The sequence below is a fragment of the Sturnus vulgaris genome, chromosome 1, assembly GCF_052056855.1.
Source record: "Sturnus vulgaris isolate bStuVul1 chromosome 1, bStuVul1.hap1, whole genome shotgun sequence".
NCBI lineage: Eukaryota > Metazoa > Chordata > Aves > Passeriformes > Sturnidae > Sturnus > Sturnus vulgaris.
In genome coordinates this window covers 2,375,931-2,436,878 of record NC_142243.1, presented here as the reverse complement: position 1 = coordinate 2,436,878, position 60,948 = coordinate 2,375,931, and the positions used below count along the sequence as shown (strand labels likewise).

Here is a 60,948-nt window from a genome sequence, read left to right as displayed (position 1 = left end):
GTTCCCAAGTCCCTCTCCAGCTCTCCTGGCACCCCTTTAGGCCCTGCCAGGGGCTCTGAGCTCTCCCTGGAGAGCTCGTCCCTTCTCCAGGTGACATCTCCAGCTCCCCTAGCTTGTCCCCACAGTTTTCACAGTGTGAGAAACCAGCCCAAGGACACTCAGGATATATCCTGCTGGAGGACATGGAAGGGCTTGGAAGCTTCATGAAAACATCAATGTTAAGGCTAAACAAAACTTGGGAAATGAAGTGCAAAGCTCTCTAGGTCTCAGAACAGAGACCTGTACAGGCAACAGTTACTGGATGCAGTGGATTCTCCCTAGTAAAAGAGATTTATTGCTGCCTTCAAGTACATCAGCCCAGCAGCTTCTCCACAACCTTCCAGAAGGGCTCAGCTGCCAAAGAACCCAGAGGTACAAACCTGGGGGAGCACGTGCTGAGCACACAGGGAACAGAAGGACAAGCATGACCAGGTTTCCTTTTCTTTCCTTTTAATATAAACATCCTAGGGTAAAGTTGGGGGTAGGAGCAGCCTAAAGGGAATGTCTTTTGGAATAAAACGGTGTGACGCTTCGGGAATGATGTGCAAAATTGAAACACCCAAGCAGGGTCAGCTCAGGACTTCCTGGATTCTTCGGTCTTCTTGATTTCCTGCAAGGAGATCAGGAAAGAGACTGACAATCTGCCACTCTTTGGGAAACAAGCCTTGGTTTCACAGCTTAGGATACCAGGAGTGACCAACAGCTCAGACCATTTCCACAACATCACAGAACCAAGCCATGAGTTCACCTTCAGGGACAAGGCAAGGCTTGACATCGAAGCTCCAGAAACAGGAATCCCCTTCTCTGCTAACCCAGCATGAATGTTTATTTTTCCCCAACTCAGGACTGTGTTGGATTAATTTCCCACTCTCGGGCCACTGATCCATCATCACTTGTATCAAACCAGTCCAAGAAAGGTAAATGATCAAAATAATCATCAAATCATGGCTGTGAATGCAAGATACTAAAAAAGGGTGGCCCAAGGGGAGCTTCTGCTTGTCCCTTAGCAGAGTGGGATGAGGTGACATTTCTGTGGCTGCCTGAGAACAGACCCTCACCTGCCTGGCACAGGAACGAGGCAGAAAAAATCCCCAAGGACTCACCTCCAGGAGCACCTCCTTCAATTCAGAATAGGCCTTTTCTAAATCATCATTAACGATGACCAGGTCGAACAGGCCAGGCTCTTTACCTGGGGAAGAACATGAGGACAGAGTTAGAGAATTTTTCTTCCCTGTGTCAGCTCTCATGCATGAAAGCATTTTAATACTTTTTTTAGCATTATTATTTCAGCTGTTGCTAATGAACTGCTCTGCCAACCATCCCCAAGGAACTGCAGTGGAAAATGCAGCAGTGATCCAACTCAGCTCATGGCAAGCCCTGCCAGCACTGCTGGAGAGCACAGATCAGATGCTCCCAAATCACCCAGGCATCCCCTGTCCCTGCACACAGCACTCCAAGGACTCACTGAGCTCCAGGTCCACACGAGCTGCAGTCAAACGCTTCTGTAAACTCTCCTCTGTCTCAGTCTTTCGGTCCCGTAGTCGTTTCTCCTAAACCCAAGGACAAAGACATTAAAGCAATGAGAGTTCTGAGAGCTGCAGGCAGAAACCACCCCCACCCTCAGGCCGCTGCTGTCTGTGACCACGGGCACGTGAGAACACCCTGCAAAGGGTGAGGGGCCTCAACTACAGCCCAGGGCAAACCAGTGGCCAAACTGGGCTTGAGATCTCCTACCTAGAGTTCAGGGTCCCAGGTTTCTTTTACCTCCCTCTCATTTATTTATTTTTCCAGGTACTGCTGGAAATGAGATCTCTCTGCTGGGCTCTGGCATCTGGTGCTGCTGGCTTCCTCCTCCACAAACTCAACGAGAAACAGAGCCTGCCTGATGTACTGGGAGCAAGAGGGGAGAGTCAGGAGTTGTGTCCTCATGTGTCCTCATCCCTTCCTGAACCATGACAGTGGTTCCACTTCTGCAAGTGACTGCAGTCACTTACATAGGCTAAGACCAGAGGAGCATAGAATTGATGGTGCTGCACAGAACCAGCCTCCCTGGGTTTAATTTTAACTGTGGAGGCAAATCTCAGCACAGCACGAAGCACAGCTAATGCATTTAAAGACTGGCCATGCTTCAATGGAGTCCATAACCAGGGCATGGAAAACATTGAGGAAGGACTCAAAAACCAAAACACAGAAAGATTTATCCTTGAGAGCTAGAGGCTGGGGAGCTGGGCTGGGCAGTGATATGCTTGGGAATGTCCTCCCCAGCTAGTGCAGGGCCCTGAGGATCACAGAGGTGGCTGCAGAGCTGATTACCTCTAACTGCTAACGGCAAAGCAAGGCGGGCGCTCACCAGGATCTCAATGGAGGGCGGCTGCACCGAGATGTAGATGGGGTTCAGCTCGGTCTTCTTGATGTTCTTCACGCCCTGGATGTCGATGTCCAGGACACAGATCTGGTTCTGGGCCTGCACGGCCTGCACAGCTCCTTTACTGGGGACACAGCACACAGGGGAGGGGTCAGAGAGCGCAGGGAGGTTGGGGTGTCCCCCTCCAGCAGCAGGGGAACCTCACAGGGCTCCCCTGTACCCAAACTGTGGCAGGAGAGGACAGAGCCTGCTCTGCTCTTCAGAAAGAGTTTCTCCAAGTGTCACTGCTCTGGGTGGAGCAGGGGGCTCCTGCTAGGGAGGCTGGCAAAGCCATGCTGGAAGGTGTGGGAATGGATCATGTGCGACTATCCCACAGGAGGGGGGGATGTCCATAAACTCCTGCCTTAGCAGAGCTTCACCAACTAGAGGGGAATCCCCTGCTCATGGCAGGAGGTTGGAACTCGATGATTTTAAAGGTCCCTTCCAACCCAAACCATTCTGGGATTCTGTGACAAACATGGGAACAGCTTTCACTAAAGAGCAAAACCACAGAGAGCTCCCCTTCTCCAGAGATCCACTGACTCCACACACTCTCCTGAAGGATGCTCCACCTGCGTCACAAGATGCACTTAATTCTCCACTTCATTTTTCAAGTGGTGTCTTTTAAATGCTGTAAAAACAATTTCTATACCCCAACATAGGGAACTGCCTCAAGCTTTTTAATCATTATTATTCACTGATGAGACTTGGAGAGCAGAAAGGACTGGTGAGAACTTCAACACTCCTGCTAAGCATGAGAGACTCTCCATTTTATCTCATATCTGAGCAGGAACATCCTCAGGAGCTTGGAGAGATTCTGTATTTATTTTCTAGAACCCCAGAATAGTTTGGATGGGAAAGGATTTTCAAGACCATCTAAGTCCAGCCCCTGTGGCACAGGCAGGGACATCTGACCCACCTTGTCCCGTACATATTCCCAGAGAACTCTGCGTGCTCAATAAATTCACCAGCATCAATTTCTTTCTGCATTTCCTCTCTGGTCACAAAGTGATAATCTGGAGAAGGGAAAATGGGGAAAAATGCACAGAAATTAACATTTTGAAGACAAACTTCATGGTGAAAATGACACTCATGGGTTTTTGGGGGAGAAGACGCTTCAAATCTGCTGCTTCCACAGCAGTTGGCCAAACACCTGCTCAAAATATTCTGGAGCTTTCTCTGTGGCCAAAAATGCTGCTCTACCCCATTTTTTATATCCTTTCCCATTCCTGGTGTAGTGGGAACTTCTCCCCCCTTACATACAGGTGTGGGACACATTACAGCAAGAATGATAAGGCCTTTCATTTGAAAGGATTTCTAATTAAAGACCAGAATGGGATGAGAGAGAGGGAGATAAAAGGGAACATCAAAACCAAACTAACTAAAAAGGAATATTTCTCTGTCTTCTGTTGAAATGCCTTCCTTTCACTTCAGAGGGAAAACTGCCATTGGAGATTAAGAACAAACCTCATTTGATTGTTTCTTAAATATGCAAATACATGAGAAAACAGCCGAGAACAAGTTATTAATACAGCTAAAACCATCTCATTTAGCAGCTGCACTTCCCAAAGCAGTAGCCATTGGACATATCTCCCCAGAACTACCTGGAACTTTGGAAAATCAAATCACCCAACACCCAAGCACAGAGCACAGTACCTAAAATGAGAGCCCAGCTTTGAAAACCTGAATTATTTGGAGAGTCCAATGAGACAGACATGACTGCTATAGGCTCACCTTTGCCATTCACTTCTCCAGGTCTTGGCTGCCTTGTGGTATCTGCAGGGGAAAAAAACCAAACAAACAAACTAAAACAGCCTTGTAAATTCTGTACATCACCCACAGGTTGCAGGATCAAAGAAATGCCAAGGTCTAAGTGGCACATGGATCTCTAGGAAAAATAAACTCTACCAAGAGGCAATTTGGGGAATATAAGGTTTAGTTTGGAGTGAGATCAGAGATTCAGTTGAATCAGGAGCATAAGATGACACACACATAAAATAGATAATTTTAAGTTTTTTTCTCCTCCCATAGCATTAAATTTTTAAACATCCAGTATTTCCTCTTTCATGGTAGAGTGAATCCAGATCTCAAAGCACAGATTTTACTGTACTTTGTGTACTTTTTACTTTGTGTACTGCAGTACACAAAGTGCTGGGACATTAAAACACATTTTGGTAATGGACCTAAAAACACCTTACAAAGCTCCATGGAAAAATCAAATGGCTTTTGAAGCAGAAATGTAGGGGGATTTTGTTACTTTCAAAGTCAAGAATCACTCAGAAGGTTCTTGTTTCCTCTGAGTTGTGTTTAGAGATGTGGGGAGTCACCAGACCTGGAAAGGTGCTATTCCAGACAAAGCTTAGACTCATCACTCAATACCAGGAGTAAAACGTGTCCTGAATTATTTAAACTAAATTCCCAAGAGCCCAAAGAGAGACTGGGACACAGACAAACCATGAAAAATCATTGTTTGGGGTATAAATAGAGGTAGGCTCTGAGCTGGCTCCCCTGAACTCCACAGCCCATCCCAGGATACTCACGGGAGACACTGAAGCCAAAGATGTTCTCATAATCTTTGAACAATTTCTTTAACAAAGTGCTTTTCCCTGCACCCGATGGGCCACTCAGAACCACTGGCCTTGGTCCCTGCATGACTGGGGAGAGACACAAAAATGTGTCTGGTTAGAAACAACCATGGAAATACAGGTGTAGATTCCCAGCAGTGCTCAGCCCCTCAAAACAGCACCAATCCTTTACCCTTGGGTACAAATTCCTGCAGGAAAATTTGAAATGATGCAAAATCACAAGTCTAGAGCTGATAAAAAGCACTGGGAATGCAGAAACGCTTCTCAAGAGACTGAGGTTAAACTCATAGGATATAACCCAAAGGAGGAGGAAACTGGGATTTGGCTGCCACTGAACTGGGATGATTCAAGTCAGCTGTTTTCCATCACAGCTGGGTCTCACTGGGACCAAAATCCTAAGGAAAAATCTCTCTAAAAGAATAAAATCCTATTTGTGCCTGGTAGCATTGGAATCATGGGCCAGAGGTACAGTCCCAGCCCCTCTCATCTCAGAAGGAGAAAGGAGCTTCAAGGAGAGTTTGCAGACAAGACTTGGAACAGCATCTGAACTCAGGTGCAATCACTGCCATGAACATGCTCAGGGGTTTATTCCCCTATTTCCTAAAGCACCAACTCCATCTGCAGGTGTTTCACAGCAAGAAAGAGATCTCAGAGATCAGGTCCCGGTACAGGTGAAAAAAGGCAGCCTGGGGCCACACAGAACTTGCTGCAGCTTTTTCTTCAGACAGAAAGAAAGAAAGAAATGTGTTTTCACGTTCCTGTGTCTCTGGAGAGGAAGAAAGTTTAATTATCCACGTGGGAAAAAGAAGAAATGCTGTGTAAAAGTGCAGGGGACCCTCATCCATCAGCAGCTTCCAAACCAGAAGTGATGGTGAGAGTGGGACAAATCAAACAAGTTTCTTCCTATTTAAAACCAATTATTTTCAGCAAGCAGTAAAATCCCTGGAAAAGGATTTATTTTTAGCCCTCCCGGACTGGGTGTGGCCTGGGGAGCCACCAGCCAAGAAGCAGATAATGCCTTTTCATTTTAGATCAGCTCATAGCAATGTCACCCTGACCTTACACATCACTTTTCAAACAGCCTTAAGCCAAATGCTGTCTCACCAGAGCTAATCCCGCCGGGCTCCCTCTCCCTGACCCCGCCTGCATGAGCGGGACCCTCCTTAGCCCTAAATCCCTCCTCCCCCGGGCGGCACGACAGCCGGAGAATTACACAACTTTTCCTTCTGCTCCCTGAGGATACTTGTCCTGACCGCAGTTCATCCCCGGCTGCGCGAAGGGACATTCATTCACAAAGGCTCAGGAGGTGCCAACAGCGGCAACGTGGGCGGTGAAAACACCCACGGTCAATAATCATCCATAAGGAAATTCCTTTATTCCTTTATTTTTTGTTTGTTTAGTGCCCTTCATGTGCTGCAGCCTCAGAGATAAAATCTTGGAAGGACCAACCTCATCACCACATTGCTGGATTAGGCTCCGTCACCTCAAAAAAAGGCTGAACAAATTCTAGGAGTCCTTTTAGGACCTTCCTACCATTCCCTTGGTCCTTAAACGTCTGTAATTTCCAAAAAAACCCAGGTTTTGACTAGATGTTTGATTCCAGAAGAAAAGCACCAGGGAAATGCTACTCAGTGCTTGCAGCAAGGGAGCAGAGCAGTTATCCAAAGCATTTTCCTCTCTCCTACGTAATTCCATCAGGTGAGCCCTCAGCATTCCTTGGAAAATTCTCCACACAAATTCATCCCCTTCAGACATCCCAATGTGCTTCACAACACATCTGCCCCCAAACAATGCTCCTTCATCACACACCAGCACCCCAAAAACCCCACAAGTAACACTGGAATGCCAGCATGGATCCATCCCCACGTGCTCCAGATTCCCTTCTGGGATCCAGCTGTGCTGGATGCACAAATCCCAGTGTCAGATCGCAGCCAGAAGGAAGGACTCCCCTCTTTCCCCTCAGAATTTGCTCTGCACCTCAGCAAACACCAACAGAAATTTAAAGCTGCCCAAATCACTTCCAATCATTTCATTCAACTCCAAACTGGGAAGGGGAAACAGAGGAATAGGCTGGGAGCAGGCTCCAGCACATCCTTACCTTTTCCTTGTGCTCCCTTCCAGCCAAGGAAAGCAGTGCAGCCCCTGGCAGCAGCACAGCCTCTGGGGACAGAGCCGGGCTATTTGTGAGCTCCTAAAGCCTTAATTAACGAGGTGCAATGTGAAGACGGCCAATGAGAACGATCCTGCTGAGCTTTAATCTCCCTCCGGCGGTTCCTCCTCCACTTCCTGCTCTCCTGGCTGGCAAAGCTACACTCAACACCCCCAAAAGGCTGAGGGGTGCCGGTCCTTGCTGCTCTGGGATTATGGAAAACAGCAAAGCTGTCCCTGCAGTCTCTGAGGGCACAGGGATTTTGTCTGTGTAGAATCCTGGAACGGTTTGTGTTGGAAGGAACCTCCCAGACCATCTAATTCCAAACCCCTGCCATGGGCAAGGGCAATTTCCACTAGACCAGGCTGCTCCAAGCTCCATCCAACCTGGAACACTTCCAGGCACTCTCCTGCAGGAACATTCCTCTTGCTTTGGACCAAATCCACACAGCTTCACCTCAGGTCCACGACCACAAAGGTAACAGCAAAACTCCTTCTCCTGCTCACAGATCCAAACCACTTCCACAGTGGGACTCTCTCCTTCATTTTACTCCCTTTTCTTTCTCCAAAATATTCATAACTAAGAGAAAAGACACCTGAGTCGTCATCACGTTTCACTTCATTCAAAACAGCTAAAAATAAACCTAAAGGCTTGCAGGTGTTTCCTCCTGCCTCCCTTGTGAATCCTTTCTCTTGCTGGAGATCTGCAGAGGAAAACTGAGAGGAAACGAAATCCATTTCCACTCCCAGAGGAATGGGCTGGGGCCTCACAGGGGGAAAGATGGCAAAGTGGGAATTTCACAGAATTCCAGCAAAGCTGGGTTGGAAGTAACCTTGAAGCTCATCTTGTCCCACCACTGCCATGGCAGGGACACCTCCCACTATCCCAGGCTGCTCCAAGCCCTGTCTAACCACGGACACTTCCAAGGATGGTGCATCCACAATTTCCCAGGGCAATCCCACGATGTCCCTGCCCTCATTCCCTGATAACAGCTCCTCCCTCCCACCCCACAGTTAAAGCAACAAATGAACCCCCCAAACCCCAGGTCTGGTGCATGTGGGACATTTTTCTCTCTTCTGTTTGGTTCCAGGAATGATCAGTCCATCATATTTCCCAGCTAGCTGCAGCAGGAATGTCACAAAGATGTATTTATTTTAGGCAGAAGCACATTTTTTTTTAGCCCTTTTGTCAGACTTTGGCATTTTCAGAGCAGCCAATCTGCAAATAGCCAGCACAGAGTTTCCTAAAAATGGATTGGGATGCAGCCTAATCCACCAAAACCACTGCAGAGTTGATCAACAAGAGAACAGCTCAACTAATTAACAACATTAATTATCTACCACACCTGGGAGTGAGGACAAACAGCCACATAAACCCCTCTGGGCTGCAGAAAGATGAAGTGGTCACAGGAGGATGCAAGGCAAGGTAAGGTTAGGTTTCTGGTCTGATTGTGCTGCTAAATTCAACCTCGTTAGGTGACAACATAACCAGGGAAGCAAAGGACAGACATCACAAGAGTTAAATTAAAACTGATTAGCAGAGAGGCTTTACAGGGAAAGCAAAGCCCCTTTATGAAGAAGAAAAGAAGATTAAAGCATAGTTTCCCTGGAGCCTTGAGAAAGGTCTCCTGGATTAGGATTATAATCCCACCCCCTATTTTTAGCAGGTTTGTTAGCAGGTGCCACCCCCATCCTTCAAAGGTTTGGGACAGGTTCAGAAAGGGAGGGAGCTCCTGCTGTGACAGACAGGGAATTATCTGCAGCACAGGAGCAGAGAGGTTCCAGCCTTCCAGCTTTACTCATCCTGTGACTCTTTGAGGAGCAGAGCATCCCACAGTGCTACAGAGCTGGAACTCAGCCACCTTTTTCCTGGAAATAATTACCTAAAAAAAAAGCACTAATTAACCTCTCCACTGGCTGCGCTCCTGGCTTGCAGGGAGCAGTGATGCTGCAGACAGAACACAAACCACTTGCTCAAGGTCACTGCAGAAATCAGGGACGTCCAAACCAGTTATTCCCAGACCAGTTTAACCCACCTGGGAAAACCTCTGCAGAGGTGAAGCTCATACAGGTGTGGTTACCACCCACTTCCCCACACTTGTTTTTAGGACACCTGAGGAATGCTTATCCCTAAACCCCTCTTACCTCACCGCAGCCCACAGTGCCCACAAACCCCACCTGATTCCACGAGCACATCCCTGATCAGGGACATCTTGGAGCTGCCCTGGAGCAGCTCAGTCATGGGGACCCGATGTCAGCCCCCTCATCCAGGGGGTCCTGTGGGGGAACAGCATCCCCACGTCGGTACCTCAGTGTCCCCATGAGGCACTCAGCAGCCTGGGACCCCTCAGCTCAGGGCTGCCATGAGGGGCTGAGGGCCATCAATCCAGGACCCCGTGACCAGCTGAGCATCCTGGGGCCTGCTGGACGCTCTCAGCCCAAGGCCTTTCTGACGAGCTGAGTACCCAAAGGCCAGCCAGGACTCCTCAATCCAGGGCCCCCAAGAGGGGCTGAACACCCGGGGACCCCTCAGCAGAGGAACCCCGTGAGGAGCTCGGCAGCCCAGGGCAGGTTGGGCCTCTTCAGCCAATGGCCCCTGTGAGGGGGCTCAGAATCCTGGTGCCGGCCAGGACTCCTCATTCCAGGCCCTCCATGAAGGGCTGAACGCCCCGAACCCACTCAGCCAAGGATCCCTGTGAGTGACCGAGCTCCTCGGGGTGGTTAGACCCCCTCTGTCCACGGCCCTTGTGAGGGTCTCGGCACCCCGTGGCCAGCTGTGCCCGTTAGCCTGCGGTCCCCGTGAGGGTGTGATCCCCACTCCCCATCCCCGCTCACCCGCCCGGGCGATCCCCGCCCCGCGCATCCGCCCGAGGATCATGAGGGGATGGGGGGGGCGCTCCCGGCAGCCCCCGCGCGCGCCCGCCGCCACCGCCGCGCTCCCTGCCTGACGTCACCGCGGGGCGGGGCCCTGGGGAGGGCGCGGTCACGTGAGTGCGGGGCGGCGGGACGGACCACGCGCCGCGCCGGGCGGGGGGAGTGGGGGGTGAGCGTGGCTGGGGCGCTTGGGGATGAACCATGATGGTGGGAAGGGGGGGGGCAGCACCGGCAGGGCCGTCACTTGGAGAGGGGAGCTGGGGGAGAACGGAGGGGGCAACATGTATTGAACCATGGCGGAGTGGAGGGGGGCGGTGTTGGACCGAACCACGATGGGGTGGTGGGAGCCATAGCGGGGTTGGAGATGGGAGGGCTGAACCAAGGTGGGTGTGGGGGGGAGGCATTATGGGACTGAAACGTGGTGGGGCGGTGGTGGGCTGAACCATGACGGGGGAACTGACCCATGGCTGGACAGGGGGAGGCGTGTTGGGCTGAACCACTGCGGGAATGGGGGAACCATAGTGGGGCTGAACCATGGTGAGGGCGGGGGGAGCCATCAGGGAGCCAAACCATGGCAGGAGCTGTCATGGGGCTGCAGACGGGATGCAGGAGCTTCACAGTGATGAGGACACGGGGGTGTCACCCCACGGCCACCCCAAAACCTTTTCTTGTCCCCAGGTGTCCCCAGGCTGTGTCATCCGCTCTGTTTGCTGGAGCTGGGCTGAGATGGCAGCGAGCCGGGCGCTGAGGTGAGCACGGAGTGACCCAGCAGCAAAGTGCTGGGTCACAGGCTGTGACCCTCTGGGAGCGTTCTGCTGCAGCTCCTGTCACCCTCACGGTGACACTGCCCCTGTCCCACCCTTCTCCCCGCAGTGCCCTGCGCCTCCCGGCTGTGTCCCGGCTGCCCCTCACGACCTCTGTCCGCAGCAACTCCAACCGCGCCGCCATCTGCCACCTGCACCGGCAGCTCTACGGCCGCCGCTACCCCGTGCTGCTGGTCAGCACCGACGGCTCCACCGTGCGCCTGCGCTACAGCGAGCCCAAGAGGATCCTCATGGTACGGGCACAGCAGGCTGGCGGCCTCGGGCTCTGTCACAGGGGCTCGTGGCATGGCCGTGGCCTGTGCCAGGGGGGCTCATGCACTGTCCTAGGGCCTGATGATGTCCCTGGGGTCTCACAGCATGTCCCACGGATCTCATCCTGTGTGCTGGGATCTCACAGCATGTCCCTGGGATCTCACAGCATGTCCCACGGATCTCATCCTGTGTGCTGGGACCTCACAGCATGTCCCTGGGATCTCACCCTGTGTGCTGGGAGCTCACAGCATGTCCCAAGGATCTCACGCTGTGTGCTGGAGGTCTCGTACCATGTCCCAGCGGTTTTATGCAGTGTCGTGGGGCTGTCACACTGTGTCCCCGCGGTCTCACCCCATGTCCTCCGTGTCCCCAGCTGCCCCTGGACAGCAGCACGCTGCCCGAAGCCGAACGCAAGGCTCGTCTGCGCCGGCAGTTCCCCAGCAAGCCTAAGGCCAAGGAGGAAGAAACCTTCGAGGGCATCGACCTGGACACCTACAAGAAGTTCTGGAAGAAGTGAATCGCTGAAAGCAGAAATGTATAAACGGATAAATAAATATGTATAAACAAAGCCGTGTTGTCGGCGGTGCGGCTCTGCGGGGTTCCCCCCGCGCTAGGCGGCGCGGTGGTACCGCCCATCTCGGCCGTTTCCCCCCCCGGCGGTGCCCGCGGTGGTAGCGGCGGGGCGCGCGCGCGCTCGGCGGCCGGAGGTGCGTGAGAGGAGCGGGGACGGGTTTGGGATTTGGGGATTTGCGGATTTGGGGCTCCGGGTGTCACCCCGCGGGTTGGGCCTGCCTGGTCCTTGTACTCCCCAGCTCGGAGGGGCCCAGGCTGCAGGGAACCGCCCCGAGCCGCTTGCACACGCCTCGGGAACGGGCAAACTTCTACCTCAGGCCCTGCAGCGTCCAGGTTACTGCAGCTTCCCCTGGCCCTGAACTCCTTCCCAGACCCTGAAACTCTCCCGCAGGTAGTGTCCCACCCCGGGCCGTGCAGCCTCTTGTCGGGCTGTACCACCTCTCCTCCAGGCCGTGTAATGCCCAGGCCATGAACCCCTCTCCCACTCTCATCCCATCCAGGCTGTGAACCTCGACCCTGAAACCTTCCCAGGCCATGAACTCTCCTCCTTGAAGCCCAAAACCCCCACGCAGGCATTAAACCCCACCATCAACCCAGACGCAGAACCTTCTCACTTCTAGTCCTGAACTCTTCCCTCACAGGCTGCAAATCCCCCTCGCTCTGCAACCTCTTCCCAGACCCTGAAACCCCAACTCGTGGCTGCCCCACTGCTGGCCCTAAACCCTGCTTGAGGCTCTGAACCCCATAAGGCCATGAACCCCCTTGAGGCTGCCCTAAGCCCCCCTCCTCGCCCAGGAACCTCCCCCGAAGCTGGAACCCTCGCACTCCGGGTTATAAACCCCCCCTACCAGTCTGTGACATCCTCACAAAAACCTTTAGTTACTCCACTGACCGCTGGGGGGCCAAATTTGCTTTTCTGCACCTTCAGGAGTCCCCCCAGAGTTGCATGGAGGATCTGAAGTGGCTGAACCCAGGGCTGATCTCTTTGCAGGTCACCAGAATCCCCCAGATCTGCTGCGGGGTGCGGCGCCATGTTCGGCTCCTCCCGGGGCGGGGTCCGGGGGGGCCAGGACCAGTTCAGCTGGGAGGATGTCAAGACGGACAAACAGCGTGAGAATTACCTGGGTAAGGGCTGATCCTGCTCAAATCCCCTGTCCCACTCTCTCTGTCCCCTCTGCTCTGCTTTTGGGATGCAATGATGTTGAGGAGGGGTCATGGCTCCCCACAGGGAACTCCCTGATGGCGCCGGTGGGGCGGTGGCAGAAGGGCAAGGACCTCACCTGGTATGCCAAGGGCAAGAAGGACACGGGCCCCCCGTTATCCCGGGAGGAAGAGCTGGCTGCTGTCCGCCTGGCTGAGCAGGAGGCCATGATGGCAGCACTGTGAGTCCACACCCCACAAAAACCCCAAAAAACACGAGGTGTGTGTCCCTCCACACGTATCACCTGCTCTTGTTTTTATAGGGGCTACAAGAACTTGAAGAGGCAGCCCACGGGCGTCAGCAAAGAGGTAACAGAGGCACCACATGTCCCCTCAGTGTCCCCTGCACTCTGATTTTGGGGGGACACACACAGGACACTGTCCCCCCTCCCCACAGGACCTGGCTGAGGTGTGCAAGAGGGACGGCGCCGAGCGGGACGAGAAGGACGTGGATCGGGTGGTGGGTCTGGGCAGCTCCAGGTAAGGAGAGGAAAGGATCCCATACCAATTTCAGGACAATGTGTTTGATTTTAGTGTTTTTATGCTTTTTTTTGTGTGGTCTCTGTGCAGTGGCAGTGCTGGCCGGGTGATGCTCTCCAAGGAGGACAGAGAGGCAGCCAAGATGGGGCTCTCGGTCTTCACGGTATGGTGCCAATCACATCGTCCTTGGAAGGTTCAAAAATAGATGGAAAAAGGCAAAAAGCAGCACCTCACACTTGGAATATTTTATTTTAAAACCCTCTGGGTATTACAGCACAGAGACCTGCAGGAGTTTTCTGTGTCCTGTTGGCACAGAGTTAATTTGTGGGGCTTTAATTTGGAAGTAGCTCTTTAGGGTATTCTAATTTTTCTAATTTTTTCCCAAATGTAATTTAATTTTTTTTTCAAGTTTAATTTTTAAAGGGAGAAAAACTATTTGTCTTGTAATTACAAGCTGTGGCTCATTGATTCACTTTGTATTTTTTCCCCTCTCCAATCCTAGCACCAGAAAGTCTCCAGCAGCCCAGAGACATCTGCTTCCAAAAAGAAGCAGGAAGATGAAGAGAAGGTGGAGGAGAAACGGTGAGGATTTTTCCCACTTTGGTGGGAAACCACCAGAAATGCCCTGGATTTTGTGGGAAATACTTTACAAAATGTTTCCATGGCTCTGTTTGGCACTGGGCTTGTTTTGCATCTCTCTGAATCATCCCCAAAAGCCTCTGTAGGCTTCTCTTTGGCAAAGGAGGGATGTGGTGGGATGTGCCTGGAAAAAGGGATGGGGAGCCAGAGGGGGATGCACAGTGCAAGGATTCTCATTGCTTGATCTCTTCCCTGCAGACCTGAGAGCAGCAAAAAATCCAAAAAGGAGAAAAAGAAGGAGAAAAAGAACAAGAAAAAGAAGAAACATAAGAAGGAGAAGAAGAAGGACAAGGACAAGCATTCCAAGAAGGATGCTGCCCCATCATCCTCTGATTCTTCCCCAGATCGAGATAAGAGGTAACTGGGTTAGGATGGGGCATCATCAGTGGAAAACGGGAGGAAGGATTCAGGAGAGCCACGCGGTCATGGCTGGCATCAGAATGCCCCGTTGGCATCTCCTGGCTTTCCAAAATCCCCAGAATCACCTTGTTGATATCCCCCGCGTCCCCGCAGGCACCACCGCAGGAAAACGCAGCAGCACTCGGAGGCATCGCGGCACGGGGGCCGGCGGCGGCGGGACACGGAATCCTCGGCGAGCAGCGGCAATTGCGGCCGGAGCCCCGCCCGCCGGCGCAGCCGGAGCAGGGACGGCCGCGGCCGCCACCCGTCCCCGCGGAGAAAGGGCAGGAAGAGGAGCAGGTCCCGCTCCCCCCCGGCCCGCGGGGTCCGGCAGCGCCACGACACCGACTCGGAGGACTGAGAGGGAGCCTGGGGGTTGTTTCAGGGAGATCTTCCATAGATTTATATTTTTTAAGGTGATTAAATTAAAAAACGCTGCAGCTCTGCGGGTGCCGGGGCAGAGTCTGGCAAAGGGCATTAAAGCTGTGGTGCCAGCAGCCCCTTCCCTGCCCAGGGACAGCACCAGCAGGTGTGGGGGGCAGCAGGGCCTGGGCACCCTTCTCCTCACTCCCTAAAATCCATCCAGGCAGGATTGAGCACGGAGGATGCTGTGGGTGGGGGCTGGTGCTGGGGTGGTTCTGGCTGTGGTGCTGAAAATGCTGTGGATACCTCGTGTTTCTGTATAGAAACTTTGGAAGAGATTATTATTATTGCTATTATTATGGGTTTTTGTCTTTTTACCCTGCCCTTGAGTGTTTGCCAGTGCAGTGGCTGAAGAGTTTCTTTAAAAATTCCCTGAGTTCATCAGCTGCATGGATAGGAGCTTAAAGCTCATCTAGTTCCAATCCCCCTGCCATAGGCAGGGACACATTCCCCTGGGCCAAGTTGCTCCAAGCCCTGTCCAACCTGGCCTTGGACACCTAAATAATTCCTTAACTTAGGGAGAAAGTGGATGGGACCAGGTGTCTTCCATAGGCTTTTGCCCTGGCCACATCCACCCAGCCCAGGGAGCAGCAAACTCCATTCTCATCCAGGATTTAAACCCCCAGCACACGATTATTTATGGCATACTGAAAGAGGAGAGTTTTACACCAATAAATAGAAATATTGATCCCAATGGAAAGGGGGTGTCCCGAGCAGCTCTGGAGCGTCCCCGGCTGTGGTGTGGCCATGCCAAGCACAAGGGCCTCATTTGTGTAATTAATGATGCAATTGAAGACAGGGAGGGTTTGTGTGTCTTGGTGGACAAAAGCCCAGTGGGACCGTGCTCAGGAGCTCACAAAGCCCTTCTGTCCCAACGTGGGAGATGCTGCAGAGCCCTCACAGCCTTCGGTGATCCCCACCCCAGCACCATTTTTGGGGCTGGCAGTCTCTTGGCACGAGGGCTGCTCCTCGTGCTCTGAGCAGCTGCAGCTCCAGATCCATCCCAGGGATCCCCAGGGCACAGCTGGGGGGTCCCAGCACTCCCTGGCCAGGGACTCACCAGGCTGAGCTCGGGGTCACCTCCAGAAGATTTTAGGATCCAAACTTGCTGGAGCCTGCTGGGAACATCCCAGAGCAGGACTGTGCCTAACAGGAACAGGTTGAAAAGGGAGGTAAGGGAGAGTACCACACATCCCAGTGTCCTGTTCCCTCATGGCTCCCACTTCCCAAGCTTTGGGATGGATGCTGTGGCAGGGCTGGGCTCTGCCAGGCTGATCTGCACCCACAGCTCCTCAGCAAAGGGAGAGGGTGGGTGCTGATGTGCCCAGCCCCGTGGCAGAGGGGCTGGGGCACTGCTGGCCCAGCTCAGTTCATTTCTCCTGGGCTTTCTCCTGCTCTCCCCCATTCCTATCTCACACTCAAAACCAAGATCTGAGGAAAGCAGTTTGAGGAACACGGGAAACCAAAACTCAGGGGAAGTGGTGTAAAAGAGTCCAACCCCATCCCAGGGCTGCTCACCCCAAAACCTCCCTGTCCAGCTGCTGCAAAGTTCCTGGGGGACTGGGCAGGATCCTTGGCCTTGGGCTTGAGCCACCTCCTGCCCAGCTGCTGGGTAGCCAAAATTCCAGGCTGAGAGCCAGAACAGAGGGCAGAGCACAGCTCCCTTAGCTCTGGTAACATCACCACATTCCCTGTTTTCCACAGCAATTCTGTATGCAGAGAAGCAGCATTCTAACCCAGCTGGCCCTTCAAGTTCAATTCCCTCCCAGAACAGGAATAAAGAACTCTCCTGCCCTATTAGGGATGCAAATATCCTGATTCAGAGCTTGAAATTCCAAGGTGGATTTCTGACTTGCAGGTTTGTGATCCCAGTTTGCCCAGTGCTATTTACCCTTTACTACAGCCCCAGCCCCTGTTACCCCCCTGAGTCCCAGGTTTCCCCACAGGGATTTGCTCTCTAACCTGCAGGACAGACCTTTCATCCTACAGCTTTTTCCAGCCTGGGTAATGGGGAATCTGCTGCAGCTCCAGCCAGGAAAACAGCCAGGAGCTGGCAGGCAGCCTGAGCTTGAGCACTGGGGAGGAGCAGCTGCAGCTGACAGGGAAGGCAGGAGGATCACCCGGAGGAGGAGCTCAGTCCTGGATCCAGAGGGGACTGCAGAAAGGAAAAATGCAAAACAAAGCACTTAAGAAGGCAGAATTCCTATTTTGTCCCCACAAAACTGCTCTAATTCACAGGTCCTGTTATTAACTGGGATCAGCAGGATGAACAACCTGCTGGGGGAAGTGATGAGGCTACTCAAGAAGCTCAAGCTGTGTTGCCCCAGAGGCAACAAAGTGACTCCAGTAGAACCCAACAAGCATCACCCATCATTTCACTTGCAGAGTTCTAATCAGGAAGGATACATTTCTTGGAAAACACAGAAGACATCCTCAAATTTTCGTGCAAATCATTATGTGGCAACACAGTGCCAGGATTTGGATCCCCTGAACAAAGATGATACAAACCAACACCATACCAGTGCAAGTTTCATGAAACTTTTTATTCAACAAGTATTTAATTATGATTCTGCCAAGATGATCGAATGAACAGCAAGGCATAAAAAACATGAAATAGTTAAGAGATTTTATTCTAATAGCTTTAATTACAGTGCTTGTTTGTCGAAATGAAAAATGAAAACAAGTATACAAAACAGTTGATTACTAATTGTGTATTGAAAGCAATAACAACACTAAATAAACCAGTTCTGATAGTTCCTCGAGTTAAAGTTTAACAGCTCCAGCTTCTTCAGTGTTTATCAAAATACAAAAGAAAAGTAAAGAGGTCTTTTTTTTATTTTTCTGATGGCAAATCTGAACCTTGCAGTATGAGGGATGCCAAGGGTTTTCACACATATACAGATATGGGATTGTTCCAAAATGGGATTGAATACTTGTAGAGTGGAATGACTCTCCAAACTCTCATGCTTTTTTGTTTTTTTTTCCCTAGACACTATACATAGATGTTTGGTGTTTTTCATGGCAATTCTTACGTTAGGTACAGTACTTTCTGCCTATAGAGCTTAGGACTAGGACAGGCTGTGCTTCCTGTGGAAAGGTTTTGCCTTCTGGAGTGGTTTACGCACAAGAAAAGTACAAAACACTTGTTGACAAATATGACAGGCTAAAAATGTCGACTTCTGGAAATGATTCAAGTTCAATGGAAATGAGAAATCTCACCTGAACCAAAAGTCAGATGTTTAGCATGAGTCTGCAAAGCTCATCTAAACCAGGCCCAGAAAATCTTTTAACGGTTGTGGACAAAGATGAGCACAGACTATGAGCTACAGAAAGAGCCAGAGATCTACTACTTATGATCTGTTCATTAAGCAGATGAAGCTAATTGGGTGTCAGTCATTGCTTCACCCTTTCAAAAGAATCAAGAGTCACCACGTTAGAGCTGGAGCAGCAGAAGCGATGTCAAACGTTTGTGTGTTTTAAGTGTTTTTACTTTTCCTTGTCTGTTTAAAAAAATACAGAATTCAGGTTAAAAACCAACCACCAAAATGGATCTCACAGATCTCACAACCCAACCAAGATCAAATCCAGCTCTACTGCACAAGGACCACTGGCAACCCTTAGGTTATTAACCCACTTAATTCCCTTCCAGGTACTAAACAGTGACTTGATTCTTTACAATAAAAAAGCTGAGTAATATTGCATAGGAGTACCAGAAACTGCCTCATTGGAAACAAAAACTATTTACATTAAATAAGAAACCTAACTGTTTTCAGGCTTGTATTTGCCACATTTACAGCATGATGCAATATATACTGTGACAAAAAAGAAATGAAAACAGCTTCCGGCACTCAATACCACAAAGTAGCACAGTTTGCCACATTAGAGTAAAGCGAAGGGCGAATAGGAGGAAATAAGAGGGAGGGGTGGAAAAAGAGGGAAGAGGAAGGTTTATGGTTTCATTTCTGGTTTCGGAGCTGATTGGACAACCAGTCCAGTCCTTCATAGAGACCGTCTCCACTAGTGGCACAGGTTGCCTGGATGTACCAGTTCCTGTGACGAAGAGAATGCAGTCCAAGTTTGTCTGTGATTTCTGCTGCATTCATGGCGTTCGGCAGGTCCTGAGGGAAGCAACAACAGTCAATCCCCACTCTTTTCATCACGAGCTTTAGAGGCATTACAAGACAGTTAGGAGATCTCAGAATGTCTCTTTCAGAAAACCCCAGGGGATTACTTTGATATTCAAGCTATTTCCCCAACACTGACAAAAGCCTCAAAAGTTTAACAAACCAATCTAAATCAGCATTATGGAATATTTCATAGGGAAGCCAGACAGCTGATGCCTGGATCCAGTCATTTCCCCAGTGCTGACAGTGCTCACAATTCCAAGTCAGAATCCTCCTGAGTGGAAACATTCTGTGACTGCAGTTATGATTTAAGATCAACTCTTATCACCCAGTACTATTCTGCTGAGCACAGCCTCTTCAGAGCCCACCTTTCCTGCTCCTGGCCATGACTTATGGCATCTTCCCCCTTCCCAACTGAGGCCGTGCAATCAGTGGAGCAGGATGTTATTCCCTCTTTACATTTCCTGGTCACATTTCAGGCCCTTGACATTTAGGGTTAAGTTGCCAAGACCTCTACAAGCAATAAAAGGCAGAAGAACTCTCGGCAAACTCTGAGGCCTGGGAGTGCCCAGCTCACAAGTCAACACAAGCACATTAAAACACCAGTGCTCCACCAACACCAGCAGCGCCCTCAAACACCTGAAATGAGGAATTCAGGGAGGTTCTGGCATTCCAGCACTCCTCTCTGGAGGAAGTCTGGGCAGGTGCTGTAATTGAGCCATGTCAACCTTAAAAATCAAACTAGTTTTCACTAAAACTAAAAATCTCTTAGCCAAGACTGTTTAGAAGGCTGCTCCTTTCAGATGAGAATTTAATCCATGTTTTTCTCCCTTCAACATACCTCAACGGCCATTTACTCTGAGTTTGCTTATCATTACACTGAAAATATGGAAATCAAGGTCAAGATCTGCCACTCACAAGGATGTTGGAAGTTTTCAAGGGTTCTGACAGACAGACACCTTTCTTGGGCATACCTGTTTGTTAGCAAACACTAATAGAACAGCATCTCTGAGCTCATCTTCTGCCAACATTCTCATAAGCTCTTCTCTGGCCTCATTCACACGTTCTCTGTCATTGCTGTCAACCACAAAAATCAGACCTAGAAATAAGCAAACAAGAATAAACGTAACCTTGAAGTCTCATGTCTGAGAGAAAGTCTGTTGTTGCTGAAAGCTGGTGAAAACTGGTGATGGTTTGCCTTTGTTTCTGCAACTTGGGTACTTTGTCTACACAACCACTTGGCATTTTCCAGGGAGCAGCAGCTCCTGAAATGCTGTGACAGGACTCAAAGACACACACGAAAAAGGCCCAGCAGTGACAGAAGTGACAAACCCTCAGTTCATGGGGCTGCAGAGCTTTCAGTGAAGACTCTGCTTTGAAGTGAGGGCAGAGTTGTGATGCTGACAGAAGAAAAACAAACTCCTGAACTGGCTCTGAGTCAGAAGGACAAGGAAGACTGGTTTCTGGAATTCTTCCCATCCTTCTTTGAACCTGCAGTGGCTTAAGAGAAAAGCCAGAGCAGCACACAAACACACCCTTTTATAATAATAATAATAAATATTTCCACTCCCCTCCAAGAAATTTGCTAAATTAACTTTGTGAAGAGTCAAAAAACTCTCTTAGATTCTGGGAAGCTGGGAATCAGGTGAGTGCACTCACCTTGTGTGTTCTGGAAGTAGTGGCGCCAGAGGGGTCTGATCTTGTCCTGACCGCCCACGTCCCACACTGTGAAGCTGATGTTCTTGTATTCTACCGTTTCCACATTGAAACCTAAAACAAAAGAGATTGTGGCATAAATCTCACTTAAACATAACTGGCCTGTTGTATTTAGCAAGTCACACTCAAAGACTGTCATCATTAAAAAAAGTTCAATTAAAATTGGAATTTAAACCAGAATCCTGCACTGAAGCTCTCGAAGCAAACAAGGGTTGTCCTGTTCCCACCATCATCCCAGTGAACAAATCTAACTGCTACCTGAGCAGCTACAAAAACAAACTATGTTGTCTAAAAAAATATCCCAAATAAGCAAAAAACCCACCCTAACCTCCCCTGGGCTTTAAGAACTGCAAGTCTCAATACCTGCCAATAAAAAAAGGGGAAAAAAAAACAATCTCTTTTTTTTTTCAGAGGGTGAACCCTCATGACCAACATGATACCACAACATCCTGGGAGACAAATTGCCTTTCTGTGGCTCACAAAGGCTCATTACACAAGTGACTGATTGAGGAGTGATGAGAAAATAGTCACAATCTCCTCCCATGACAGAACATCTGGCTGTGCCACCTTCACACCACAACTTTAGCAAGTGTTTGTTCTGACAGACAAGTCACTTAAATCAGCTGGGACCCAAATCTCAAAGCCACCAGTTAGAGAAACATAAAACTCTTACCTATAGTAGGAATAGTAGTTACTATTTCACCAAGTTTAAGTTTGTACAAAATAGTTGTCTTTCCTGCAGCATCCAGGCCAACCATTAGAATACGCATTTCTTTTTTGCCAAAAAGGCCTTTGAAGAGGTTAGCAAAAATATTTCCCATGGTTGAGATATGTTCTCACTGGCCACTGAAGTCTAAAGGAAAAAAGATCAGAGTATCACTCATGAGTAACCAACAGCAGTGTTCTGACCACGACATTAAAAACCTCAAAAAAACAAAGTAAGAAAACCCCCAAAAAAACAAAGTAAGAGATAATGTGAATTATTTATAGATACCCCAGCACCACTGAACATTTTCCCCCCACTGAAGCAACACAAAGATGAACAGATGTACCAAAACTCGGTGCTCATGAAATGACTCAGCTTTAAGTGCCTGAAATGCTTCAAGTATTCTTTCAGAGATTTTAGCATTAATTGCTGCTCTCAAACTTTTGCTTGCAAAATTCATACAGCTGACCACTTCAGGTACTGTGCTCCCCACTGTCATGGGATCATTTATCTGCAGAAAAGTGTCACCATAAAACAAACTTTTCCCAATTGACCTGCAGATGATAAGTTTTTGCCTAGCACAGCAATAGCTGGTCCTTTTTGGGAGGAAACTCTGAATACAGCTTAGATTTTCTCCTACTCAGAAATTTCCTTCCTCTCCATCCCCAAGGAAATGGTCTGTGAACAGCACATAAACACAGAGCAGTTACTTTCATTAACAGCTGAGGGAAACCTTCTGTAGGAAGTAAATCCACATTTAATCAAACTTAACTATGGAGAATTAACAGCCACATTAAAAGAGCAGGTTCAGAGATGAGCACTTCCTTCACAGCCAACACTCCTGCCTGGATGATTAAAGTGATTAACGTCAGCAGGAGCTTCCTGTTTAGGAACTGCAGAAGCTGCCTCTGCACTCCAGCCTCAGACACTTCCCTGTGCCCTTGGGACCTGACCCATCCCAGCACAAACTCCCCCCCTTCCCAAACTTATTCCTGCACAGTTTACAGCAGGATTGAAACTCCCATGAGAACTATTGCTGTGCTCACACAAGGCATGAGAAAGCAGCCTGGAGCTTCACAGACACACTGCAGGATGACAGGGACAATTCACACCCTCCCTGATGCTGGCTCTAGAAGCTCTCAGGTGCCAGCTTAAGAAGAGACAGAGCCCAACTGAAAATTCAAATTTCAGATGAGATGCACAAACAGCCAATACATTCAAAGCATGAGTTTCCTGTAAACCAAATCAAATTTAAAGCATAACACGAAGCTTGAATCGTCTCTAGAAATATTCTGTATTTCACGATGAAGCTGTAAGCGAAGCAAAACTCTCCCTTAGAGAAAGACTTTACAGAGTATCTATTTAAGAACATTAAAGCAAGATTTGGATTGAAAAACACACCACAGCACAAAAGCCTTTTCCCTCTCTGTTTAGTGACGTCCGAATCGTGTCTGATACCTGTTCCCCACCCTGCACTGGGAAAGGGCTGAGCAGTCCTGTCCTCTTCAGGAAGCTTTGCTGGATACAATTTTGAACCCAAAAGTCAAACTCTGTAACATTAACCAAACCACGTGTCTAAGCACCCACAGCTCCACAGGGAAGTTCAGAGTCCACTCCAGAGTTCCTGAAGGACGTCAATCTCCACATACCAACTTGCTGAAGCAACTCGAGCCAAAGATTCATTTATTTTATATGACTGAAGCTTTAAAACTGAACTCCTCTACAAACCAGACTGGGCAGCCTGGGGATTAAAACCAAAGGGGAGGTTAAAACTTCTATTATTCCACCATTTCCTTTTGTGTTTCTGCAGCGTGACCATGGATATTCCACTCCCACTGGAATATACGAAGGCTATATAAACAGGAAGGTTAATTAGGCAGCAGAGAAAACAGTTTTGCTGCAGTCCCCATTTCTCCACAGCAGGAAATCTCCCATCCCAGCCCACAGCAAAGCTCTCACCAGGCTGGAGGGCAGCGAGGCTGTAAAGCTTCCCTTTGTCTGGCTGCTCATGCCACCTCTATCTCCTGCTTCATCTGGAAAGCAGCAGTCGGGGCTGAACTGTGACCTCTCACCAGAGCTCACAGAAAGGGACTGCAGGAACTTTTGCAGCAAGAGAACCTTAGAAGCCTGCACAAAGAATGCCTTTCTTTGGTTTGCACACATTTCAAAGCTTAAGAGGTTATCAAACGCTCAGACTGATCACAGTAATTAGGTAAAAGAGCAAAAATCCTATCATTTACATCCGTGACATCTTTCCACACACTGGAGAAGTTACAGGCTGCTGAAGAAGTTGCTTGTACTTGGCACTAACAGCAGTGAATCCCGTTAGATCCTTGTTTTCCTGGCAGCTATTTCCAGGTCAAGCCTGCCCTTCGCCATTGAAGCTGCTTTTATACCACCCCCCATCCCTATTTTTACTTTTTGTGAAGAATAAGAAGTTAAGATCCATTTAAGCACTCGGTTGCCATTTCCCTCTTGTTCTCTTCCACACTGCTCCTATCCAAACCCATTCTGTAACTTTATTTGGTACTTCAGGGTAGGTGGCATTACAAAAAGTCACATTTATTTTTACAGGCAGCACAGTATAGTTTACAGCCCACTCCTGAAAGAAAAGTGTGTTTACAAGTTGACTAAAAAGTAGCTGAATCCTTGCTGTGTAAAAGAAAAGCAAACCAGGAGAAATCCATCTGCAGAACTCCCACAAACTGTTTTGTTTCCCATCAGGGTTTTGTTGGATGGGACTGGGACAAGGTCCCTGTCCTCCCCATGGGTGGGACCAGAAATTATTCACGTTCATCTCTTCCCACAGGGAAGGAACTCACACTCCATGGTTTGTACTTCACACTCCTCTCTCTCTCCCTGCCCTGCCACAGGAACTGCCTGGAAGGGCCCGAGCTGCTTCCCAGGCCTGGCTGCCTGTGTTAATACAGCTCAGCTGAGGGATCACGGGACTGCTCCCTCTGCACTCCCAGCACTGAGCTTTAATTCCACCCCAGCCCATTACTTGCACCGTGAGTCTGAAAAGTCTTTTGATTTCCTCGTATAGTAAATTAAACAAAACCTTCTGTTGTTTTTCAGGCATCATCACCCCTTGCAATGTACATCCTGACTCACCAGTATCTGATCTGTATTCCTTACTGAAGTTTAACTTCCTCCTTCCCTCCACCCAAATGTTGTCTGTAATTGCTACACCGTTTCAGGAGCACAAATTGGACAAAATTCCTGAAAACATAAAAGACTACGGCTTGTGAGCTGCTTGTAGTGCTCGAGCACATCTTCAAAAGAGGGATGCATCAGGCTAAGTGGGAAGATTTGAGTATGAAAGGCAACGATTTGAATAAACAGCACAGATTATTTTTGCAGAGCTCAGTGTGTATTTTCCCTCAGCATAACTCCAGCTTCTGGAAACGGCAGCTCAGCACCCCTGAGCAGACCCTGATCACCCCAGCACTGTCTGTCTGTCTGTCCCTGCCCATGGAAGCCCTACAGCACTTGAACACACTGCACTAAAAACCCGTCAGGCAGGCTCGGCTAAGATAATGTGCCATTGGTAAACAGCAGCGCTGACGTTTGATGGGGAAGTTACAGTTTCGTTTCATGAAACAAAAGTATTTTCAGCCTCCTGTTTTCTAGTAAATGATACATTCAGATAAGCCATTAGGAGAACAGGCAGCCTTTTGCAGAGAGGCTCGGAGTGAGGAGTTAAAAATGAATGAGTGTCTGCAATAGCAGCAGCCCGGTGGTTGTTAAAGTGATACGGCCCATGAGGAAGAAGCAGAATCTGCTTTTATTAATTGTAGGTGGTTAGAATAAGAGCTCTGAGGAATATCTCAGGGCCAAAGAGCACTGAACACTTAATCATCCTGCAGTATTTTCTATTTAAACGTGTATTAATGCATTTGAATGTCATTTCATTCAGGCTGTTTATATCATGAGAAGCCAAATTTGCTGCTTGATCTCCAAACTCCTTGGGTGAGCTTGGTTAAGAACCCCACGGATGTATGACCAGAAGGGTGTGCAGGCCATCAAAGAGAGCATAACACACCTTGAAATTCCCACAGGCCCTCAGTTTTACACCTCTGGGAAAGTTCTCTTTGACCACATAGCAATTAAATTCCCCTGAAACAGGAGTTGTGTTTCATTTAGCTTTACACCATTTCTTTAAACATACCAGAGATAAAATGAGAGGCCAAGGCAGAAGATGCCATATGCATTATTTAGTCTGCATTTCTTTATACTGCAGTATAGATACACATTTATTTCACTTTTATGGACCAGCACTTACCACATAAGGCTCCCACAGTGAAAAAATAACGCACCAAACTCTGCAAGTGTTACAATCAAACTTGCTGGGCCTGTAATTTTGGCAATCTGAAAATCCCAGCATCCATGAATACTGCAGGGGGCTGGAACCAGAGGAGCTTTAAGGCCCCTTCCAACCCAAACCATTCTAGGATTTTATGGTTCTGTGACAAGATCAGTCACAAAAAGTTGAAGCACAGCAGGCTGGGATAGAGGAACAGAGGGCATTTGCTGTCCCTGGGAGATGTTCCTCTCCCTGGGATGTTCCTATATTTTAAATGCCTGTTTCAAGGAGAGATAAACACGGTGCCACTACCAAAGACACACTGAGCTACACGGCTACAATCAGCCAAAATATTCAAGCACAGGTAAAACCCACAACAGCTGCAGGTTAACCAAAAAAGCTCCTTCCTGCACCTTGGGCCATTTGCTGGGGCACCTTGGCAAGTAAAACTGGTAAAACTATCAAAATTCCATCTCCATTTAAAGGAAAAATCTACTTGATATTGGCCTGAGCTTTAACTCCATGTCTAAAATAATTAGAAACCCCTCAAATCTGTAATTCCTAACCCGGTATTAACATACTGGTTCTATCAGTCACAGGGGAACAAAAATGGATCAATTTGTTATTTACCAGAAATATTGATTTGAAATTCAGCCAGTTATCACTAGTTGGCCTGGACCATTCTATCTCATTTACAGCATTCTAGAATGTTTTAAATTAAATTAACAAGAGAAGCAAAATAGTCACATAAGAGATCACCAAACCAACGTGCAAATAAGAGGTGAGAAAGCATTATGTAAAAAACCCATTCAACTCCAACAGCTGTTACTGGTGTAACAAGCAAGAACAACTGGCAAATAATTTCAAGTGCAAATGTAACCCTACAGCTTGTTCTTAACAATATAAAGTGCGGTTTAAAGGAGAAAGTGAGAAGAGATCCAACAAGAATAGAACACTGCTAAAATTCAGGATTAATCTACAGCCCCAGTGTTTCACACCTCCACTCAGCAGGGAACAGTACTGATGTGTTCTCTTGAACTCGAAATAATTTTTTTACAGATTAAAGTGTTTTGTTACAGCAAATTTTGGAAACACCTCTTTATATATGGCAGGGTGGCCCAATACACTATTCCAGTACAGTTACATTCAACTATTTTTAGAAACTGTTTACTGGCCTTCCACATCTGCTAACCTGAGAGATGACAATTCATCAACCCAAATCCTTTAACTTTGGGGCTTTAAGACTAAAATTTAGCTCAGGTGATTTTGATTTGTGTTCCTTTAGACCGTATCAATATCAGTAGCATGGATTACGTGTAAAATGCAGGAGCAGCCAACAGGCAGGCTGAGCCCTTTGTTCACCAGGTGATTCATTATCCTGCACAAACAGCACTGTAATAAAGGCCATGGCAACATCATCTTCCCTGAGCTCTTCATTAATATTAAGTCCTAACTCCTTTATCATTTTAACCATTAGAACCAGGAGTCTTAACTGCGTGGAGATCGACACTGAGCGCTGCAACCATTTCCCCCCATTCACACTGGGGGTGCTTCTGTCAAGCTTGGGGTCCTGAAGGATCATTACCTGGTTATTTGAGGGAAAAGGCAGCAGCACTGAAATCAAAGTTAAAGATACATAACTGTGCTGGCATCTAAATAGGAACTGTTGCTCATCTAAGAAAGGTTCCAAAAGCACTGTGCATGTCCAAGGCACGTGGAGGACAGGCCAAGCACAGGTGAGACACCAGGTGAAAGGAAATCTCCTTGTCCAGCACCTTTGTTTAACCCGAGGAGGTTGAACACCCCATACCTTACTCAGACAGGACATTTCCCACATGCTGGAACATTCTCTTGAGAGCACTGGGCTTGGAGTGGCAGAAAACAGAAAACAGTTTCACTTAGAAGATCAAAACAAGGACAAAAGAGGGAAAATTTCCTTTGGGGTCATGCCTATTTCCCAGACATGAGAACAACTCATTCCTAAAACAATGGCCAAAATAAAAAGAGTCAGTATCAAGGTTGCTTGACTTGATACTCAAATCCCAAATCAGAATTATTCCCTTATTCTCATCTTCAAGCAGGGAAAGCAAACTGCTGCTGTTTCACAATAAAATCTCCAACTATTTTTAAGATTTATATACTACCATAAATACAGAAGCACACAAACCAACCTAGAGGAGAAACAGGTATCTGGTCTGAAAAATATCTTATTTAAGGGACAGGCAGACAGGTAAAAAGCACAGAGGGACTTGCATCCATGCCCTTCCCTGCTCAGGAAATATTGTGGTGCCAATAATGCAGCTGTGAACCCCAAGAATGGCCTGTGACTTTCTGCTCACCAGTTCAGCACTGGGTACACTGGTGTGAGAACTGGTGGGTACAAAGAATTTATTTTCAGATAAGAGGTGCACAGTTGGGGTGTTTTTTTATTTTTGAGGCTGAATTGTTCCCGAGTTCAAAATCTTCAATTTTAAGCCAAATATCCTGTTATTCATTCCCAGGAACTGGGCACTAAGTCAACATTTACACTCCTAGAAGAAATGGCAAGAACTCACACGAGAGCTCCATCCAGCAATGAAATTGGCTTTTGGTTTGGGGAAATGTCAAGGCAGAGCCTCTGAGTTGTGAGGTACCAGAGCAGTGGGTGAACAAGAGCTGTGTTAGACACGAGTTTTATTAGAACTGAAACATCAGCAAAAGCTCCACCACAGCCCCTCCGACGTTTGTGTGTGTTAAAAATAAGGAATAAAAACGGATACTCGCAAGCAGAAAGAAAAAAATGCTGAATTACACAGAAAAAACAGCTGCTGTAGTAGGAAGCTGATTCTGAACTTCTTTACTCATCAGTTAAAGAAAGGGAATGGCTGAGGATGGCACCAGCTCTAACACAAGCTCTGTAGCATTCCAGGAGGAGAACTTCCAAGAGATTTCTAAAAAAAGAATCAGAACTATTCCTTTTCAGATAAAGTTAGCTCACGTTCACCAAACTTATCCACTGCAAAGCAAGCTGAATGCTTGGGAAGGCTGTTGAAATCTGTAAGAATTCTTGCTGGAAAGCCCATCTTTAAAAATAGGAGGTTGTTTTAGAAGTAAAAGCTTCTGGGATATGTAAAGGTGGTTCTTTAAATTTCACCACTGCCATTTCAGCTGGGATCCTGGGCTGTGAGCTTTTCTTCCTTCCATCAATTCATGTCATCAATGGCTTAGCTGATAATTATCTGTGTAAATGTTCCTGCTTAAAGCAGCTGGAGCACAACACAGTTTGGTGAATTCCCAGGAGCAGAATCCAGCCCCTACTCCCACACACGCTTGGTTTGCCTTGAAAAGCTGTGCCGGGTCCTCCCCCCACCTTGGTCAGCATGACTAACACTCACAGGGAACTCGGTGCACGAGCTCGGCTCCTGCCAGGCCCTTCCACATTCCAACTATTTCACAACCTGGGGAATGTTCGGGGAAACCAATCTGAGATCCTTGGACCATTTACACCGAGGGGGTTTGACTTGTGACAGGATTTGCATCACAAACACGAAGCTGTTCCGAGGGGAGGGCGGCTCTGCTCGAGCCATTTTAATTCCCGATGCTCCACCACGGGAAGCACCAACAAAATTGGCAAAGCTGTGGAATTTGAGTGCTGGAGGTTCAATTGAGGTGAGTTTCCTCGCCCTTTCACCCAATGCAATTATTCCAACAGAGAAAGCAGCCCAACAGGGCTCTCCAGCACTGCAGACATGTTTGTGGCAGAGAAAATCAGTGGCATCAAACCAACCCTAAAAACTTTCTTTTCAGAAAATTCTTTTATCCATAAAGCTGTACCCCTATTTTATTCCATTATAAACCCCATGAATAAAAGCAAAATAGCAATCCTCCACTTCAGCCACACTTCCTTTTTTCCCCCCCAGAAGCGCTCCAAATCAGCAGCAAAAATAGCAATAAAGATATTGCTGAATGACCTTGGAGAAATCCACTTTGCCTTGGTTTCTCCGCCTGGAAAATAAGGTTAATGGAATACCCTGCAAAGGGGTGCTGCGAGCCTCGCAAGACAAAGCTCGAAGTATTAAATAAATACCTGGAATTTTCGTTATTGACAAAGCTACAATTTCAACACCAGACCTCTGGTCACGACTCTAATCAACCTGTGGAATTTGCTTTGGCAGGAGCAGAGCGGCAAAGCCACAAGGTCAATGTCAAACGCGACAACATTTGGGGCAGTTTTATGGCCCTGGCAGAGTTTTGGTCTCGCTCTGTTGGGGCAGAGCTGGGCTATCACCTCATCACAGCGAGGTTTATCAGCCCCAAAGTATCACGTTCACCTCGCACAGAGGCAGGATGGAGTATTTTCAGACAGAATATAATATCCTCCCACCGGGAGCTGCCCCGCCAAGGAAAGCTGATCTCCCACACCACCAAAGCCCAGCCGATGGATGGCAAACAAGAGTTGTTTGCTCCAGGATAAAGCTCAACTCCTCAGACCAGCAAAAAAACACCAACTCAGCAGCCAAGGGCTTACACAGAAACAACCTCTGCCCCACGAGCTTCACCCGAGCCTAGTTTCCCCCACCAGACGTGGATTTTCGGGGGGAGAGGAGAAGGAGGAAATGTCTGTCCTTCCTCGGAGCCGGCCACGGGCGGGGCAGAGGCCGGAATGAGCGAGTTTGGGGAAGGGAGGACAAGCCCATCCCGTCTAATGCCATCGCTAGAGGGAGCGGAGAGGGGCCTCGAGCAGCTGCTGGCGAGCTGGAGCGATTCCCCTTTCCCAGCCCTGCCTATCCCACCCCATCCCACCCACAAGCAGGGAAGGGAAAGGCCCGAACCCCCCACCGCCCCTAAATCGTGGAGAGGGGGGACAGATGGGGCAGCGCTACTCACGGAGGCCTCTAGTTCTGCGAGGGAAAAGGAACGAGTAGGGATAAGATGGAGCGAGAAGGAATTGAAAGGAATGAGAAGGGAAAAGGAGGAAAGAACAGCCCGGCCCCGCTTCCTCAGCGCCCGCCACCGCCTCCCCTTAGCGCCAAGGCCGCGGGATGCGGACGGGGGCGCGGCGCGGCGGGCTGGGGGAGGACAAAAAAGGCTCGAAAGGAGGGAAGAAGAAGGCGTCGGCAAACCCACCGGCGTCGTCGGGAGGCGCGGGCCGTGGGTCTGGCTGCGCTCGGAGGGTCCCGCTCGGAGCCCGCTCGCCCCGGCCGCGATCCGCCCTGGAGCACAAGATGGCGGCGCGATGCGGCCACGTCAGTGCCCGCCCCGCGCGAGGCACCACGGGCAAGCGAGGAGGGAGCAGGGGGCGTGGCCTGCGCGGAGGGGGCGTGGCCAAGGCGGGCTGCGGCAGGGCCGGATTGCGCTGGGGGCGTGGCCTAAAGACGCAGTGGGCGTGGCTATTGCGGGAGCGACAGCTCTGCGGGGATGGGGGCGTGGTCTGAGCTGAGTGGGCGTGGTCACGGCGGGAGCAGCAGCTCCGGGAAGGCTCGGGGGCGTGGCCAAGCCTCAGGCCACGCCCACTGGCGGACGCGGAGCGCGGCGTGCGCGGGGCCGGGATCCCCCGGGATTGCGGGAATGGGATGGAATGGGATGGAATGGGGCGGAATGGGGCGGAATGGGGCTCGTGGGGACCGTGCCTGCCCTTCCTGCACGGCTCCCCTTCACTGCACTGTGTCTTCCCCTTTCCCTGCGCTCTTCTCACTTCCCTGCACCAGTCCTCCCTTTTCCCTGCCCCGTTCCCCTTCCCCTGTATCATTCCCCTTTTCCTGCATAATTCCTCTTTCCCTGCAGCGTTCCTTCGCCTTCCCTGCATCATTCCTTCCTTTTCTTTGTACCTTTCCTCCCCTTTCACTGCACCGGTCCCACTTTCCCTGCCCTGTTCCCCTTTCCCTGCCCCTTCTCTGCGCCGTTTCTTCCCTCTTCCCTACACTGTCGCCCCCCCTCCCTTCATCGTTCCTGCTTTCCCTGCCCCGTTCCTCTTTCCCTGTATCATTCCTTCACCTTCTCTGCACCATTCCTTCCTTTTCCTTGCACCATTCCTCCTCCTTTCCCTGTACCAGTCCCCCTGTCCGTGCACCGTTCTCCTTTTCCCGCTTTCTTATCATTTCCCTGCACCATTCCCCTTTCCCAGAAATATCGGAAATATTCCCCCTTCCCTGCAGCATTCCTTTACCTTCTCTGCACCATTCCTTCCCTCTTCCCTGCACTGTTCCCCCCTTCCCTTCATCGTTCCCCCTTTCCCTGCTCTGTTCTTTTCCCCTTCCCTACACCTCTCCCCCGTTCCCTGCTCTGTTGCTTTTCCCTGCATCATTCCCCATTTCCCTGCACCGTTCCATCACCTTCCCTGCACCAATCCTTCCCCTTTTCCTGCACCATCCCCCATTCCCAAAGCAGCCAGCAATCCGCTCTGAGCTCTCACACCCTGGGTGCTGCTCCAGCCTCTCTGTGCCTCAGTTTCCCCATCCAGGGAAAAATCCTTTTAATTTTTTTTTTTTGTTTTTTTACCTAAGCAATTAGTTTTCACCATTTAAACTAATATTAATTCATTTTACCTTATACAGGATTGAGGGAACAGATCAGCACAGCAGTGTCTTAACTCCACATGGTTTCAAAACTCAAGAGGTGTAGAATTAACTGTGCACAATAAATTTAGGCTTATCTCCTTTCTGTTTTGGGTTAGCTTTGAGATAAATCGAGGTCATCTGCTGTCCTAGGCTAAATACTAAATACTTCCTTTGTTAAAGACAGGACGAGAAGTTTTGAAACACAGCAGGAAGCCACCAAAACTCCTTATTTCCAGATTTCCCCTTGATGTTCATAGGAAATGAATACCTCGAAGACCTCCATCCCCTGTCAAACGGGGTTGAAATCACCCAGCATTACACAGAGAACACAGACAGGCAGATGGGCGTGAGCCCAAAAGCTTCTTTTCCTAAAAAAAAAATGGGTCACACGCAAGAGAGATGGCAGCAACAGGGCTGAGAAGTGCCAGGAGGGAGCCTGGGCAGCAGGCAAGATCATCCCTGTGCTTCTTCTAGGGAGGCACCACCCCCATGCAGAGCAGGTATAAATTAATATTATTATTTTGCTTAAGAAAGATCCTAAATTGCATTAAATCTCCCCAGACAGTCACTCAGCAGCAGCAGCAGCACTGATGGGCTAATAAAGTGATGGCAAAGACACGCTGAGAAATCAAATTAATCCTGTTTTCCTGCACTGTGGAAGCTGACCTGGCTGAAATGGGGGGGTTTCAGGAGGAGGAAAACTGTTCCAGGGGACAGATTGTTGCCCACCTCGATGCCCAGAGCTACCACTGGGATCACAGATGTCCCTGTCCCTTCGGTGCTGCCCTGGCTTTGTGACTTGTTTGGGACACAACAGCCTCCAGGACCTGCTTTAAGAGAGACTGAGTTGAACCAAAAATACCAGATGAGATTTGAGGAGAATAAGGAGACTTTGCACTTGCTCAGGGCTTCTGGGGAGAATCTGCCTCTGTCCTTGCTGGGTATTTTGGGAGAGCCCTGGGCCAGGAGCTGAACTGGGAGGCTCCGTGTGTCCGTGATAGGAGTCAGCAGCAAAATCTTTAACAAATTTCTCCCCATCCCCAAAATCCCCTCCTAGCCACAGCTGAGCTGAGCAGCCCTTGTTTCACAGCCCTGTCTCCATGCCCGGGTGGTGAACCAGATCAGAGCTGCTCTGAGTTAAAAATAACCCTTCTCTCCTTTTCCTTTTCCTTTTTTTTTTTTTTTTTTTTTTTTGCTTTATTTTTAACCCAGAGCAACTCCTCATTTTAGCTCACTCAGGGGAGAAGATGCTCAACCCCACCACCCCATCGGGGTGAAAATCCAGCTGGTGGAGGTGCAGAGCAAGTCAGAGGAGGTTATTTCATGACCATCACCCGTGACACATCACCAGTGAGATCTGATTTCATTATTATCACCCTGTGCAGACCCAAGTGGACGCTGAGCTCGGGGCCCCGTGTCCATCTGATTCATTCCCGAGGCTGCTGTGATGCAACTGGAGCCCTTTGCCCAGTGACTCACAGCATTCGTGGAAAGAAGAGAGAGGCCTCAGTTTCTTTTTCAGCCGAGGCAGCAGAAGCACCCCTTGCTTTCTCCATCCTAAGAAAAATCCACGTTTTTCTCATCCTAAGAAAAACCCATGTGGGAGAAGGACAAAATAGGAAGGGATCCCTCAGGGTAGCTCAGCTCATTTTCTGGGTGCTCCCAGGGTTCCAGAAAATCCTCTGGATATTCCTGGATGGCCACTTTGGAGAATTTTCCTCCCCTCTGGGAGCCTCTGATGACAAATCTGCAGCTGAACTACACCCTGTTCTCACTGCTCTTTTGGAAAAAAAAGAAAAAATAAAAAGAATAAAAGTGTTTGTGCAAGGCGATTTCTGAGGTTATAAAAATATCACCCAAAGTTACCAAGCACTTCCCAAGCCATCCTTTTCCTTCTGCATCTGCCCCAAGGGAAAAATACCACAGGCTGGATTTACTTTTGCTTCAGGGGCCCCCAAAATAATCTTTTCTCCCAAGTGTGGGCAAGCTGTCTTTATTGAGAAGAATCTTGATGAGAACATTTGGTATAATGGGGTGGTGGAGACCCCTGAGCAGGTGGCAGAGATGTCCAACCATTAAATCCCTCCTGGTGGTGATGGAAAATTAATTTTGAGGTGTTTTGGGGTGGACACCCACCCCAAAAGGGTGGAAGGGGCTGAAGGACACTGGGGTCCATCACTGCTCCGTTTTCTGCTGCCCTGGAGCTCCTGGTTGCTGTCAGGTTGAGGATTTCTCACCTCTGAGTCTCTCACCTTGAGGTGAGAATTGCAATTACTCACAGGAGCTGAGAAATTACACCAACCTCCACCCCTCCAGCAATTTGCTATGCTCCCTACCAAAAATAGCCATGGTTCCTGGAATTTGTGATCCTGGGGTCACCTCTAGCTGGGCTTGGATTGTTGAAAAGATGACAGATCTAATGCTGCTGCTCATGTTTCACCATCCTGGAAGAAAAAGGAAAGTGGAAAGAGGAGAGAAAAGCAAGAAAAGCTCTACACGGCTGCCTGGAGAGGCAGAAAAATCAGAATATTTGCATTCAGAGCTTTCATTTTGCCGTGGTTTCTCCTCTCAGAGCTGATTTAGGTGGCAGAAGGATCCACTCATCTGGAGCACCTTTGAGAGCCCCTCAGCTGTGGCACTGAGGGCTGGAGAGCAAAGGGAGCAGATCAGCTCTGTTCTCCCAACACCAACTCCTCAGGGATGTTGGGAAAATTGCCTCAGCTCTCTCTGCCTCCGTTTTTTGTTCCTCCTTCACTTGGAAGCAGCTGCATTTCATGAGTCAGTGGCGTGCAGGGTAACCTGGCAGTCAGGAGATGTTTAACACCAGCACTGCTGATTGCTGACACCTCGGGAGGAAGCTGCAGCAGCACTGGGTGTTGGGGCAGCCTTGGTGATGCCTTTGGTACCCAGGAAAGGTGGCTTGGATGGGAAAAGTTGATTTTTTTGTGCTGTTGGAATCACAGAATGGGTTGGGTTAGAAGGGACTTTAAATATTCCTCATTCCACCCCCTGCCATGGGCAGGGACACCTCCCACTGTCCCAGGCTGCTCCAAGCCCTGTCTGACCTGGCCTTGGACACTCTCAGAGATCCAGGGGCAGCCACAACTTTGGGAAATCTCTTCCAGGGCCTCCCCACCCTCAAGTGTCAATGGAGATAAAGAGGAGGGATTCACCCATCCTGCTCCAGACATCACCTCCAGCAGGTTCCATCACCAGGGGAAATGACCACACTCAGCTGGTGAGATTCCCCCTGGGAGCACAGGCATGGACTGGGCACGTCTCCCACATCATTTTGACCACAAACACTTAATTTGCTCAGTATTTAGATTGGAAAATGTACTCTGGTGTGGTTACTGCACTAAAAAGAGAGAGAAAGGACAGAAACACACATGGACATTTTTAGGGAAAAAAGGCCAATTTATTGTACAGACAGCCCGGATTTACAGTGTGTTACATGCAGCCAGGACAGGACAGCAGTTCATTGGACAATTGGGAAAAACATCCTTGGGACAGCACCTCAGGATGTGTCCCACGGGAAAGACACCAGCTGTTAATCTTTATTATGAATTCCACTCTGTTTGTCACCATGTTCTCACCCTGGCAGACTCCTCCCTAACTGAAGCTGCAGTCAGCTTGTCAGCCTGGGAATGGAGCTGAGAGTCAGGAGAAATCCAGGCCTGAAAAGAATTTCCAAGCTGTAATTCCCTAGCTCCCTAAATGTGTGTGTCCACACTCTGGCTGGATGTTTTGCCTGAAAAATGCTCTTTGACCTGCTCAGCCTGCCCTGTAACTCAAATATCTGTGCTCAAGGAGCATTCACTGGCTGCATCTCCTCCCCAGAGCATTTCAGATGCAGAGGGGTCACCATCAGCCAGAAACACAGCTGGCAGCATCTGGGGCATCTGCAGCTGTAGAAACACAGCCCTGAGCACCCATGTCCTTTTTGGACAGCCAGACCTCACCTCCAAGGGGATGATGAGCTGAATTCACCAGGGTGGGGAGATGCTGAGGCAAATTGCAGCAGAACATTTCAAGCTTGTGTTTTAGGAGTGAGGAGTAATGTCAGTGTTTGAGTCCAGCGTGGGGGGGTTGTGCAGCTCGAGGCTGATGGTTGGTGGCTCTTTTCAGCTTCTCCAGTTTGGGGTTTTTAGTATTTTAATGTTGGAGGTAACGTGGCAGTGCAGCTCCATGAGATGCTCTGATCTCCGAGGCTCGTGTCCACGGGGGGTGGAGGAATGGACAATCACAACTGTCCCCTGTCTCTGGCATCCCCAAAGGACACCAGCCACTCCTCAAAGTCTTCATGGCAGGGCCGTGGGATTACCAATCAAAGTATTTGATGGGATGGGGTCCTTATGGATATCCTGGGATCCCCAAAGCTCGTGCACAAAGATGTTTGGTCCTGTGCCCTGGAATCCCTGAGCTGCTGTGGGGTTAGAAATACCCTGAAATTCACCTGAATGCCCCACAGCCTCTCCCATCTGGTGGCTGTGGGCTCGAGGCAGCTGATTGCTTGATTTATGATCCTGTAGGGTGTGCTGAGCTTGTCTGGTCTCTGGGGTGGGAAGTGTAGCAACTCCAGAGTAAATTCCCTGGCCTGGTCCTACCCTCAGCCCATCAGACACTGCTGGAGCTGTTTTCCAGAGGGGAGATTCTCTCTGAGTGTAAAGACAAAAAGTGGGAGCATTAAAACAGAAGGGGAGCATTAAAACAAAAAAGGTGGGAGCATTGGAACATCCCATTTGGAGAGCAGTTTCACAGAGCTCCATCAGGGAAAGCTGTCTGACCATCACCAGGGTACCACGCTGCTCTATAGGATCTCTTGTGGCCTGAATCCTCCTGCTTTAAATGACCACTGACAGAAAATCTGGATTTTTAAAGCTCAGCTGAAATATTTCCCCTCCATCAGCAGAGTGCTCTGAAACCCCAGCAAAGCTGCCACCTCAGAAACTCTTAATGTTGCATCCTGTCACTCAGGACAATTTTCCAGCCAGGATTCCTTGTAAAAAAAATGAGAAAGGCTCCTCCTTTCCCTGTGAAGTCGCTCAGCTATGGAGCTTTGGAAGAAAATCACACCAGAGGGAGCGAAGTTATTGCCACGGTGTTTGCCTGGGTGGGAATGAAATTTTGCCTGCCCTCCATCATCAAAATCTCATTAAGCAGTGCAGCCACTAATTGATAAGCCCAAACCTGACAAGGAGCTGCCCTGGGAGCTGCCAATCAATGTCACAGCCGTGCCAGGCCCTGGGTGAACTCTGACCGCCGGCAAGAATGCCTGCGATTGTTCATTCAGGGAGGGGAGAGATGGAGACCAGCCTAATTATAACATCAATGTCAGGTCACAGCCCCTCCCCGGACACCTGCCTGATGGAGAGAAAGGAAAAAAAAAAAAACAAATCCCAGACGGTGGTGATTGGGGTCCAGCTTCTGTTTCCAGGCTGGAAAAATGTCACCTTGAAGGGTTTTGTTCGGCAAGCATCGTTTTTCTGGGAGTCTGAGGATGCACATTGCAGGAGGGAGGAGTGCCAGCGTGGAAGGGCTGCTTTGCAAGGCAGAAGGAGTTGGACTGCTGGAGGAAGGGTCATGGAGAAGGGTTTGGGGGTAGGAGAAAGGTGTGGTGCAGACAGAACCGAAAATAATCAAAAATTATGATTGTCTAACTAACAGCAGGACAGGGTCATTTAATCTCATTTTGTGTCTCTACGAGCAATCCCCTGACAAGTTCATTCCCTATAAATCGTAGAAAAACGGAGTAGTTTGGGTCAGAAGGGGCCTTTAAAGAACATTTAGTCCAGCCCTGCAGTGAGCAGGGGCACCTTCACCCAGATCAGGCTGCTCAGAGCCAATATGATCCCGAATGTTTCCAGGGCTGGGGCATCTCCATCCTCCTTTTACAGATCTCTGTGCCAGGAGGAGGAAGAGAATGAGCAGAGGGATGAGAGATGCCCTGGGCTGACCCTCTCCTTGCCATTATGCAGAGCTCAGGTGAGATCTGAAGGATCTCAGAGCTGCCCCCAGGAGCAGAGATCTCTCTCTCTGTTCTAAAATTCCTGCACCTTCCCACAAACCTGAAGCTGAGGACATTTTTCCCTGCTTTCCCTGGACTGCCTGGGTGGCAGGGGTGTGGTGGGCTCACTCAGCAGCTTCCAGCACCTGCTTGGAGCTCAGCAGATTTTGCTCCTGGGCTCCCATGGGTTTGATCAGGAGGTTTTTCTGTGACCAAAGGTAAATCTGCTGAAGTCAAATGTAAATTTGGGTGTGGAATTGCCAAGGCTCATGGCTTGTATGGTGCATTAGTGCCTGAGCATCCTCCCATTTACTGCAGGTGAGGGTGGAATCTGCCAATGCTGAAAGTTCAAAGAGATCCATCAGAATTCCCAGGAGGAAAAAGCTCTGGGACAAGTGAGAGCTCTGCCATGGGCTGGCTGTAACATTTATCAGTACAAACATCACAAATGAGGACCTTGAGAGGTCTCTGTAGCTCAGGATTCACCTGCCAGGGCATCTCCTTGCCCCAAACCACAGGGCAGAGTGGAAGGATTTGATCTACAGCAAGGACTGGCCAAGGGACAACTTTGTGGTGGTCCTGGGGTGTTTTTTTTTCTCCTACCTTAGGGAAACAAGATAAAACCTAAAATCTGTCCCCTGGGTTTCTGCCATCCCTTGGAAAAACACTCATTTCCTTTACATTTTCAAGGCTTGTGCCACCCTCATCCCTAGGGAAACAGCTGGGATTTCTCCTCGAGAAATAGATTGCAATTAACATTTAAGCCTGTGCCCGTGATGCAGCTACAAAGGCAATAGAATGAATCAGGTTTTTAAGAATGAACTCACCCTGGTGGGAGCTGGGCACACAACACCAAATGCTATCACTGATTCCAGAGCTGCCAAAACAGCTCCACCTTTCCCTGATCCACTGGCCAGGCTCTGAGGAGCACGTGCTGGTCACTAATTAAAATGGATGTGACAATAAACTTGTCTCTGCAACCAAAGTAAAGGTTGGTTCCCAGTTTTTATTCTGCAGGGATGGATGTGAGCTCACCATGAGGGTTAGAGGCTGGTGAAGTGGGATGGAGAGGCCAGAGGGGACCAAAAACCTCTTTCCCATCAGTGTGTGAGAGGTAGGCAGGGAAAAATGGGGAGAAAATGGAGATTTGAGGCCCTGAATTGGAGAGCAGCTCTCCTAATCCACTGGCAGGCAGCATCCAGGACCTGAAGCCACGGATTTCTGGAGGTGTGAAACCTGTAATTACAACCAGGTAAGGAAAACACAATTTGCAGGTGGATTCTGAGCATCCTGGGCATGGCATGGGCATGATGGGGCTGTTTGGGATGGGTCCCTTGGCTGCTGCACGGAGGGGGAGCTCGGGTGGGGACAGGTTTTCTCGTGGGGATGTTTTCCTCCTGGTTTGGTGCCTTCAGCAGAGGAGAAAAGCGAGTTTGGGATGTGCCACCTGCAATTTCTTTAGCTGTAAAATGCTCAATCCCAACCTCCAGCTCCCTGAAAGGCCTTTCTCCTTGGGTGCAGAGTTTTGGGGAGGGAAAGTCTCCTCTGGCCATGACAGGAGCAGCTGCTGGTCCCTGAACTCCTGAGTCTGAGTCACCCTGGAAGCTCCTCCACCCTTCTGGCTCCTGCTCCAGCTCACACTGACTCCAGCTCAGCACCTCCTGGGAGGAGTCTGGGCCCAAATCCTCATTTTCCAAGGAACAAACGACAGCAGTGACTTTCCTTGGCTTGAAAACCCTCCAGCAGCTGCTCCAAGAGGTCCTGGATTAAGGAGCTTCCCCTAAACCAGGAACCATCATCCTCATTTTTCTGCTGGTACCCCAAAAAAGATCCCAAATCCAGCTTTGAGCTCCCAACAGGTCCAATCCTGTTTGCAGAGAACTGAAAGCTGTGCTGGGATGATTTTGGTTGTTCCCCTCATTTTAAGGAAATCACAAATGTTTTTTTAAGTCCTTGGTCCAGCCCTAGCTGCTCTTTGCATTTTAGCAGGACAAGAACAGGACTTGCCCTTCTCTGAGAAGCATTTTGTGGTTTCATTTCTTCTTCTTCTTTTTTTTTGGTGGTTTTTTTTTTGTTTTTGTTTTTTGTTTGTTTGTTTGTTTGTTTGTTTCTTTTCTTTCTTGCTTTCTTTTATTCCCTTTCCAACTGAAATGAAAGCAAAAGCAAAACTCTGGATAAAATTTAAATTTAGGGCCAACTAATAATGACTGGCAGGTCTTTGTAATATCAGAGGGCACATTCTGGTCCCAGCTGGCTTGAGATCAAGCCAAGGAAACCATGGAAAATTGGGGAGAAAAAATGGGGGGAATAGTAAAACAAATGGGCAGTTAAAAAAAAAAAAAAAAAAAAAAAAAAAGCAGGTTGGAAAGTTTTGACCACTCTTCTCCAGGAATAAACAGCATCAAACGTGGCCTTTTTCTTTTTCCTGCTCTTTTTGTTTTCCATGACTTACAGCCTCACAGGGGAGGATTTGTCCCACTGGAAAATCTCTGTATTTCCTCCTGGAGGGGGAATGGATGATACTTGAATGCATCAAAAAGAATAAACACACAATATTTTGGCTGTGATAGCTCATTTACGACGGGGCTGATGCTGAAATCAGCTGTGTGGATCCATGTTTTTATCGGGATGGGCCCTCCCTGCAGGTAAACTGAGGCACTGTCACCTGCCCAGCTGTGACAGCAGCAAGGTTGGCTCGGGAAAGGTTTTCCAGCCTCATTTTTGGCTCCCAGGGAGGTCTCTTGCAGCAGATGGCAGCAGCGGGTTGGAGAAGCCACCGGAGCCAGGATCCACATCCGACCTGGGATTCCAGCAGGGATTTCAGGAGAGAAATGTCCCATCCATGATCAAACAATCACTGCATCCCACAGCAAAACATCCAACCTGGGATTCCACCAGGGATTTCAGGAGATTTCAGGATCCATGGTCCAATAACCACTGCATCCCACAGCAAACCATCCAACCCCAGCTGCTCGTGTGTGTTACCCTGTGTGGATCCTCCAGTGTCCAATAGAGGGGCTGAGCAGCTCCTCCTCTCCTGAAATTCCTGGTGCTGGGGTTGGATGTGGGGGCTGCTGAGCACTAAATTTTCATTTCGATGATCCCAGAAACCTCCATGTGTTCAATATTGAGGCCAAATCTCCTCCTGCAATGGTTTGAAGCTGGACTGGACAGGAACACAGGCAGAACCTGACCACTTTATCCTTATTTCTTTGCAGTGGAGATTCCTCTGGCAATCTCAGCCAATCTCTTCATAATCCCTGCTTCCTAATGAACGTGTTTTCCCCCCTTTTCCTGATTCTTTTTTTAGCTAACTTTCTGAAATCAAGGAGGGATCTGTCACTGGTGTGCCATCTCCACAGGATTCCTGTTCTATAGGCTCATTTCAGCCTAGTTAAAGAAAATGCTCTTCCCAAATACTGAATGAAATCTCTGTGGGAGAAGCCATCCAGCCTGTGCTTGCATCCATGCCTGGTGGAAAAATGGGAGGGTGACAAATATGGGACAAATGATGTGCCCAAGGCTACACACAGCAGTGGCAGAGGTGCCATATGGAGAAGATGAAGATTTTTTCTCTCCATTAAGAGGTGGGAATGGTGGTGTGTTCCTGCTGAGCATTCCTTGGGGATGTGGATCAGGGATGGGGTTCAGGGATGGGGTTCAGGGATAGGGCTCAAGGATTTGGATCAAGGATGTGGCTCAGGGATGGGGTTCAGGGATGGGGTTCAGGGATGGGGTTCAGGGATAGGGCTCAGGGATTTGGATCAGGTATGCGGATCAGGGATGGGGTTCAGGGATAGGGCTCAAGGATGTGGCTCAGCCCTTCTCCAGCTTCGTTTCTGCCAGAATTAATTTAGATTTCTGGACAGCTGCTATCTGTGGGGTCAGGGAGCTGAGGTCTGAGGATCACTCCCTCCAGGGTACCAAGAGGATGGGAGAAGGGGAGACTGTCCAGTCCCATTCCATGCGAGTAGAAACCAGATAATGGCAGTAAAAAATGGTTGATTTCCACCACCCCCACCCCCCCCGCCCCTTAACATATATTTCTATGGATTTATACGCGTAGATTTGCATGCCTGATCTGGCAAACGCCTCTGCAGCTGAGGCACGAGCACAGCAGTGGGGAAGACGTGGCAAAGAGGGGGCGGCTACCTCTGAGCACCCCTAAAAAACCAAATCCCTCTACCCCCAGGCTTTGCTCACACACCGGCTCCAGCAAAGCCCCGTGCCGAGCCCGACATCCCTTTCTACACGTGCCTCATCCTTGTGGGATGCTCTGGGGCTCCGACCTGCATCCCTGCCCCAAACCTTGGTGGGGGGGGGGACCAGAGCAGAACCATCCCTCCCCACGGCCCCGGGTCGCTCTGTCCCTCGCAGCGGGCTGCGGGGTGGCTTTGTCCTGCCGGAGCCTGGGTGGTCCCCCCGGCATCGGCGAGTGAAAAGGGCTCTCTGAATCGCTGCGTCGCTTTATGGCAATAACTGCGGGGAGTTATTCTCCCCAGAATTAAGTCCATGACTGGTGGAAGAGCGTTAAGGTAGCGCTTCGCAGCTCCAATTATCTCGGCCCCCTTGGAACAAAAAAGCAGATTGTGCTGGCAGACAAAAGGCGTTCTCTGTGTAACTTCTTGTCTCGGAGCATTCAGAGTGTGTAATGCCGAGAGAAATACCCGAGGGCTGGGCGATCTCATGTCCTGGGCAAACCTCCCATTCAAAATAACCATTTGCTGGGAAATTGTATTCAAGAGCGCATTCAGCTCCTCCTGACACGTCCCTGGCTTTAAGGTATGATCTGATTAAACTCCTCGGTGGCGCTGGGGCAGCTGTGGCAGGAGGTGTGCGGGGCTGGACGGGGACAGGGGATGCACAGAGGGGTTTGTGCTCCCTGCCAGCTCCCGCTCCTGCAGATTTCCTCCGTTTCTCCCTATTTCTAGAGCGAGAAGTGATGATGTAACACTGCCAAACACCTGGACCCCCAAATCCCTGCCCCACTCCTGAGCCCGAGATGTGGGTGGTCACCACCTGCCGTGCGGGAGCAATTCCTCCATCCGCATTCCCTGCTCTGGCATCAGGAATAAAGCAAAGGGCAGAGAGAGCCTTCAAGGCACATCTGGATGATGTCCTGCCCCTCTTGGTCTGACCCAATCCCTCGTGTTTTGGGCAAGAGGTTGCACTGGAGACCTCCTGAGGTTCCCTTCCCAGCTGATTGATCCTACAGCCCTCAGACATGAGGGGTCTCTGCTCCTGTCCTGTCTGTCCCTGGCTTTGGAGGCTCTCCCTGGTCCTGTGATAGCTGGAGAGGTTCAGCAAAGCCCGGAGCTGCCACTCCTGGCTCTGTCCTGGCAGCTGGGACACCACTGGAAGTTCTGAAGGAGAATCCCAGAATGGTTTGGGGTGGAAAGGACATCAAAGATCATCCAGTTCCAGCCCCTACCGTGGACAGGGACACCTTCCACTGTCCCAGATTGCTCCAAGCCCTGTCCAACCTGGCCTTGGACATTTCCAGGGATCCAGGGGCAGCCACAGCTGCTCTGGGCACCTGTGCCAGGGCCTCACCTCCCTCACAGGGAAGGATTTCTTCCAAATATCTCATCTAAATCTCACTTCTTTTAGTTTAAAACTATTCTCCCTTTTACTGTCACTACCTGCCTGTTTAAAAAATCTCTGTCCCTCTTTTATATTAGGCTGTTAGGCTCTGTTAATGTCCCAAAGGTCCTATTCTGGCATCAACCCAGATCCATTTGTGGTGCTTCCTAAACAACAAAAATTTCTCTCCCACTCTAGCATTTTTAAAATTTCACTTTGCTGTCACAGACAATTCAGGAAAACAATTTGGAAGCAACCACTGTTATTTGCAAGCTAGAAAAAAAAATCTATTTTATTTTGGGAGCATGACCGTTTCAGATAATTATTTGGGGATGGGGGGAGCTGGGTTTTTTTATTTCTTTATTTTTCAGAAATGCTCCAATAGCACCATGATTCTCCAAGGATTTCAAACCAGAGTTGGCCCAACAGAGCCCATCTCACTCTGCTGACTGGGGAAGGCACTTTTGGTTCCCAACATCAGCTCTACAGTTTGGGTGTCCCCATGGCTGTGACCTGCTCCTACCTCCCCTGGAGCAGGATCAGAACCCTGCAGCTCTCCGAAAATGCTGGGTAAGGGCCTCCTTTCCTCCCTTTCCCACAGCCTGGAGGTTTTTGCAGGGATGGTGACCCAGGGATGGCAGACCCAGCTGAGTCACAAATGGTCATTTTGGGCTCTTTTGGAAAAAGGAGCCAATTTCCTCTGTTTCACCCCCAAAACTTGAGAATGTCTTGATCTCAGGCTGGTCTGAGATTGCTGCAAGGTTTACAGAGATGTTGAAAATAATCTTTCCTGCTCGAATTCCTTGGAGAAAGGCACAGCTGCCCTCCCAAAATGAGAAAGAGTTTACCCTGAGCCCTGATGATGGTACTTTTGTGTCACCACAAATTCTTCCCTTTTTTGGTGGAAGTCTTTGCCAGAGATTTCCCCTGATTTCCCCTGAACCCAAAGCTTCATTTGGGGGTCGAGGTGTCACGTTTGAGATCTGGGAATGAACTGACTGCCCACACTTGAGCACTCGGATTTGATCTGACTCTCCAGCTCCTTCTGTGGCATCTTTTGCACCAGCAAAGCTTTTGGGGTGTGTAAGGTGTAAGAGAAGAGAGACAGAACTTCCCTGCAACAAAAAAAAACCACCCAAAAAAAGAAAAAAACCCAGGAAACCAAACCGAATGAAGTGACCAGGACTTTGTGCTTCTCCAAAAAGTTCTCAGTGTCGCGTTTTCCAGGCTGCCCATCTGTCCCTTCCCGGCGGTGGCTGCCGGAGGGACATTTCCAACACTAGATGGAGCAGCGACCCTAGACATGAAGGAACAAAAAACCACCCTGCTCATATTTCCTCCCCTCCATCCTTGCCTCACAGAAGGGAATTTGGGGCAGAGCAGCTCTTTTCCAGCACTCAGCCGGGTCGCCACCCCTTGGTGATGCTCAGGGGACCGTCCCTGGTGACCTGGGATGAGGGTCTGGCTGGGGGGGACACGGCCCATCCCGGGAGGTGGAGCAGGGATCAGGGGGATCACACTCCGGGTCATTTCCTTGTTGCCTTAGCACGGGAGTTTTCCCCTGGGCAGCACAAAGGAGGGAGGTCAGAGGTTGGGGATTAGGAGGTGATGAATGGACACACAGGGGTCAGTCCGGGCTCTCCGGGGGCTGCTGTCCTGCTTCACGGACAGGCTGGCTGCCAGGACGTGCTGGGGTTTCTCCAGGGATGAGGGACATCCTTGGGATCTCTCATCTGAGCCCACTGTGGTGGCACAGGGCTCTTCTGGCTTGTCCCCACCTGCTGTAGGTGCAAAGCTTTGCATGCTCCTCCTTCCCTGGCAGATTCCCCATCCCTCACCCATGTCCATGTTTGGACCTTCTGGAATAGGTTTAGGCACCAAAGTGCTTTTCCACAGTGATTCAAAGGGATGTTTATGTTGTGGTCTCTCAGCCCTGGTTGTGTCTGTGGGAAATACCTTCTGTGGCAGCTGAGCAGGAGCCTCCAGCTTCTCACAAACCGCTGCCTCAGTTTACCTCATCACAGAACGGTTTGGGTTGGAAGGGACCTTAAGGCTCTTCTTATTCCACCCCTGCCATGGCAAGGACAATTCCCACTATCCCAGGTTGCTCCAAGCCCTGTCCAACCTGGCCTGGGACACTTCCAGGGATCCAGGGGCAGCCACAGCTTCTCTGGGAATCCATTCCAGTGTCTCTCAGTGCCACGTGTGGGCTGTCCCTCACCTGGGTGGTATCTGCTGTGAATTAGAGGAGAGCCTTCACATCAGGCTCACTTCTGGATCCCTCCCTCCCAGATTTCAGGGCCCAGTTCCTGTTTGTGACATTCCATGGAATTCTGCAGATCAATTGGACTCTTTGGAGTCTAGAGGTGCCTGGGATCCAGAAAATGTCCAATTCCAAACTCATCTGAACTCCTGCTCTTGGCTGGGTGCATCTGGGCATGGATGTAGTTTTGAATTATCTTTCCAGGGGGTAATTTTGGAGCAGGTCAAGGATCAGTGAGTTCAGTGCAGGACCTGGTGTCCATGTCCCACACCATCCCCGTGCCAGGACAAACCCACACTGAGCCCCAAGGCCTCATGCCTTCCACCCCCAGCCAAGAAACATCAGGCTGGCCCTAAAGGAGACGCTTCTGCTGCTGCTTTTTCAAGCTGGACCTGAACGATGTGGGTCTGGTTTCTCTGGCTTCAGCACCAAAAAAGTGCCTCTGGTGTCAGGGCACATATTGGGGTCATCCCTTGCAGGATTTTCCATCACTCCAGGATGTCTGGGACAGAGGAAACCGTGCTATAGCCAGGGGTGGTGGGAACTTGGGTGCTCCATTGAGGATTTCCAAAGTCCCTCCCAGTGCTGGGAAGGTGACTTAGCTCAGGACTGACCAAATTCTCAAATACCTGAGGCCTGAGTCACAGCTCGGGGAGGAAATGTGTGTAAACAAGCTGCAAGCCAGGAAACTCCATGGCTGGGATGGACAGAGGTGGTGCTCAGAGGGTTGGAATTTCGGGGCCATAGCAGCACAGCCCAAAGCATTGGGTTTGGACTGATAATCACAGCACCTCGGGCAGTGCTGAGAGCTGAGCCCAGCACAGATTTAGGCTGAGCTGCTGAGGAACACCCAGGCTGCTGGAACCAGGCTGCCAGTTCTCCTTTTGGGTGACATCACAGCATTCCCCATGGATTTCTGCTGGGATGGGGGGGATCAAAGCAGAGTTCATCCCTTGGGAGGTGGAGAAACTGAGGCACAGAGCATACAGGAGCTGGCAGCTCGTGTTTCTGATGTTTCTGAGTCCTTGCATTACCCCGATTTCTCTTGGGATCAGAAAATAAACAGCCCCAAATCTCAGCTCTCAGGGCTGGATCCCAATGGGGCATTTCACATCAGACCCTTCTGAATTCCCCCTCCAGCTTGAAGTGTGAAGGCAAAGAAATTTCTCCCACGGAAGCTGAAGCATCACCAAAGGCAATTCCAGCCCTTTTTCAGGCCTGGTCACTCATCCAGAGAATGGATGTCACCCTGTTTCTTTTGTGCCTCAGTTTCCTCTGCAAAATGAGACCAATCAAACTCTCTTCCACAGGGATGATGGTTCAACTGACAGAGGAGCTTTTAAATCAGTTATTAGGAAGAAATTCCTGAATATGAGGGTGATGAAGGACTGGCATAGGATGCACAGAGAAGCTGTGGTTGTCCCATCCCTGGAAGTGTCCAAGGCCAGGTGGGATCAGGTCTGGAGAAACCTGGGATAATGGAAGGGGTCCCTGCCCATGGCAGGGGTTGGAATTAATGGTCTTTAAAGTTCCTTCCAACCCAGTTTCTGAGATATGTGCTGAACACAATTACAACATCGTGAAATTTTCTCTGCCAAGTATCCAGCAAAAAAGAGGGAAAACCAATTTGGTGTTGGGAGGTGGGTGGAGGAGCCCTGGGGATGATGGAGACCCGTGAAGGTCGATCATTATTGGTGCCCATCGACTGTGGGGTGAACAAGGGCAGCCCTGTGGTGTGGGGTGAGGCTGAGCTGCTTTCCCCTCATCAATATTGAATTATTTCTATGTCTGCCAGCCCCGAGGCAGCAGGATCCCCTGGCCCAGGTGCCCAGGTGGCTGATAAAGAGCCGAGGAGTGATGGACACGCACCGGCTTTGCTTTCCTGGCTGGAGCAGCGCTTATCTCCCTCCTGGCATTTCCCATTTTCTCCGGCACTTCGCACACAGCAGAGACATTGTCCCTGTTGTACAGGGGGTGGGAAAACACCCTCCCTGCTCGGGCTGGCTCTGCCTGTGCCTCTGCTCCATAAATCAAGTGGGTTCGTGCAGCTCCTCGGTCAAGTATGGGCATTAGCGCTGGGACACGGAGTCATTCCAGTAATGTGCGCCCAGGAATGTGCCTTATCTGATTTCCCCCCTGGATTTTCTCTTCCCCAGCCCTGCAAACCGAGGCTCAGCCTCCCCTGCGGGCTCCCAGACCGAGGCATCCCAAGGGAGCATCACTGAGGTGCCGGTGGGATTCACTGGAATCCTCCCAGAGAGAGGATCCAGGAATGTTCCCCAATGGAGAGTGCAGCCTCTCTCCTTTGGACACTGATTTAAGGCTTTGAGGTGTCCCTGTGAGGCAGAGCAGGGGACAAAACTCACTGGTTTTGTCGTGAGAAAGTTCCTGTTCCACCCCCTCCACTGCCACCTTCAGTAATAATTTAGAGCAGTTACTGCTAGTAATATTTTAATCATTATTATTATTATTAATAATATTAATAAGTTCCCCAGCCTGCACAGGGCCATCCCATGTCATTCAGTGAAGGGTCTGAGATGATGACAGCCTTCCCAAAGGGAAAATTCAACCCCTTCCCTTCGTATTTCAAAGCAAGGCAAGGATGGAAAAATTACCCTGGGAGCACAAATACAACCAGGCCACCTCACAAATAAATCCCCATCGGGATTTTTGGGGATGGGGAGCTTTCCATGCTGGATTTCTTTTGAAAAAGCCTTGATGGGAGCAGGAGGGGGCCGGCGGCCGGGGGAAGCACGCCTGGAATGTGACAAGCCTGTTCTCCTGCTTGTTTGTGTAAACGAGTTGGGTCTATTCCCTTCCTCTTCAAGTGCACGTTTTTCAGCCTCCTTGAAAAGCAAATTTACTTTCAGAGCGCACAAATGCCAGCACGGGGGTGAGGCGTGGTGGCTGGTGGCGATAATAATTAATAATATTAATTATTGAGAATAATAATTCAACAACCATCTAACACCAGCCACCACCTTCATGCCTGTGTCACTCCTCACCTGTCTCCTGTGAGAGCAGCTGGCCATCCCCAGCTGGGAATTTCTTCAGGAGGTGCTTTTCCATCAGGAAACAGCTCAGGTGCCTACAGCTGACCTGGTTTTGGACATCCAGGTTGTAACAAAGACTCCTGAGCTGCAACCAAGAACTGCAGAGCACAGAGAAACTGAGAATTCACTGTAAAATTCACCTTGGAGGCTGCTGGGTGGCAACATCCCTGCTGGGTGAGGGAATTGCTCAGGTCACTCAGTATGACACTCAGGACACTCAGTATGGCCTTGCTGCTGTCCCAGGAAGAACATCTTGGATTTCTCCCACTGATTTAAGGTTTTGAGGTGTCCCTGTGAGGCAGAGCAGGGGACAAAACTCACTGGATTTGTCTTGAGAAAATTCCTGTTCCACCCCCTCCACTGCCATCTTCAGTAATGACTTAGAGCAGTTACTGCTAGCAATATTTTAATAATTATTATTATGAATAGTAATAATAATAAAAATTATGATGGTGGTGATCTGTGCTCGGGTACAGCATCCCTGCAAATGCCACTGTCCCAGGAGATGCCAGTGAGTGCCTGGGGACTGAGCCCCACTCCAGTGATGTGCAAAACCCCCAAAACCTCCCCTCTCACTCACCACCTCAGTCACCAGGAGGGACAAGCAAGTTTTGGGAGTTTGATCCACTAAAACACTCCTTGGAGCAGGGAATTGGGTTTTACAGAGTGATGTTGGGTGTGGTAAAGATCTGTGGACAACCCCTGCTCCTCCTTCACCTCCCACATGTAACTGGACATTTCAGATAAAATCCATGGACATCCCCAGTGTCCTCCCTGCTTCCAGGGCAGCCAGCCAGCCACGTTTCTCCTCTTTCCCCGTCTTTCCTGGCTGCCAAAGCAGCTTCTTGCTGCTGGGCAGGCTGGCAAACAGCCTTGACATCACCTTATCACGTCCTCCTGAGCAGTGTTTTAGCTGAATCCGTGCAGGTGAGGACAGACATGTGAAAAAACTCCTGCAAACAGTGTGAGGAGGGGAAACTGAGAGTGCCAGAGGCAGCTTGGATGTGGCAGTTTGGAATGGAAGCCTCATCCCTTGTGTCCAGACCCTATGGACCCCACCTGTGTGTACTTTCCAGGCCAGGTTAACCCTGGCTTCCCCCTAGGCATGGCCTGAGCAGGGGGGTCACTTTCTCCTCCTCTTCCTCTGGTCCCTGCAGATTTTCCTGGCTCCAGACTCTGCTTGCAGCATCATCAGCTTCACTCCCTGTTCACTGTCCACTTTCCCACTCCTTGAACTGGTCTTTTATAGGATCTGGAAAATCCCTCTCCATAATCACCACTGTGCTGATGGGATTTCTCAGCACCACAATCCTTCTGTGTCCTGACACTGCTGGGATGGTCCCAGCACAGTCCCTGGGCACATCTCTGGTGCCTGGTGGCCATCAGGGCTGCAAGGCCACTGGCACAGGTTGTGTCCTCCTCTGCATGGCCAGTTGGGACCATCCCCACCTTTACCCCATGAAAAAAGATAACTCATGACCCTTGGGGCTCCCTGAGGAAATTTGGGCACAAGGAAACTGAGGGCTGGAAGGGTTAAATTCTGACACGTTCCTCTTCAGCTGCCCAAATCCCAAAAGTTTCCTGCAAGCTGATGTTTGAGTCTCCTTTTGATTTGGGTTTTAGTGCCTGTGGGAGTGCTGGATGTGCTTGGCATGGCCCTGGCCAGTGACATCCCAACATAAACTTCCTTTAGTGCAATTCCCAAGCTTGAATCCATTGGGCCTTGAGAAAAGACCAACCTGTGGGTTCCTCTTGTTTTATATCCTCAGTTCTTCCCTTTCCAATGCAACCTGTTCCACCAAATCTGATATGTTTCCATTTTGGCAAATCATGAAACAGCAGAGGCACCTTCTCAGGGCAACCCATCCCACCTGGAGATGTCCCCACCCTGGCCAGCAGTGCTCCAACGTGGGCCCTTGAAGGATGTGGGACTGGTTAATCCTGGGTTGGGTCCTTTTCTCACTCAGTGTTTGGTTTCTCCACTGCAATTGCCCAGGTTTGAATGGGTTCCTGTCCACTCCAGGCCTCTCCATCTCCCAGGCAGGGCTGTGGAGCGTGTCAGGAGTGGAGTTCTGTGTCAGGACACGTCCCAGCTCTCAGCTCTGAACGCCATGTGAAGATCAGGAACATTTTTGTGGCAAGCTGCCACCTTCCCCAGGATCGTTTTCCTCTTGAGTGACAAAGCTGGCTCTGAAAAGCCTCTAATGCTCTGCAGTGCTGTGGCTTCCAGAGCCCTCCCTGAAGCAAAATGGGGCAATTCCTGGCATTTTCAGCGTGCCTGTGTCACATGGAGCCAATCCAAGCAGATGGATAATCCCCAGTGCTGGTGATGCTCCAGTCTCTTTGCAGGCTGCTGCCTCCTCAGGTGAGGATCTGGAAGGAAATTTGAAGGTGCAGCAGAGGTTTTCAACAGGTATTTGCTCAGGAGCTCGGGTCCTTGTGGAAAAATATCTTTCAAATTGAATTCTTCCAGGTTTAAGTGCCTGGAAAAAGCCCAGCACCTTCACTCTTTCCCCTGGGAGCTCAAACACCTAAGAAGACATTTTTTATGAACACCTCAATTTGGGGGTCTTAATTTGTCTGCTGACTTTTATCCCTGTCATTAGATGAGATCAATCCCACCTCAGCTGCAATCAGAAGTGGTGGGACCATGCCCCAATTCCTCGCTGGAACTACTGTCCTTGTTTTCTTCTCACACAAACCCAGCCTGGCCACGTGGGCTCCACATGGGGTGGGAAATATCACCCCAGCTCTGTGGTCTGGGGTTATTTCCATTCATCTCCCACTCAGGATTTCAGCCTCACTCCTGGCAGCTGTCACCCAACACGGTTATTTAGACTTTAAACCAGTTGTTGATTTTTTTTTTTCCCCCTCTTTTATTTTGTTTCCCCACCCCTTTTGGCCAATACACTTGGATGATTTTCTGGTGCAGATCTGCCGGATTAAGTCATGGATTCAATGCCTCTTGAGTGCCAAGAAAGAAATGCTCTGCATTAAAATAAATAAAAAATGTGCCAGCAGATCCAGCCCTAAGTACTGTTCAAGGGCTTCTGAAAAAGCTGCTTTGACACTGGCAGGGCCACCCAGGCTCCTGCTCCTGTGTCCCCTTCTCCAGGGCCTTGGGGGGATCTTGCACAAGGACAAGAATGGGATTTTATTCCCATCCATTTCAGGGGTTGTGTGGGGTCCAATAGGTTCTCTCCAGCTTCAACAGGGTGAGAAATTATTATAATAACAGGATTTTTCCCATTCCTCAACAAGGTGAGATCCAGGCCACCGAGAAAAGGACAAAGAGCAGCTCTGTGTGAGGATCACTGGTGGATGAGCCCTTCCTAAGGTCACACATCCAAGTTCAACCTTCTCCTTCTCCCTGCCTTGCCCTTATCATAAAATCCTCAAGGGAGGGAGTGATTTGATGGTGCAATTATTTAATTACTCGTCAGTGCAGATACGAGCTGCTCTTGCAATGCCGATTTCTTCTTTGCTTTTAATCAGAAATTTTGGGACAAAATAATGTTTCCCAGCAAGTTTGGTGAGAAATGGGATGTGCCTAAGACAGTTTTATTAATTTACAAAATAAAAAACACTCCAAAGATTGTCCAAAACACCAACTCACACCCAACCGCTCTGAATAGCATTTTTGGTGGCCTAAATTGGGTGATTATTTTATCTTGGTAAACCCAAGTGGAATAAACTAGCAAAATAATACAAAAATATTGAAAAAGCCTTTTTCAGTTCTGGATTTCTACAAGTAAAGGTTTGGTTTAGCTCATGGCAGAAATGATTCATTTGTGACCTCTGCTGGAGACTTCAGGGGGACAACTGAGGACAAAAAGTAAAATGGGGATAGGAACTTCTTCCAAAGGAATTTTAAAATATGAGAGAGGACCGAGTGAAATATCACCTATGGAAAATTTGATTGCCCTCTCTGATATATGGTAAAGCCAAGGGTGAGAAATTCAGGTTGTTCAAATCATTGTTGGTAAATTACTTTATTTGAATTCAATTCTGCAGCCGAAAAATAGAAGCTGGTTTTAGGTGAACAACCAAAGCTGAATTTAGCGACCTCTCCCAAGGCAAGTCCAAATGAGAGCAGCCAGAGGGCCCCAAAGAGGGAGAAAAAAAAAAAAAAAATCCATGACTGTGCTCAGAAACATGATTTGATCATTCTGAGCCCCAGTTTCCCACTCACTAAAAATGCCACGAGCAGTTTCAAAGCTCCTCAGCTATTCTGAACTGCAAAATAAATACCACTGGTTTAGAGAAAACCTCAGTAGGATTTTCTGCCTACTAATTATTTTTAGTGTTTTTTCCAGATTTTTTTTTCCCTTGGGAACATGGTTTCAGTGTGATTTTGGGGTTCCTGATGTTTCTCCTTCTGCTGTTCCAACTTCTGGGCTCCTGAAATTTCGGAGAAGTCATGACTTTCCTCTTGAGGAACCAGCAGCTTTTAGCTCATGGAGATGCACAAAAGTTACAGATTCAGAACAGACCAAAAGAGCTGTCCCCAAAGTGTGGGGTGTCTAAAATGATTACACAAATTTGGAATCCTCACTGATCCCAACCTTCTCATCCCTCTTGGAGCTCCACTGATGGATATTTGACTTTCCAGCCCCACGCTGCTGAGATGGTTCAAGCAACACAAGCTGATAACTAGCAAAAAATTATCACACGGCCAGGAAGTGGAAAAAAACCCAAAACATAGGGAATAAAAAATGGTGTGACTGAAGGTCCCAGCTTGCTCCTGGCGCGTTTTCCCTTTGGCAGCTCATCTTTGGGCTGGGGGAGAGCTCCTCAGAGAGCTGCTGAGTGCCCTTCATGGCCAGGACTCTAATTAGCCACTTGTCTCTCCCTGCAGGCATCTGGATGTGCTTCCCCAGTGCGGTGCATCCCTCGGGAGGGCACGGAGGGGAGGCTGGCAGCCCCTGCACCATTTGCTGTGGTTTAGTCGATGGGAGCAGAGCTGGCCTGTCTCCTTCCCTCCTTCCCCTCCCTCCCTGCCTTTGTTTTGCTTCGTGAGGAGCTGCTGACTGTGTGATGTGAATTGGTTTGATTGAATTAATCCCTTTAAGGAGTACAGATCTGCTGTTGGTACATTTCCCCTCGACAGGTTGTTGGCTCCGTGCTCCGGAGAGCTCCGGCTGCTGGCAGGGCTGCCTCCAGTATTCCCCCAGCCAGGAATTTATGATATAATCCAACTTTTCCCAGTGATTGTCTTCATGGGGACAAGCCTGACTTCCTGGCTTTACACACCAGGTGTGTATCAGCATCCTGGGTGTGCTGCAATCCTCCATCCCACCCTGCTGGGAGAGGATGGATGAGCCAACACGGATATTCCCCTGGGAGCAGGGCTCTGTCCAAAGCCAGCCTGGGTCCTTGATCACCCATCTGAATTTCCCTGGCAGGACACAGCTCAAGCACAAGGGGTTTGGGTTTTCTTACTCACAGAGCAAATTATTATCCAAGTTGAGCAACTGGCACCTGCCCAAGAGGGGAAAGATTTATTAGAGAACCTTCCTGCAGAGATTCTGCCTGTCTAGTGCTGGGACCTTATCAGGGCTGGACGATGTTGAGGAAGGATGTTTGTCCAGTCAGACACTTTCTGTTGAAGAGATTTCTCCTCCACCAAGCAGAAAAGCCCCCACTCAAGTGGAGAGCTTCCTCCTTGGCCGTGGCAAATGTACTTGAGGCCGTGTACCCGAGCCCAGCCCTGAAAGCAGCCACTGTGCTAAAGTGTTTGCTTGGCCTCAGAAATGTGAAGAGAGGGAATTTCTCTTTAGGAAGCTCGAAGATGTTGGTTTTGAGCTCATTCTGTGCCTGATCCAAAGCTTCTTGAAGTCAATGCAGTTATTGCTCACTGGATCAGGCTCTGAGCCCACAAACTCCTACCTGAGCAACAAAACAACATATAGCAGATATCTCCAAATGAAGAAAGAGCTTGTCTCCAAAACCACCCCAGAAATGCCAGGCATTGGAGATCCTCTCCCTGCTGGGCTCCAGAGGGGTCACCTTCAGAATCTCCATTGCATCAATGTCCAGTTTGTTCTTGAAACCTGCTGGAATCTTGTCCTCTTCTCCCCAGGGCAGCCACACACCTCAGACAAAGCCTGACTTTTAAAAATTTTATTCCTTGATTCTCTTTTCCACAGGTACATAGGTGTTTTACCTGTCCTAATAAAGCTTTGTAAGGTTTTGTTTGAAGTAACTAAAGTGTATTTTTTCTCCAGCTCTGCAGGGTATGGAGCTGTAGGGTGAATGAAGGTTGGTGCCTGGCCAGGATGAGGGAGGTCCTGGCACAGAGGGTGGTGGAGAGCAGAGGCTGGAGCTTGCCCTGCCTCCTGGGCTCTGTCCAGCTCTGTGGAATTTGGTCTGACACTTCCCACTAGAACTTGGTCTTTGAACTTTGCTTTCAGTATTTGGGATGAAATTTTCCAGGCCCACATCTGCCCAATTGCTGCTGCTGAGAGCAGAGACCTCAGTGGTTTGTTCCTCTCAGCAGCAGCTGCTGGCTTTGGTGCCGTGAACTCACACATTTTTTGGGGCAAGAACTTCTACTCCAGTTTGCAGTGGAGTTAACTGAGGATTTTGTCCTCCTCCAGGTAGGAAAACTCCTGTTTGCACATGACCAGGAGAAACTAGTTAAAGGGCAAAGGGCAAATCCTGCCACATCCCATCCTCATGGATAACCCTCCAAGCACAGAGCCATTGATTGCCATGGCCAGTCCTGGGATGTTGCAGCTCAGAGTTTGAAGCTTTCCATTTCAGTGACATTTCCATTTCAGTGCTTATCATCTGTAGCTGCTGGAAGCCCCTGGGGTTAGCAAGGCTTGACAAACCCCATGGAGATCTAAATCTCCATGAAAAGGGAACCCAGACCCTGGAGATTATCACAGAATCACAGAACAGTTTTGGTTGGAAGAGACCTTAAAGCTCATCTCATTCCAGCCCTGCCATGGCAGGGACACCTTCCTCCAGACCAGGTTACTCCAATCCCCATCCAGCCTGGTCTTGGACACTGCCAGGGAAGTGGAATGATGGGGATTTCTCAAGCTCAGTTGTGCCATTTTTGGACTGAAAGTGGTTTTTTTGGCTGAACAGATCCAGCTGCTTGTGTGCAGCACACACTGGGATACCTCTATTCCTTCCCCCTATGGAAAACCATCCAGGACCACATTGCTGCTGCTTTTCTGAGCCCTCATGCTCCTTCCTTCCCTCGTTAAGGCTGGCTGGGATGGAGCAGCCATTCCCAGGGGCTGCTCATCTCCTTCGAGCTCCCTCGCCCACAGTATCCAACCCCACATTCCTGCAGGGCTGCCTGACACCTTGGGCTCTCACAGGCCAGCAGTGGAAAAGCAAATTTTCCTCCAGGCATCTTTGAAAGAAGGCATCAGAGAAGAATTTCCAGTGGAAAAATACCAAACTCTTGTACTTGACTGAGAAACAAAATAGATTGCAACAGTGCTTTCCTCTGGGAGGAATTTTCCTACCTGGGGGCGCTGAGGGGGGGAAAAAAGGACTTGAACAGACAGGTATGAGGTTAAAAAAATGGTCAGGTCCTTTTTTTATTTTTTTTTGCACAAGCAAAAGGGGAGGTTGGTGGCAGAGCATCTCTCCTGAATCTGCTGTGTTGCCTTGGATGCCTCGTGGTGTTTTCCTGGTGAAGCTGGATGGATGAGAAAGAAAAGGGAAGGAAAGGCCTGGAATACATTGTGTTCCACCACGGTGTACATGATACATCCATATACATGTATATATTCTATATTCTATATTCTATATTTATATATACTCAGGGCCATGAAGGTGCTCCAAGGGCTGGAGCATCCCTCCTATAGGGAAAAGCTGGGAATGTTCCCCTGGAGAGGAGAAGGCTCCAGGGAGAGCTCAGAGCCCCTGGCAGGGCCTGAAGGGGCTCCAGGAGAGCTGGAGAGGGACTGGGGACAAGGCCTGGAGGGACAGCACACAGGGAATGGCTCCCACTGCCAGAGGGCAGGGATGGATGGGATATTGGGAAGGAATTCCCAGAGCAGCTGTGGCTGCCCCTGGATCCCTGGAAGTGTCCAAGGCCATGCTGGATGGAGCTTGGAGCAGCCTGGGACAGTGGGAGGTGTTCCTGCCATGGCAGGAGGTGGAACAGGATGGGTTTTGATGTCCCTTCCAACCCAAACCATTCTGGGATTCTGTGACCCTATGAACTTGCTGCATATCATTATTTGATGTATATTTAACTTCATAGAATCATGGGAGAATTGAGGCTGGCAGGGATCTCTGGAAATCCAGGACCATGTCCCATTGGATTTTGCCTTTCTCCAAGAATGAGCTCCACAGCCTCTCTGGACAACCCTGTCCTCTGTTTGATCACCCTCACAGTGAATTCACAGAATTCACAGAATCACTGGGTTGGAAGAGACCTCCAAGATCATCGAGTCCAACCCAGCCCTAACACCTCAGCTAACCCATGGCACCCAGTGCCACATCCAGGCTTTTATTAAACACATCCAGGGATGGTGACTCCATCACCTCCCCATTCCAGTACTTTATCATTCCTTCTGTGAAAAACTATTTCCTAATATCCAATCTAATTTTCCCCTGATGGGAAAAAGCTACTTCTTACATTAAATGGGATTTCTTACTTATCTCTCTCAATTTATATTATTTATTTTATTTTGAAGGCTCACCAGGGTCTTGAAATGAGCTCCTTTTCCAGTTCTGCTTCATGTCCATGAGCCTTCCAGCCTAAGGCCCAAATTCAGGTCCAAATTCCTACTCCAGCCCTCTGGGGGGGATGTTCAGACCTGACCCAGCCCTAGGGATGTTCCCACCCTGTTTCAGGAGGAGCAGGGAATAAGCTGGGCCACCTTCCCCACACGTCCCACTGCCCAAACATCCCACCAGGCATCTCTGTGTCCAAGGCACGTGCTGGAACATGGCCTGAATTTCCTTCCCAGGGCTGAGGAGGGGATGGGGGCTCATCTGGTGACTTCCTCAGGTCCCCTGAGCAGCAGGATCCAGCCCTGGGGCTGACAATGGGCTGCTTGTTGGGCTGAGGAGCTGGGCAGGACCCCGAGGTAAAGAGGAGACTCCCTTTTACTGCTTCTCGCTTAATAACAGGCTTGAGGATATTAATTACCTTAATTAGAGCTGGCCAAACCTGTTTGGCTTAGAGCTGGGAGTCGGTGGGACCAGCTCTCTCAGCTTTTTTCTGCTCTCAGGTCTCGTGATGCTCCCCAAAGAGCAAGACCTGTCCTATTTCAAAGGTAATTAAAAGGTTTTTGAGAGGCTCCGAAGATCCTGAAGCTTTCCGAGCCCGGAGCCCTCCTTTTGTGTGGGGCTGTGCTGCATAAACAGCAAGAAAATTGGCTTTTCCTCCCCAAAATTGAACCAGATGTTTTCAGTAATTCAGGGAAGCACTGGGCAACTTCCCAACCACGTGCATAAAACAGCACCCATTAAAAAAATAATTAAAATTAAAAAAAAAAAATCATTTTTAGGATGGTAAATGCTCTGTGGAGATGTGGAGGTGGCTCAGCCCCCCCTGCTTGGCTGGCAGTGCAGGCAAAGCCTCCTGCCTCACTTTCCCAAATAGAAAACCTGCCATGGGCCCTGTTACCATTTCTCCTGGCTCATGGGCTAATACAAGGAAATCCTGGTGGCCCATTTGCCCTGATTTCACCCTGAGAAATGACCTTGTGGTGACTGCCCCAGCAGTGGCCCTGCATTCCCAGAGCTGTGTGCCTTGCCCTGGGTTTTTCCCTGGGTTGGTGTTTGCTGCTGCCATGACTCAACCTTCTCATCCCCTTTGGCCTCAGCTCACCTGGGACTGACCTCCAAATGTGATTTATGCATTTGTGGGTCACACTGTGCCCGTGGCTCAGGGAGGACACTGCTGTGGCCAGTCTGAAATTCACCTTGCAGGGAGGCAGGGCTGTCTGGCAGCACAAACCAGGCAAAATTTGCAGCCTCTGATGGCAAGTCACGACAGGGCTGCTGGTCCCTGCCAGCCTTTATAGCCCCAAAAGATGGCAGAGGCCACACCAGACACCTCCAGTGCTCTCTGTGTTTGAATAACAACCTTGTTTCTCTTTCTCTTTATCCTGTGCTGTCCCATCTGTGCTCATCAGCTCCAAATCTTCCATTTCCTGCTGGAAAAATGAGGATACATCGTGGGCCAAGTCCCTAAAGGTGTCACAGAGTGAACACTGCTCAGATGAAGGGACCTGAGTGAGGTGATGGAACTCCCACCTCATCTGCCCCTGGGCTCAGGGAAGAACTTCCTCCACAAGGATTTTGGAGCTCCTAAGATGGACTTTTACCCTGACTTAACTCCCAGAGGCACCCGACTTTTCCTGATAATTTTTCCTGATCATTTTACCGTTCTTCTGAAGACTCTTAAATATATTTCTTCTCTGGTTATGGCAGCTGGGCTCCTACGTGCCTCACTGTGCATGTGATCAATGCAAAGTGAGACTTAACCTAAAATAAATGTACCACTTCCCTCCAGTGACTTTTTCTTTTTTCTTCTTCTTCTTTCTTCTTTTTCTTCTTTCTTTTTTTCTTTCTTCTTCCTTATTTTTCTTCTTCTTTCTTTCTTCTTCTTCTTTCTTCTTTTTCTTCTTCTTTCTTTTTCTTCTTCTTTCTTCTTTTTCTTCTTTCTTTTTCTTTTTTTCTTCTATTTTTTCTTTTTTTTTCTTTTTTTCTTCCTTCTTCTTCTTTCTTCTTTCTTCTTTCTTCTTTCTTCTTTCTTCTTTCTTCTTTCTTCTTTCTTCTTTCTTCTTTCCCTTTCTTCTTTCTTCTTTCTTCTTCTTCTTTCTTCTTTCTTCTTTCTTCTTTTTTTTTTCTTATTTTTTCCCATATTCCTTTTGTTATTTTTTTTTATTTTATCTTCCTTTTACTTCCTTTTCCCCCAGCAGTGCTGCTCTCCTTCATGCTTTTGAAACCCCTGCAGGTTGATTGCTTGTCCATCCCTTTGTGACAGACTGAAAACCTGTGTACAGTGGTGCAAAGATAAAACAGCCCGTGGAGGTCATGAAGCAGAAAAAAAGGATTTTCACATGAAATGCTGTGAGCTCAGGCACTGAGGGCCCTGTTCTGTAATGTTTAGGCTTGAGCTGACACCTTGCAGGGTCTCTCCCAGCTGGAGCTGCTCGGACACACCAGATTTGTCTCCTGCACATGACCCTGATCCACTGCCCGGCCGCTCCCTCCCTCCCTCCGGGCCTGTCCCTCCCCTTTCCCTTTGGCCTCTCCTGGATCCCAGCTCCAGGCACGGCCCCAGAATGTCCAACATGGCCAAGGACAGAGCCTGCAGTGGGATTTGGGGGATCTCCATCCTGCTGGACCCCATCCAGGCTGGCCCCAGCCCCTCTGTCACCTTTTGTCCTCATTGAATTAAAGACTTTTCTACACAAACTCCATTACAGATTTTTCTCAACCCACCTCCCATCTCCATCAAACTCCCTGAGCCTCTGAGTTGAGAGGAGTCTTCCCAGATCCCAAAAACCCCCAGTGCAGCCTCTTGCCCCTGTCCTGGTGCTTTAGCAGGATCTCCAGCCCCTTCCAGGAAATGTGCCCTGCATTTCGCCTCACCTTAGGAGCAAAAAATTGTTGCTTAAGCAGGTTTCAGGCATCCCAGCCTGTGACCTTTCTGTAACTGTTTGAATGAATGTATTGACTTGTTCTGTGAATTATAAACTCCTTTAACTCTTTAGTGACTCCCCAGTGCTTGGTGAGAAGGGCTGGGATCCAGGGAATATCTAATGTGCCAAAGTTTCTTTGAGCTTGTGGGAATCAGGAGCTTAACCCTTATTTCAGATAAAA

General features: G+C 49.3%; 4 protein-coding genes across 8 annotated transcripts; 2 read left to right on the top strand and 2 right to left on the bottom strand.

Annotated features, from left to right (window-relative positions):
- Positions 1–472: 472 nt before the first annotated feature.
- GUK1 (guanylate kinase 1) lies at positions 473–10,132 on the bottom strand. Of its 2 annotated transcripts, none has more exons than XM_014873710.2 (8): positions 10,012–10,132; positions 4,984–5,097; positions 4,178–4,219; positions 3,363–3,459; positions 2,390–2,528; positions 1,505–1,589; positions 1,143–1,228; positions 473–649 (listed from the first exon to the last, which is right to left on the bottom strand). In XM_014873710.2, exons 1-8 carry the CDS (start codon positions 10,052–10,054, stop codon positions 614–616), a joined length of 642 nt encoding a protein of 213 aa, XP_014729196.2. In that variant the 5' UTR covers positions 10,055–10,132; the 3' UTR covers positions 473–613. The 2 variants fall into 2 exon arrangements, with proteins under 2 accessions (XP_014729196.2, XP_088034382.1); XM_088178256.1 differs by lacking the exon at positions 10,012–10,132 and adding an exon at positions 7,127–7,524.
- On the top strand, positions 10,125–11,694 carry MRPL55 (mitochondrial ribosomal protein L55). 2 transcript variants are annotated; one of them, XM_088178389.1, is made up of 4 exons: positions 10,125–10,163; positions 10,729–10,799; positions 10,924–11,107; positions 11,500–11,694. In XM_088178389.1, exons 2-4 carry the CDS (start codon positions 10,777–10,779, stop codon positions 11,641–11,643), a joined length of 351 nt encoding a protein of 116 aa, XP_088034515.1. In that variant the 5' UTR covers positions 10,125–10,163; positions 10,729–10,776; the 3' UTR covers positions 11,644–11,694. The 2 variants fall into 2 exon arrangements, with proteins under 2 accessions (XP_088034515.1, XP_014729199.2); XM_014873713.2 differs by having other exon boundaries at positions 10,152–10,219.
- A 28-nt stretch (positions 11,695–11,722) lies between these two features.
- On the top strand, positions 11,723–15,136 carry C1H1orf35 (chromosome 1 C1orf35 homolog). 2 transcript variants are annotated; one of them, XM_014873712.2, is made up of 9 exons: positions 11,723–11,833; positions 12,691–12,824; positions 12,928–13,081; positions 13,163–13,208; positions 13,297–13,379; positions 13,470–13,542; positions 13,882–13,961; positions 14,217–14,375; positions 14,532–15,136. In XM_014873712.2, the coding sequence occupies exons 2-9, from the start codon at positions 12,731–12,733 to the stop codon at positions 14,776–14,778; spliced, it is 936 nt and encodes a 311-aa protein (XP_014729198.2). In that variant the 5' UTR covers positions 11,723–11,833; positions 12,691–12,730; the 3' UTR covers positions 14,779–15,136. The 2 variants fall into 2 exon arrangements, with proteins under 2 accessions (XP_014729198.2, XP_088034251.1); XM_088178125.1 differs by lacking the exon at positions 11,723–11,833 and adding an exon at positions 11,879–12,032.
- A 2,226-nt stretch (positions 15,137–17,362) lies between these two features.
- ARF1 (ARF GTPase 1) lies at positions 17,363–30,840 on the bottom strand. Of its 2 annotated transcripts, none has more exons than XM_014873711.2 (5): positions 30,799–30,840; positions 21,354–21,533; positions 20,624–20,734; positions 19,939–20,063; positions 17,363–18,958 (listed from the first exon to the last, which is right to left on the bottom strand). In XM_014873711.2, the coding sequence occupies exons 2-5, from the start codon at positions 21,499–21,501 to the stop codon at positions 18,797–18,799; spliced, it is 546 nt and encodes a 181-aa protein (XP_014729197.1). In that variant the 5' UTR covers positions 21,502–21,533; positions 30,799–30,840; the 3' UTR covers positions 17,363–18,796. The 2 variants fall into 2 exon arrangements, with proteins under 2 accessions (XP_014729197.1, XP_088034096.1); XM_088177970.1 differs by lacking the exon at positions 30,799–30,840 and adding an exon at positions 30,559–30,717.
- Between the last annotated feature and the right edge of the window lie 30,108 nt (positions 30,841–60,948).

Bases quoted from the DNA above. Each gene is read 5' to 3' on its own strand.
- GUK1 (XM_014873710.2), bottom strand. From the start codon at position 10,054: ATGATCCTCGGGCGGATGCGCGGGGCGGGGATCGCCCGGGCGG. The intron at 3,460-4,177 runs GTGAGCCTATAG...TCCCTTCTCCAG, and splicing joins TGGAGAAGTGAATGGCAAAG to ATTATCACTTTGTGACCAGA. The intron at 1,229-1,504 runs GTGAGTCCTTGG...GTTCTTCCCCAG, and splicing joins TCGTGTGGACCTGGAGCTCA to GTAAAGAGCCTGGCCTGTTC.
- MRPL55 (XM_088178389.1), top strand. From the start codon at position 10,777: ATGGCAGCGAGCCGGGCGCTGAG. The intron at 10,800-10,923 runs GTGAGCACGGAG...TTCTCCCCGCAG, and splicing joins GCAGCGAGCCGGGCGCTGAG to TGCCCTGCGCCTCCCGGCTG. The intron at 11,108-11,499 runs GTACGGGCACAG...CCGTGTCCCCAG, and splicing joins AGCCCAAGAGGATCCTCATG to CTGCCCCTGGACAGCAGCAC.
- C1H1orf35 (XM_014873712.2), top strand. From the start codon at position 12,731: ATGTTCGGCTCCTCCCGGGGCGGGGTCCGGGGGGGCCAGGACCAGTTC. The intron at 13,082-13,162 runs GTGAGTCCACAC...TTGTTTTTATAG, and splicing joins GAGGCCATGATGGCAGCACT to GGGCTACAAGAACTTGAAGA. The intron at 13,380-13,469 runs GTAAGGAGAGGA...GTCTCTGTGCAG, and splicing joins GTGGGTCTGGGCAGCTCCAG to TGGCAGTGCTGGCCGGGTGA.
- ARF1 (XM_014873711.2), bottom strand. From the start codon at position 21,501: ATGGGAAATATTTTTGCTAACCTCTTCAAAGGCCTTTTTGGCAAAAAA. The intron at 20,735-21,353 runs GTAAGAGTTTTA...CTTTTGTTTTAG, and splicing joins AACTACTATTCCTACTATAG to GTTTCAATGTGGAAACGGTA. The intron at 18,959-19,938 runs GTATGCCCAAGA...TGCTTCCCTCAG, and splicing joins TAGTGTTTGCTAACAAACAG to GACCTGCCGAACGCCATGAA.